At 33.3% G+C, this 72,089-nt stretch overlaps 2 protein-coding genes across 2 annotated transcripts; both read left to right on the forward strand.

Moving 5' to 3' along the window:
* Nucleotides 1-31,217: 31,217 nt before the first annotated feature.
* LOC149539395 (G-type lectin S-receptor-like serine/threonine-protein kinase At2g19130) lies at nt 31,218-33,427 on the forward strand. The gene is made up of 4 exons (XM_089802565.1): nt 31,218-31,557; nt 31,646-32,840; nt 32,988-33,152; nt 33,334-33,427. Exons 1-4 carry the CDS (start codon nt 31,218-31,220, stop codon nt 33,425-33,427), a joined length of 1,794 nt encoding a protein of 597 aa, XP_089658691.1.
* Nucleotides 33,428-33,551: 124 nt separating this feature from the next.
* Nucleotides 33,552-34,004, forward strand: LOC149539396 (uncharacterized). Its single transcript, XM_089802566.1, has one exon. The coding sequence runs from the start codon at nt 33,552-33,554 to the stop codon at nt 34,002-34,004; it is 453 nt and encodes a 150-aa protein (XP_089658692.1).
* The last annotated feature ends 38,085 nt before the right edge of the window (nt 34,005-72,089 follow it).

A 72,089-nucleotide genomic window follows, 5' to 3' on the forward strand; every position in this document is an offset into this window, starting at 1 on the left:
ACTATTGTAAACCAATTTCATACTCTGACAATTTTTTGAGTATTAAAAGCTAAGTATCTTTATTTTTGAGGTTTACCACAAGTATGTATATCATGTGTTGCCATTAATGAAAACAATTACACCACTTCAGATAGCCAATTTTCAACATAATAACAATGGGAAATTGGGGAAACATGTGCAAACATAGGCCTATACAGGATCATGCATTACTATATCATCTTTGCTAAGAAAATATATGAAGTTTTCAGACATTCCAAAGTGTATTCTAGAATAATAGGATTTTTTGTTTTCTACTTCATCCCTCCATGGTTTGCATGCTATAGTAGCTTCACGATACAGTTAACAGCAGACTATTTTCTATAAGAGCCACACATGCAAGTAGCTCCCTAGCTAAAGCCCCTCCATCAGACTGGTTGTTAGGACATTGTGATGGTTAGAACAAGTGAAGGGGTAATTAGCTTTTTAGAACTTGCCTTCAAAATAAAAGTAAGGGAAATTTTAATAGATATTTGATTTGAATGTATGGTTGAAATTGTGCATAATAGAAATAAAGTGGATAAAAGTATAGGTTTATAAACATTTATTGTCATACAAAGAAATTTTCTATAGATCATAGCATCTATTTTAGATGAAATAAAATTATAGAGGTCCTTCTAAGAAAATAACATTTAAATGGATATAAAGACATTAAAAATTTAATACTTATAACTACAAATACTTTAGTTCATTTTCTTGATTAAAAGGTTTGAATACCTAGTATTTGCTAGAGATTTAAAACTTTGGTGGAGTTTTCCACCAAGGTCATGCACTCCACAACCACAACCTTATACTTCTTGTAGGTCAATAAGAATGAGAAGGACCTAGTCAAAGCTATCAATACCCTTGATCCATCTATGGGTCTTTGGCAGAGGACTAGCTAAAGACCATCTTGGAAAAACCAATTAAGGTGGACAGGGAGGATGTAGAAAATGATGTTCTTGAGGAAAAGGAGGATAAGCTAGCCATGGTTCCGGTGTTTTTTTTATGTTTTTTTTTATGCTCAAAGCTATGAACTTAGTACCCCATGTGGTTTTAGTTTTTATGCTTATGTTTATTAATATAAGCATTTTGTTTAAGTGTTGTTGGTCTATTTTACAATCTTTTCTACATATTAGATTAAGGACTAATACTAGCACCAATTATGCTATGGAAATATTTTGAATTTCAAATTTTACGGATGGCATAGGGTAGATAACTAGGAGGTTACCTCCAACTAATTCTTTAGCCTTTCTGTTATTTAGTGTCAACCTCTCATCTTTATTAGCTAATATTTAATACTTCAAAAACAACTTTGAATACCTAGAAGATAAAATGCTATAATTAATCAGAAACATTATTTTTCATGAATTAAAGAAATTAAATATTTTAAAGTGTAGTATTTAAAAAGTGGGTGTAAAATTACCTTCAAATACTTGTTATAAACTTTAGATTACATGAAAAGTATTTCACAAGTTTAGTTCTAGTCCAAATAACATGGTATTCTTGTCCAAGAGAGGCTAAGCTATGACGATGATCTAGATTAGAATAGAGTGGTCATTAAGGTAAACCCAATGCATCATCCATTACTTTAATACTAATAGTCTCTCATCATATTTAATTGGAAACAAATATCTAATGGAACATTAAACTTATGTGACTAGTTGATTAGCACAAGAGAAGTAAAGAAGTAAGCCCGATACATTACCAAAATATTAGTACTAATAGCTTCTTAAAAACTATTCAAATGAAGAACTTAGATCTAAATAACTAGTCAAGCATTATATATCATTACTATTTAGTCAGATGGAGGGTATGATCAAGCTTGAAATAGAAACAAGTAAACTTGGAAATTTTGAATTCTTCAACTCTCTAGTCTACTATTAAATATTCTTTAGTATATGATAATTTTTTGGACAATTCCCAATAGGTGTGTTGAAATTTATTGACCTTTTGATTTAGGAAACTATAAGTCAAGAAGATTTATCTAATCTTAAGGAAGAATAATATGTGTCAATTTCATGATATTTTGTCAAAGGATGAAATAACTAATGTAATCTTGCTTCTTAGTATTGGGATATATAGAGATCTCCACTAGAAACCCCTCAATAGTCAAACCATTTAAGTGATCATATAGTGAAATTTGTGACATTTATATAAAACATATCAAAGATACAAATGTACAAAGCTTTTGCAAACACATACCTCTTAAGTTGGAGGATGTTAATTTTATGTATAAATTTTTTTTCTTGTGTCATTTGTTGCCTCAAAATAGGATATAATAAATTCTCCTTTTGAAGAGGGCACCTATGGTAGAGAGCATATTAACGACACCCCAAAGAAAATAAAATACTTACAACTATAGTGATATTTCAATAGTTATTACTAACAAAAGTTGTATGATACAACTTATAATTACATTTTTGTCCCTCATAAGTGCAGATTTATTGAGTTATACTTATAACTAGCACCCTTTGGAACTGCTAAGAAATATATGCAAAATTATTCTAAAATGTAGGAATCAACATGTGATGTTCCTTTAGTTATATATAGATAATAAAAGAATACCTTAGATGATATGTTAGACATGCTCTAATTACTATAATCAAGGTTTCTTGAGTTTATAGTAGAATCCTTCAAGGATAATGAAATAGCTAAAGATTTTCACAAAGAGAAAACTTAAAGCTTGAGGCAATATATAATTGTAAAATAGGTGGGAGTTAAATAGAATACAATAACTTAGGTAGAAATATAGTCTTTTCCTATTTTTTAATTAGTATTATTAAGAGATCATAGGGAAAATTGTACTTTGCATATCAATACAAAGATATTTTCTAGTTCATGGTAGAAGTTTAAAACCAATTGAACAAATAAAAATATTCTTAGATACATGAATATGATTTTGAATAGCAACCAAACACACTTGATAAATAATTCTTCATTAAACACAATTTTTAAAAAATAATTCTCATCAACCAAAGAACTAGTTTTATCTCTACCACATCTTGCTGCAATTGTGGCTAGTAGCAATTCTTAGCAACCAAAGCAATGGTTTTATCTCTACCAAAGTGCCTAGCCAATTGTCCATTATGCTTCTCTTTGATGAGATTCTCTTTTATAGAACTTCTTAAAATACACAATTGACTTCCCTTAAACAACATACCATCTTGAATTATGAAATACAACCACTTCATTATGTCAAGTGTAATAGGTTTTGTACAAGCCTTCCAAGGTTCACCAAAATTAGGACTCTCTAGGTACAAATTCTTCAGTTCTTTGAACCCAATAACCTCAATCTACATGTTTGTCAAACAATGTTGTCCTTAGATACTAAGAGCATCTATAGCTTTGTTAGCCTTCCCATTCCTATGTTTCAAAATAAATGTATAACTCTGCAAAAACTCAACCTCATTTTAAATGTCTTTGGTTCAATTTTCCTTTACTATTCAAATACTGCAAAGACTGATGATTAGTATACAAAACACACTCCTTAGGAAGAATATAGTGCCTCTACTTCCTCAATGCCTCAACTATATCATAAAATTCCTTATCATAAACATAATACTTTATTTTGGCATCATTCAACTTCTCATTGAAATAAGAAATAGGTTTATCTTCTTGACTCAAATATCTCCTATTGTAGTACCACTAGCATCACATTCTACTTGAAACACCTTATTAAAATTTGGAAGTGCTAGGCTACTTTGTAACTTTCTATTTCAATATATTAAAATTCTTATCTTCTCATTTAGTTCACTTAAATTATTTCATATTCCCTCTAATTTTTTTAGTTAAGGGTCCATAAATACTACTAAAACCTCTGATAAAGTTTCTGTAAAAACTAGCTAGTCCACTAAAAGATCTTACCTCATTTGCACTCCTTGGAGAAGGCCATTTAAGGATAGGCTTCACTTTCTCAAGGTCCATTTTTAGACCTTCTGTTGAAACTATAAATCCTGGGAAAGCTAACCCCTTCTTCACAAAAATATACTTCTTTAGATTTATCAAAAAAAAATTCCTTCCCTCAACTTATCAAACACCTTACAAATATGCATCAAATTCTCCTCCAATTTCTTACTAATGATCAAAATATCATCCTTTTAAATAATGAAAAACATACCCCAAAACCTCCTTTAGTATCTTGTTCATGAGTTGCATGAAAGTGCTTAGTGCATGGTTAGCCCAAATGACATGAATCTCACTTGTCTTGAAGGAAGTCTTCCACTCTTCCCTTCTCTAATGTAAATTTGATGATACCCATTCTTGAGATCTATCTTTTTGAAATATAAACCTCCACTCAAGCTATCCATAATATCATCCATCAGTGGAAATAGAAACCTATACTTGATTATGATCTTGTTGATAGCTCAAAAATCTATGTACATCCTCCATTCTCTATTTTTATTTTGTGTTAATACCACTAGTACAACACATGGATTGAGACTCTCTTAAATCGACCCCTTCTTTAATAACTCATGCACTTGTATATTTAACTCCTCTCTTTCTATCAGTGTCATTCTATGTGTTTCCTTGTTTGGCAAACTCGCTCCTAGAATTAAGTCCATTCGATGACTTGTCCCCCTGACTAGTGGTAATCCATCAAGGACATTATCTGATACAATATCCAAAAAATCTTCCAACAAATTTGCAAATTTTGTAGGTACCTCATCTACTTCTTCTTTACCATCTTTAGGAATTATAGAAAAATATATATGCTTATGCCTCATACCCTCTAGTAACTTCTTTCCATCAAAAAGATGTAGTCTAGAAGCACTACATACCTATTCATCTATATCCTTCAATGGCTTCATCTTATGCTTCACCCCATCGTTTTTCAATGTGTAGGCATTTGCAAGCCCCTAATGTACATCATTCCTATCAAACTATCATGATCTACCTAAAAGCTTATGACATATATCCATAGGTATGACATGATAAAGTACCTCATCCTGGTATCTCCCAATCTTGAACTTAAATAAGCACTTCTCATTGACCATTACCTTGTGGTCATCCTACACCCATGCAATACGGTATGGATGAAAGTGATTTTGCCTCTTCAATTTTATCTTTTTAGCCATCTTTTTTGACACCAGATTAGTAGCACTTCCACCATCAATGATCACATCACAATACTTATCTTCACATTTACACCTTGTGTGAAATAAGTTGCTCCTTTGATAAGGTTCAGTCTCACTACTCAGTAGGGCCTTCTATTAACTAGAATTCTACTCTTTCAACATCTTTAGAATGTGATGATTTGACATCTTCATCAACATGCGCAACTATGGAATAGCCTTTATTATCTATTTTTTCCTTCCTTGGCACTAAGAATATTAAAATTCTATATGCCCTTCTTCTTCGTAGTGAAAGAATTTTCCACAGAATCCTCCTCTTCCAAAGCCTTATCCCATATCTCTTCCTCTTTGATCCCTATTGTTCTAGTCATCCAAATTATTGGAATTATTTCCCTCTAGTTATGAATGCTACTATTAGTCTCATCCATATTCTTTTAATCATCATTTTGCCTCCATAAGACTATCCACTAGATCTTTGAGCATAAAATCTTCCACTATTCTTGTTATCAAACTTCTTGTTCGTCTTTTCCTCAACTCCTAGGGAAAATTAGCATGACTCTTGAATACTATTCATTCAAACTAGACTCAGATTCTCCTAAATGCTTGGCCTCAAACTATTAAGCTAATAGATGACTTTCAATTTATTAGATTTTGCATTGTTAGTTCTAATGAGAACTCGATAGAACAGTACCTAAATAGATCCTTTCTTGCAAATTAATTTATTTACGCTTTTTAAATTTTATTTATTTATATCCTTTTATAACATTTCTCTCTGATATATTTTCCAATGTGTTGATATATTATATATATGAGTGTATTCATAGAGTCGTGTCTTTTCATATTAATATTAATTATTAATAAGGTAATTATGAATTTTATTATTTTATTAATTATATATTATATTTAATGATTATATATTATATTATTATATTAAATATATAAAATATATAAATTATTTTTAATATTAATACGTCTATTATAATATTATATTATTAATTTTAAATAATATTATGCAATCTTATACTACGATGTATTATAACTATATCATTATTAAACATACCATAAGATTATTATATTAAATAATGATATATTATTATACATATTTTAGATATATCCAATATATATTTCACATATATTTAATATTATTTATCTTATTTATTATAAGTAATATTTGTATTTTAAAATAGATAATAATATTAATTATATTATTTTAATAATCTAATATTGATAATTAATCTTTATTTCCTATTAAAACCCATTTGGAAATTGGGGACATCACAATCCTCCCCTCTTGAATTTGCTTGTCCTCAAGCAACTGATTTGATCCTCATTAATTCATAGTGTGGATTCATTCTCTTTCCTGAATATGTGTTAGGCACTTGCAAAGTAGACATTTTAGTATAGAATAGCATGTACAAGAACATATGAAAGAAGACACAAAGTAGACACATTAATGCATGAAGATGTGATGCAAGCATGAGGTAGACACGAATGCATGAAGAAACAAAGAAAAAACATTGATGAATGAAGACACAATGTAGACACACAGTATACATGTTAGAATCTAGCTTACAAATTGAAATAAGAAAAGGGTAAGGAAACTTTTTACCACTTTGATCATGAATGTCGTGCTCCTTTCCCTTGTCTTGAAATAAAATGTTCTTGAAGATGAATATTTTTAATAACTTTTATATAGCTAGTACAATAATAGGGTGTATAATTCCATAGTGGATGGTAGATTTATAGCTACTCATGTTTGGACATGTTCAGCTTTGGGCTCCCTTAGATTTTTAATCCATATTGGGATTCTCTTGCCTCAACATGACCAATTTACTTTTCTCCCTATGAACACTTCCTACCTACTAGGAACATGTTTAATTTCATTATGGATGGAAGGTTTACCATTGCTCGAGTTTGGACATGCTTAGCTTGGGGCTCCCTTAGATCTTAAAATCCATATTGGGATTCATATGACCCAATGTGAATAATTTATTCCTCCCCCTATGCACACTCCCTATCCATCATGAATTTAAGCATAGATATTTTGAATAATGTCTCCTTGTGAAGGAATAGAAAATAGTCATACTATGAATATGTATTTATACTCAATTATATTCTCAATATATTTCATAACAATATTATAAATTATCATAATATTTGAAATTATTATTTCACTCTTGAGTGACAACATTGGTCTCCATGAATATAGCATCATTCATGTAATAAACCTTTCTTTAGAACATATATGCAATGTTCAAAATTATCATTACACCTATTATAAATTTATAATATCTATTGCTATATATAAATGAAATAAAAATGATGATGAAGCATACCTTATACATTGTTCTTTGACATACCTTTTCCAATCTCCATATGTGTTATCAATCATAAAATATACTTAGAAGTCATTCATATGGACATGTACTTTGTTGCTATGGTAAATTACTTATCTTGTGTTATATGGCATCATCTCTTTCTCATTTCTTGTAATGTCCCCTTTTTGGATAACTATTTATTTTTCTTTTTATCTATATGATTCTTATAATATTTCTAACTCCCAATAATCACTCAATGATCAAGACTTTAATCAAAACAAGAATACCTAGAAGAGACTGTCGTGACTAAACTATCTTCTTGAAATTATCATCTCTACCAAGACCTTTCATTGACACTCACAATTATCATATGAACCAAAAATCTACCCAATCACTTGGCTGATTCAACAACCGCAAACATCAATTTTTAGTAACTCAATAGTTATGCCATCATGGTGAATGCCATGTACACTAGTAGTTACCCACTAGGATGTTGATGACATGCCATTCCAAGAATGACAGTTACTCTCCAAACATTTTTTATTAATAAGACTCTTTACGGTCCCAAGTTATGCTATAATGCATTTACACAACATGAAAGAGATGGAGTCATCGTAGGTATAAAATAATGTCTCCTATTGTAAAGCAATTGTCACATCAAAACCATTGGTTGTCATTGGGAAAAATTTTTGTCTCTTCCTGTAGTGGTCTACTTCTACTAGGGTAGTTCCTTTTCTGCCAAGGGCATTTTGAATTTTTGGTAGTTTCATAATCATCTCCAGATGTAAAGCAATAATTCTTCATCGGGATGAACTTAACCCCCTTCCATGTAAATGGATATGCCTAAAATCTACTATTGTGAAAAGCTCAACTTCTTTTTATTTTTCTCTTACAACTTAAGGATTCTTTAGATATTGATACATGAAATTCCTTTTTCTTCTTTGACCTATTATCTCCAAAGCTAGACCTCATAGCAATTATAAATATATTGATAATTTTTACAACACTTGGAGCCAACTAGATAAGAAAGATTATCAACTTCTATACCATCAAGATTTAAACTTCTACAACCAATATAAATAATGAAGATTAAGAAAAATAGGTAAAACCTTATCATATGACCATGTTTCAGCTAATGTCTTCTCGTTTGTCAAGATGATACAGAGGCTTTGTTTCACATCTTTTAATGGAAAGTGTTTGTTGAGGAACTTATTTTGTATTTCTCTTGAGAATGGAACCAAGTTTAATAGCTTGGAGTGGAATATCAAACTCTATTGAATTTAAAATAGTCGATGAGCTACATTTTTGTCAATGAATTAAAGAATCCACCTTATTTTCATCTACCTAGGCTTCAAATGCTTGTAGCTATTTCTTATTTTGTATGTCTTTCTTTATTTTTCTCTACAAAGTTGCACTTCAATTGTTCTCTAGAACCTAGAACTCCTTTGATATAATGGGAAAGATAGAGAGAGAATTTGGAATCCATCTTTATAAAATGTTTATAGTTGTACATTATGTAATGTTCCCTGTAATGTTTACCTATCAATATGAAATAAACCATGTCATGTATTCATTTCCACTACTCCAAATGAGACAAACTGCCAAAAACTTTAGTTAGTTATTTGATTTTCCAATTTAATTTCTAAAATTTGTATGTATCACACTGATATATTTAAGTTATATTGTTGGGCATATATAGATACTTCAACTTCTTGTTTTCATATTTTCTCTGCAAGATGGTAGGATCATGCTCTAATACCATTTGTAATGTCCCTTCTTAGACATCATTTATTTACCCTTTTAAAAAAAAATTATTTATATCCTTTTATAAAATTTCTCTTTGATATATTTTCTAATGTGTTGATATATTATATATATGATTGTATTCATAGAGTCATGTCTTTTCATATTAATATTAATTGTTAATAAGGTAATCATGTATTTTATTATTTTATTAATTATATATTATTTTTAATGATTATATATTATATTATTATATTAAATATATAAATTATTTTTAATATTAATAATACTATTATAATATTATATTATTAATTTTAAATAACGTTATGTAAACTTATACTATGATGAATTATAACTATATCATTACTAAACACACATAAGATTATTATATTAAATAATGATATATTATTATACATATTATTGATACGTACAATATATATTTCACATATATGTAATATTATTTATCTTATTTATTATAAATAATGTTTGTATTTTAAAATAGATAATAATAATTATTATATTATTTTAATAATCTAATATTGGTAATTAATCCTTATTTCCTATTTAAACCCATTCAAAAATTGGGGACATCACACTTCTAGCTTGCTTCAACCCTTGCATTTTCTTTAGCAAATCAAACTTATAATCCACATGATTGAATTGATACTTTTGTTGGCAATATGGCCAATTAGTCAAGTAAGATGAGATACGTGGTTGTCATTTATGGAAACATATGCTTTACAGTTTAGTTATGATTATTTGTGATGGAAAATTGTCTAAGTATTGGACAATGATACAATAGCATGATGAGTTCTAATAATAGTAGAATATACTCTTGCGTAGTTGACTAATGATGCATGACATCATCATCATGATGTATACTAGTGCACATGCATGTATAGATAATCGAGTTCAAATTATGAAGGAAATATTGATGTAGATACTTCACAATACAAGAGCATGTCAGCAAGTTGAGTTATACAACTTAAAGAATTATTCTAATTATTAAGTCTTGATTAGCTAACTCTAAGGATGATATAAAAGTTGAATAAGGAAGGATTTATTAGTATGTTTGACATAAGTAAAGAACTTCATTTGCAAAGTCAAAAGTGACATATGTGATGTGATATGATAATGCAAGATTTGATGCAAGTTGATATATGCATAGTTACTCATTTATGACATTAAGAAAACTAGAGGGAAGATTATCTATAGTCTATTGAAGGCTTGTATGAAGAAGAATGTGATATATCTAATCAGAAGAACTATGAAGCATAGCAAGTGATTGAGTATTGTGTGTATATCTATTCTTTGAAAAAATTAATTGTATAGTTGCAAGTTAGGGTAGTGGGCTCTTCTTGCACACATTTGTATATGATCTACCAACACCTAATAGGGTTGAAGCAACTCCTAACAGGGTTGAAGCAACTGTTAATAGGGTTGAGCCTTCTAGCAATGCCTACTCTCCTAACAGGGACTCGAGACACTATACATTCTTCATAGACTCCTAGTAGGGTAAATATCGTTAACTAGATTCTTTATATAGTGAATCATATTGTGGGTTCTATGCCCATTGGGGTTTTCCGTTGGCCAGGATTTCCCTAGTTAAGAAAATATGGTGTTATGAGCTCTCTTTGTGTATAGTTATTTATACTATTCAGCAATAGTGGTTTAATTTCTTATGCATGTGGAAAAGTAATTAATAACATCCAGCTATGGGAAAAAGTTTTGAAAATACTAATTCACCACCCTCTCATTGTTATCTATTTCTAACAATTGGTATCAGAGTTTAGTTATTCAAAAGATGCTTAACAACTTGAATAAGATCACTATGGATATGGAATAGTTGAAGAAAAATCTTGAAGAAGCTCTTGAGCAAATTGATCTCCTTACTGATGAAAGAGGTGGCCTAAAGGATAGATATGAAGATGCAAAAGCTTATATTGGTAAACTATAAGATATGATAGATGATCTAAAGCAAAACAGAGCTAGTGAGAAAACTAGTGATGATGATATTGGAGATCTAAAGAAAGAAATTGAGATTTGAAACATGAGTTAAAAATAGTAGAACTCAAGCTAAGTCTTAAGAAAAATGGAGGTAAGAATGATTCTAAAATAAAAGTTGAAAATGCAAATCTAAGATCGTAGTTAAGAAAAGTAACATCTAAGTTAGAATCTATCAAGTTTGAACATGAAGAATTAGAAAAATACAACACTATTGTGAAAAGTGAATTGATGAAAACTAAACAACAACTTGAGAAATTGTATACCAATAGTGAAAAGATCGATGGACAAATGTCTATATAAAGACATAGTTATGATAAGATTGGACTTAGATTCTTTCTTGGACAATCTACCAAGAAATCTATTGAGAGAAAAGAACCTGATCCTCTTGAAGCCAAGAAAGATCTAAACATGAGTAAATCTAATGATACATCTAAAGACAATGTTACTAATTTTGAGAAATCTAAAGAATTTGATTAAAATGGGAAAAACGAAGAAACAAGAAAGGAATCTCATATTAGATGCTTTATGTTTGATGAACATAAACATATTAAAGATGATTGAAAAGGTAAGTCTTTTAAACCTATTTCAAATTTTTATTATCATAATTATCATGGTTATGGACATAATGTAGTAGACTCTAAGAAACATAAATTTGATAATGATAATGCAAATAGTAGAATGTTTAGGAATGCTAACCTTTTAGGAAATAGAAGAAGATCTCACAGCAATGAAAGTGGAGAAAGAAGAAAATTTGTTTGTTATAGATGTAATAATCTTGGACACATTGCAAGGAATTATAGAGCACTTGATAACCAACATAGTGAACAAAGAAGGAATGTACCTATATGCTAGTTATGTAATAACTTTGGACATACAACAAGATTCTACAGAATGGATAGAAGGAACTTGAATAGGAATTAGAATTACAGAAGGGACAACAAAAGAAATGATGAGAGTATAAAGGAATAAATGAAGGAACAGATAGAAGATTTCAAGGAAACATTTGTTAAGGCAAAAGAACCTAGAAGTTCTCATATAGTTATGGAAGAAGTACATCTTAATGCACCTAATAAGATAGTAAAGTCACTTATTGTCTATGACTTATCCTACCTAAATTAAGCATTCTTAGTGAGATATCACATTGGTTAAATGAAAGCTAATGTTAGAGAAGAATACTAGAAGTTGCATAGTTAGAAGCATATACTAGACTTGGAGACAAGTCTGCAGTAAAGTGCACATTTCTTGGCATGATCATAGTATGAGGTTATGCAAAAAATGACCTCTCTATTACACTGAGACTATATTTTGAATTTGTGGTAGATATGTATTCAATACAAAGTACATATTGTAAAAGATTTAAAGGATGAAAATTGATTTACAAGCATCATTTGCTTGTGTGAAATCTTAAGTACAATATTGAAAAGTGATTTGAAAGCTATTTGGAGTGCTGAAAAAATTTTGTAGATACACATGACTACTGAAAGCCCTAAGTGCAAATTTGAGGTATCTCTCTAAATTTGTGAGCATATTTTAGTAGAACCAGCTATGGCAACACAAGAAGTTTTTGATATCAGTGATAGACCTAGATATACTTTAAAGAAACATCCATTTGTTTCTTTACTTGATGATCCCATTGGAACATTTTTGCAAGTGCCAAAAAATATTCTTCATGTTGAGGACATAAGAAGTTACATTCATTGTAAGATAGAAAGCATAGGAGGTATTGAGATCCATAAAGAATTGGAGAAAATGTGCAACAATGTTTTAGTATTGAAACCAAAATATGCAAACCTAGAACCACTTAACCTAGTTAAGTACATGTTTTATACAGACATTGAAAACCACAAGTGGACAAGAATTATTTTGAATAGAGTTCATGATGACCTTCTATGATTAGAATATTCACTTATATGCATTGATAATAACCTAATTCACAAGGTCACTCGTTTGAGAAATGAAGGATGCAATCCCATGAACATAAAGAATGTGTGCAAAATAGTTGAAACAAATCCTAACACAAGATTTTATCATAGAAACATGAAGGTTAACACATTCAAGATGAAGGAGTAAGACTCCTCAACAAAATTTTGGGTTATAAATTCAACCATGGATCTAGGTTAGATTTAGTCCCTGTCGGATTTCTTCATGTGGCTTATGTGATGGTAGTAAAGGGTGAAAAAGTTAACCTATGTGATATTATCCAAACTCAGTTGTTGTATAAGATAACAAAGATCAAGAGTCTAAGCGTATAGTCTTTAGGTTTGAATCCCTGTTGACACATATATTCTTCTACATACTTAGCAAAGAAGTTTCCTAGCATTTCAAACTAGAACGAAAGCAAGTGCGCAATAAAATTTGTCACTCAAGTTTATAGATCTAAGTTGAAAATAATTAGAGACAATGATATTCATAGAATGATGAAATCACTCCAAGCTAAAATGAAGTAGAGGTATAGGATACTACTTGCACTGATAGAGAAATACAAGGATGAACTATGTTACACTGTAGAAATAAATACACGCATGGAGGTAGTCATTCCTCAAGTAAAATCCATTGAACCTATGGGTTATGAAATGAGAGCTAAACTAATTAAATGCTACGCATGGATAATTCTACATTTTGAAGTAGATTCTAGATGCCTTAGAATGGGTACATATACTAAAAAGATGAAAGAGGTCAAAACAAATCTAATGGAGGGTGACACCAAGAAGAAGGTAGAAAAGGTAATTGATTCTATCTTATAAGAATTAGGGATGTGATCAAACTAAAATAATAACTCCTACACCTATTGTAATGGTAGGACCTACTGTAGAATTCATAGTTGCATAGATAACTACACAAACACATGCAATACCATATGTAGTAGTTGCACAATAGTAACCCCTTAGGAAAAAAAAGGAAACAATGGAAAAGAAAATAGAGGAAGCACCTGTGCCAAGAAAGTCTAGAAGACTTGAGAAGAAAAAGCCCATGTAGACCCCCTCTCCTAAGAAGAGAGTTAAGGAAACATCAAGTGGATCGAGTAAGAGGAGGAAAACCTTGTAGATCAGTTCCTCAGAATTTGAAGAAGAGAATGGTGACAGACCAGTAGAGTTTTCAGAATAGGAAGTAAAGACTTCAACAAGAAGGAGAGCATGGAAACCTAAGGTAGAAAATATTAACATGCAAATCATTAATGACAACAATTTTGTGCAATTGAATAAGTACTATGACTTGTACAATAATATGTATAGGAGACAACTAGAGAATGTTGTAGTTAGAAATATGATTCTAAAAGATAAAAGGTTTGACAACGTAAAAGGTCAAATTCCTGAAGATTTGTATAATAGACTAAGAAATAGAAAGTGTAGAGTAATTGAGGAAGAAAAACAAATCAGGATAAATATGGTGAAAAAGCTATGTATAGTAAATAATGAAGAAGAGTTAGGAGAAATTTTGAAAGGTATAGCACCCTTTTTGAGGAATAAGAAAAAATATATTCTTCTTATGAGAGGAAATTATGAAAAAGTTATTATGGAAATTGAAAAGGCAATAGTCACATACATGTCTAATTTTCTTAAGGAGACTAAGAAGAGTGTGTAATCAAGGGGAACAAGCCCCACTGTGGCAACAATTAGTCCTTCTCACAAGTTTGAGCAACTAGCTAAGGCTTCAATTTCAAGTGATTCACCACCACACATTATTATTGATAGTGAATCCATGCAAGTGGATAGCACTAATGTAATAATGGATAGAACTGAAGATCCATTCAAAGATTTTGGCCCTAACATTGTTGGCAATATTAGTGACTATGGCAGCTCTACTGATGAAGAAAAAGAAGAAGAGCAGGAGCAAAAGAAAGAAGATACATTTGGCAAGAAGAAATTTGAAGCTATGTCAGCCAACACTAAGGTAGCTACTATAAGTGTGCCTATAGCGATAGTGATAGTGACACCCTCTACACCACCTACACAGGCAGTAGTGGTCACCATAGTAGTACAATCAGATGATGAAGCTGAAGCACAAAACCTTATATCTTCTTATAGAAAATTCTTTGAAAAGAAGAAATCAGAAAAGTCAATAGAGAAGACTTTAACTTTAGTTCTAGATATATTAGAGAAGATAGAAAGTTCTATGGATGTATCTACAAACATTCAACAAAGAGGAGAAATTTTGTGTGAAACCTTTGACAATGAGTTTACAATGCTTACTAATATTGCTATAGTGCAACGATAGACTAAGCATGATGCTAGTCTTCTTAATACTATGTATACAAATATAAGGAATGATATAGAAACATTAAATATATGTATTAAGGTATTGAGATAGAGTATGGAGGAAGTGATGCATATTTATGCTAAGTGCAACCTAGCATACCTTCATCTTCATAGTTTTGATGAATAGATCAAAGGAAAGATAACTAAGTTATAGAATCTTATTGATAACTTTCTAAAACAAGATCAAAAGTTAGAGAACTTTGAGCATACAATGGAAGTAATTCATGATAGCATCTGGGGTATACAAACAGAAAAAGAGAAAGCTGTAAAAAGATTTTGACTTTTGAGAGACCACTTATCCCCACAAATTACAATGTTACAAAATTAGTTGGAGGAATGCCAAGTAGCTAAAACTTCATATGACAAGTTTGTGATTACAAAATTGAATGCAGTAGAATTAGATACTTATGCCTTATGTGTGCTAATAAATGTGTCAGATGCACTAAAAGATAATTGGAAGAAGCACCTCACACAGTTGGAGACTCACTTTAGTAATTGATTTTCCAGATTTTGATGTAGCTTTTAGATTTTGATAGGATTTTCTTTTTCTTGACACCTTTGTCATTGATTTCAAAGGTGGAGAGATAAGGAAAATTGTATGGTTGTATTTTGAAGTATAGCAGTAAGCTTTGTAATCAAAGTTATAAGGGATGTAATATTTTTCTCAAAATATGAATATAATGTTTTTATTGTGTTATATATGTTTATTTACTTTGATTGGTATGACAACATTTTTGGGACTTAGCCAGTTTTCCCAAAATGTTGCCATCAATGCCAAATGAGGAGATTTTTGGCAATATGGCCAATCAGTCAAGTAAGATGAGATATGTGGTTGTCATTTATGGCAACATATGCTTTATAGTTTAGTTATGATTATTTGTGATGAAAAATTGTCTAAGTCTTAGATAATGATACAGAAGCATGATGAGTTCTATTGAGAGTAGAATATTCCTTAAGAATATTCACTTGCACAGTTGACTAGTGATGCATGACATCATCTTGATGATGTATACTAGTGCATGTGCATGTATGGATAACTATAGGTCTATCTATTTCAGCTTTGGTAGTATTGTTCTATGTTGTTCTATCAAATGTAGGTCTATCTATTAGTACACAAAATAGTTCCATGTGTATAAAATCTACCCAAAAAAAAAAAGTGCATGATTAGCACATTAAAAAATATAGCAAAACAAGGTTTTACCAGTTGTATTTGGCATAGTCAAAGATGTTTGCAAGCTCCTTGTTTCCAACAATGCACTCAACAATATTAGAGTGACAACTGAAGGAGGCATCCACATTTCATCATGATTTGAAGAATACATTGTTAGAAAAGAAATTTGCACTAGATAAAGACCAAATGAGATACTAGATAGAAGCATCCAAAAATAAATGTTAAGTATTATAATATTGATGAAAACAAACAATATTGCACTAGTAGGGCCACAAGCTTCTGTTATTGCTCATGTTCTGTCATAGTATGTACAATTGTTGCATTCTTTCTTCTCATAGGAATACAAGAAAGTATTAATTAAAGAGAAAGTGTAGTAATACTATAATTTTTAGTAATCCTAAATATATGGATTAAATATATATACTGAGTTGACATATATCTGACTAGTTCAAATAGACACCCAAGTATGGAATAACACTTAGTCATAACTAAATCTACCTTAAATAAACTCAATGGTGTAATAATACTATAATTTTTACTAATATTGTAAAGAAAAAGTGTGACATGAAGGTTGTGCATAGCAACACTCACCATGTTCACCATGTAGTCTCACAAGTGTCACAAAATACTATAGAAGAACACATATTATTTTAGATCATGATTCATAAGATAAAATATAAACATGTATTGAACTTCTATTATTCCTTAAGATTAATTACTACTTACGTTCAAAGAATTAACTCTAAGTATGCATTGTTCTTTCAGTGCCTCTATTTCCTTGGTTAGGTTTCTCTCAAGGATAATGTTAAAAATTTCACCACTGTATCTTTCTATGAGTTGGTGGGCCATGAAGATGGCATCGGCACTATAGACGATGTCATCCAAAAATCATGCCTATGTTTCAAATTGCATGTGATTTGTTGTCATTTTCACTTTTCCCTATCTATAAGTATCAAGTTGTGACATCAATATCAGTAAAATTCCATCAAAATAACTCCAAAGACATAAAGAAAAGAACATAATAATATGACATTTGTTTGTATATAAATTGTACAATTACAATAATTAAGGTTTACCTTTGTTGAAGAAGACGCGTGAGCTGGTATGTCCCTATTTGTGCCTTGTGGTGTATCCATGTCACCCTGTGAAAATAATTAGTAATTCTTAGCAATCAATAGTGAAATGAAAGTAATAGACTTACCCACAAAAATTATTAATAAAATAGTGGATTTTATATTGGAGTCAATATTAATTGGAGCCAATTGGTTTAAATTTGATACTTATTAGTCCCATGGTAGGGAATTTTTCGGTATCTACATGATTCAAATTGTAATCTATTAGAAGCTCTTCCCCTACACTTATTGATTTTATTGCACATACAAAAACATGATTTCCCACGCATGCCTCAAATATATAATTTGGCCACTTATTAGTTGACATTGGTTGAGAACTATGTATAAATCCTACAATATTCCCTGTTGCTTTTGGCCTTGCATCAATATACTACAAATAACGTAGAAAACAAAAATTACATGATGCATTCATCAAAATCATTGTATATTTTTTAATTCCTTACCTCTACTATATGTGTGGTAGCTATGCAATATCATTGTAGATAGTCCATGACAGTAGAGTTCAGTACATAACAACTTAATTATAAAAACATACAAGTCAAACAAATTTCTATAAATAAATTATGACCCCATCATAAATGGCATTGATCATACATTGACAGATATTTCATTGATCATCATCTTCATCCATGTCATCATCATCATCTCCATCATCATACACAATCACTTTGATCATCATCATTGCCACCACCATCTTCATCACCGTCATCATCATTTTCATCACCATTATCATGTCTATCACCACCTTGATCATCACAATCTTCATCATCATGATCATGATCATGATCATCACCATCATCACCATCATCACCAACATCACCAGAATATTCTTCTTCTTATTCTTCTTTTTCATTGTGTAATAGTCATTCATGATCATGATTTACTTCATCTTCTGATTCTTTAGTATCTTCTTCTTCCATCACATTATACTTTATCAACCTTCCTCTTGGATCATGTCTAACAACAAATGACCAACTCAGTTCATGTGGAACACTAAAGTAAAACACTTGCTCACATTGGCTTGGACGAAGATAGGGCTCCTCTCCAACTAGCTCAAATAACCTTGTAGTAATCATTGTAAATCCACTATTATGTTCAAGAATAGTCCTTTCAGGATCATTTCAATTCAATCATAGCTTGTACTATTTAATGATAAATAGAAATAATTTGAATGAAATAAAGTTGCACTCAATTATATTAACCAGAATGTCATAGTATCAATTTTTAGTTTTTTGAGTATGTATTTTATTTCTAGATAAAATATTGGCGACTTGGAAGACTGCACGTATCACAGAATCACAAGTTTTCTTTGTTTCATCTAACTTTTTTATTCAAAATTTATGGCCATGGTAGTACATAACTCTATGGTGTTTAATCTATAATTATTCAAACATGTCAAGATTATTTGCATCAATCTATGAGTTGATATTAAACTTATGGGTCATGATTAGTAATCTTGTGTGTACCTTTCTATCTCTAAAGCCATTTGCTAGATCAAGTACCATTGTTGCAACATTAAGATCTCCATTACAATGAGATTCTTTAACCAACAATGCAACACCATCCCATGTTAATGAGTGACTATTTTCTTGAGACTATTGAATCCATACTATCATCCAATCAAGATTGTTTGCAATATACAAATGTAGTGCATCCCACTCATGATCAACTATAAAGAAAATAATTAGACCAATTAGAAACAACATATATTGATGATGGATAAGAATTAATCAACAACAATAATATCTTATAATTACCTCTCACTCTCCTCAATCTACCTTTCCTTATCAGGAACTCCCCTTTAAATTTGTTAATAAAGTTGGGATCCTAAATGTGATCCACATGGATATTTGCCAAAAACTTTGAAAGATATTCACTAATGTACACCATGGTCTAGTATATCATATATCCCTCTACCATAGAACCTTTATGACATGCTCTTTGTTGAACTAAGCCCTTCATAAATTTCAAGTATCTCTCAACCTTCCACATTGACCTAGTTTGTATAGGTACACACAATTCAATCTCCTCAACTTGATGTATGGGGTAGTGTTCTTGAGCACTAAAAAAGTTGAAGGTAGACACTTTTCTATTTCACACATAAGTTGTGAAGTTTTTCTCTTCCAGTATTTTATGTATTTTTTTAAATCAATTTCTTTAGATGGTAACCACCTAAAAGAGATTCAACATGCTAAAACATATAAATGAAATTTCAGATAAAATAATACAATAGATTACATAAAACATAAAGCAAGTAATAAATATAATATATGTACAACAAATCTAAGAAATAACACTTCTAACCTCATGTATTTTCTAAGATCATATATAACTTTCTTAATACTATTGTCAAACTAGTGTGAGAGGTATAGAGGTAGGACATACTACAATCATTTAAAATTTTATCTTTTCAATATATTATGAAATAATACAATAGGTAGTACATTTAATTTTACAACCATATTGTAATTAGAGAACATGAATTACCTTAACAAAGGTATTCATGCCAATTATGTGTTTTCAACCCTGGTCTAATATCACCTTTATTTGATACAAGATTACTTATATTTGTAGCAAATCCTACAATTTTTTTTTATGACTTCTTTTAATGCAACACTTTGTTGCTCTATTAATAACCAAGGAAGGACACTCATAATTATGTGATCTCCATTGTTATTTGATTCAATAAAATCTTTTAGTACATGATTGGATTCATGAATGTCATTACAAATTTTAGTAGAATTTTCTCTATCATGCCTTCCATCCAATATTTTCCATAGTGTCTCTATTACATTCTTTCCAATATGCATAACATCAAATAGATGCATGATTGAGAGAACCTTGTAGTACGGTAACCTACTAAATTGATTGGGATAGATTTTTATTTCTCTAGGAAGATGGCCATTGATGCCTTGGCGACCTTCATGAACATTAGTTAAATCATTAATAAATGAAAGATATTATCAAAATATTAATTTCAAACTTTGGACCACAAATTGGACATTACCTCGATGATTTCATCCATTGTATTCCAACTTACATAAACAAGGTGTCATTCTCCATGACCTTGATGTTGTCTCTTTTTTCTCATTAAAAAGATATTTTTCAACAACTTGATACTTATAATTATTGTGGAGAAAGTGCCTAAACTCATCAAATACTTGCTTTCCTAAACTTCTTGAATGATGAGATTTCATCTTTGGACCACAAACCGGAAATAAATTTTTTTCCTCTGTGTAAAGGCCTAAAAGATTATGTACAATTATCATCTGCAAGTTAAGCATATAACAATAATGTGTAACCATTATAAAAAAATAAAAATATGTGACCTTAACAATATAGTATACTGCGAAAATGAGTTAGCCTAGGGGCATCATTTATTGTCCATACAAACATTGCATAGAATTGAAATTTTCTTTGTCCTATTGGTCTAGATATGTCATATATAGTGACCCTAATCCATAACTTTAACAACTCATCACTAAGGGGCTCAATATACACATTCATATCTATAACTTGGTACTTACCTAGTAATTAAATGAACATTAACATTACATAATTATTATGACTATTTTGATGTATTGTTTATAAATTAATTTAGATAACTATTAAATGAAAAGAATACTTGATATAATCATTGACAAAATTGCGTGCTCCCTCTTTATAGACATCTAAGGAAGAATGCTATTGTTAGTAACAAAAGTAGGCCACACTGAGTAAATAGATCTCATATCTCCAAATGGATTGACATTGTCCACTACCAATGAAAGCTTAAAATTACAAGGTTCTTCTTTAAAGTGTGGCCATGTTTCTTCTATCTCTTTAAATGTGAAATCATCTATGGGCATTTGCATAGTGTAATCTAGACTTTTATTGCATACATGGTAATCCATAAATTATACCAAGCTAGTGCACATGAATAATCATTGAAGATGTGGAATAATGGGAAAGTATTGAAGAGCCTTGTGAGGCACCTTTTTTATTATTTGATCTTATCGATATCTACTAATATGAAAATCAAGGCATTCTATTGAAAATTCATGTTGTTTATGATATAGAATGTGATCATTAGGACATGCATGCATTGTTTGATACTTCATTTCAATTTGATTCATAATTGTAGAAAATTCTCAGTACAAATGAGGTAGAATGTTTGATGGTGGCAACAAAAAATCACCTATCAACTTACAACAACAAATATGAATTGTTAATATAATGAAAATGAATGGTATGCTAACATTGAAGATGACAAAAATGGTATACCTTACCATACATGACATTGCTATATTGGATAAACCATTCATAGCCTTCAAGTTTACCAACAACACTATAAAATAGAGAAGAGTTATTTGGGAGCCTTGGCATAGGGACTCATGTGCCTTCTCAAATATTGGTATATCAAGACCATCATCATCATCATCATCATTATATGTGCTAGTACCATTATCATGAGAATCTACATTAGCTATGCCAATACCATCTTCAATGTCATTTGGCATATTATCATCTTCTGCCATTAGAGTTTTATCCTTAACTTGGATATTTACACCTCCTTGTTCCACCAATTGGAAATCCACATTCCCCAATGGACAAAAATTGTGTCCCCCTCCAATGTGACCATGTTGCCTACAATGACTCTGGGTTGTTGTGATTAGAATTCTTTGATTCTTTAAGCCCTTACACTTTTTGCAAGGACAATAATATTTGTCAACTTTTCTTTGAAATTGAGACAACAATCTAGCAATTGTCTCATTATTTTATTCTAGGTTCATATTAACAAGCGTGATCTTTCTTGATAGGAAAATATATCTTCAAAATTATTGGGCATGTTACACTTAATGTTTATATTTTCACAAATTAAATTTTTTTCACCTCACTCAAATTCACACATGTTAATTTGCCAAGAGAAATTATTCTCGGAGATGTGACCTAAGTATTAGAGGCCACTAATGATGCTAAATGGACCAAACTAAACGATAATCCTTAGCAACATTGCATTTATCTATATCTCTTGAACACATCTCTTAGTTATACAAGAGTAAGTAGGTCTTTATGTATTTAAACTATTACATTCATTCAACTTCTCTCCTACTAGTTGGTGAGTGTAGTCATTAATTGAGTGGTAATGGATCATATAATTTAGAATTTTTTTATGTGAAGCCTTTCATTCCTCATCATTATCCCAATGGAATCTATATATTCAATGGTAACACCATGCTTCAAATCAACATGATGTCAAGACTCTAGAGGCCACACCTTCATGATTCTTAGGTTGCCAATATTTAGCATGGGAAAGGATCTACACTAAGTTTTAGTGATAGGATTTTATCATGTCATACCTAGGTTCACCATGCTCTAAAGACTAAAGAGGCTGGAAATTTTCTTATTCTCTTTAGCAATTCTAAAATTTATGTTAGATATCACAATAACAAATAGATACCTTCTAAACTATAAAACATGATAATATTATACATTATAGGCATTCACATTACCAAAAGCATATACATAATACGGTGATATAGTGACAAAAATCCATGCACATGTAAAGAGCACAAGTTATGATGCATAAGCATGGGTCTATGGCAAGTTTCAATGAAAGAATGTAGCCCTAAATATTTTTGCATAGATTTTTTTCTATTCAAAATGTATGTAGTTTTTAAAAATGAAAATGCTATATATATATATATATATATATCATTCCAACCTATAAAAATTCATAAGCTTTGAGCAACAAGAATTTACCTTAGGGTCTTGCTATGTTGAGGGGTGTTCCTATGCAATCCAAGCACAAACCAAACAACAAACTCCCAATGCCAAATAAACTCTCCCAACCTCATCATCTACAAATAGATCTCTACAAGTTGTACCATCATCTATCTAATCATAGTCTACTAGATCCTCTATTGTCGAGGTCTAGAGAATCATGTACACATCCTTTAGGGTAATCATCATCTCCCCAAGTGGCATATGAAAGATGTTGTGGTCTAAGTGTCACCACTAGGCCATAGCTTTCAATAATCCTCAATTCACCTAGAACCAAGGCATCTAGAGAAGATATCTAAATCCACATCTATCAATGATTTGTTAATCAAATGCTAGCAATCTACTAATGGACTATAGTGGCCACGGATATAATCCTTGAATCATGAGCTTACACCCATGTATCTGTATAACACAATAAAACAATGGCATCAAATTTTCTTTACAAGTGATTATCATACATTAATTTAAGTCAACTTCTAGCTATCACGATAATGATTCCATCCTAAACCCATTATTTGTCCTTTATATCTTGAGATGGGCATGTTGGTTTTCCCTAATTTGCATCTTGAGGGGGAAACTTTTCTATCTATCTAACATACTTGATTGATCCTACATATCACTTTGTGAGAACACTAATATCTTGTTCCAATTATGGCATGAACATGTTTAAGGGTTGATATCAACTTTCTCATTACCCATTCAACATCTAAATTCTATATTAGACTATGCTTGACTACTCATCATGTTCCAATTCACCTCTCTAGCCTCTTTGATATTTGACAAACCCTACATCAACCATTTCAAACTCTATTTGACCTTCCAAGCCCTATTCACTACTAAGTGAGCTACAATAGAGAATTAATGCATTGCAAAACTCTAAAGCACTATTATACTAAATAAGTAAGCTATCAGATGCCACAAATTTGCTACACCCTGCATAAGCACTAAATGATACATCATATGTGCTATTATAAAAAAAAATGTGCTAAAAACTTGGAATGTACTTTACCATATTTTGTATGCACTACAACATTACAAGGACTAAACTATCACACATGCAAAATTCATCAAACCTCAAATGTGCTAGCATGACAAATGAATGCACTATAAGACCATATGTATGTGCTTGAACACATAAATACACTATAATGTTATTCATATGCAATAAAACTATATGATTCCTCTACTGTAATCACCAAGTGCTTTTGTAAATGTGTTATTTCACATTGTGAATGGTTTATTTAAGAATGCATATGCACTAAAACAATTTAAATGTGCTATAGAAAACATTAAATGAGCTAAAATAATTGATGCTAGCATTTACTAATTCAAATCATGCAAAAATTCACAAGTTCATACAAAAATTCAAAAATTTGGAATCACAAAAATTTTCAACGACTTACTAGAGCTCTATAGTTGGTTGGAAGCTCATATTTTTTATCCCTCTCAAATCTATGCTCTTGTAATGGGACCACCATGTTCACTGGATTAGAGCTCAAAATGGATAAGAGTAAATGGAGAATGCAAAAATTAATAGGGTAAAGGGTCTTTTGATCTATTTAACCCTCACTTAGGTCATTTTATCACATTTTTGGCACATCCTTCATCTTATTTAATGCCTTTTAGACCCATTCTCTTGACATGGGTATTGTTCCATCAAATTCAATGATATACCTGCTATCCAATTCATCTCCAAAAAATTTCATCGATGTTTTCTAGAAATAAAATTGGATTCTTCATATCTTGTAAAATTAACTTTTCTAATTTTATTTCCAAGGGGGCAACATACCTATATCGAATCATGGCATGAAAAATGTTCTACCCCATCCAAAATTCAACAACAATCAAATTAACTAGGGAATCCAAACAAACTTTTAAAAATGAAAGGTTTCAAACATTACAATATCAAAGTTAGACATCAAATCATCAATATTTAGGCGTTGTATCAACTTTAAACTAGTAGAACATCAGTGATCAAACACTCAATCATCAAAAATTAGCTAAAAGTTAGAAAATCAAGACATTCATTGAGCTAATATGCTTTGAATATTATCTCAAAGGGGGGCATTTGTAGGCACCCTAAAATTGGCAAAGAACTAAACAACATGAATTTCAATTAAACAACAGAAATCAAGGACAAAATAAAAAAAAAAAGTGGAAAATAATAGAATTTTAAATAAATTACAATGTGAAGTTGTTTGATTAATTAATCAATTAATTGCCTAAAACCTTGATCAAATTTAGAAGAAATCAAAATCACTTTCAAAGAGGAAATTCAATTCATAAAATCAAAAAATAAAATATAAAGGAAAAAGATAAAGACAAGAGTTGAAAAGAAATTCAACATTTAATAAATCAACTAAAATCATTTGTCCTCTCAAAAGTGAAACCCCATCCCCTCATTGCAGGATTTAATAGAATTTAAAATCCCTATTTATCCTCACAAACCATGTCTATTGGAGTGTTCCTCTTAGGGATTTGTGAGATATTTTCATTTTCACCCTTACCTCGATAAAAGGTAAATATCAGATCTTTACCCCAACCCCCTTCTGAAATCCTATAAATAGAAGGGAAAATCAAGAGCAAAAGGGACCCAATTTTTATGCATCCTTACTATAGGCATATTAGAGCTAGCATTTTAATCATTTATTTAGCATCATTGTTATATAGATTTTTAGTATCATTTTAGCACCATTTAAGATTTATCTAGCATTGTTTAGAATTGTTTAATCTCATGCATACACATATCTCTAGCATTTTCATGTTATTATCTTGATATATCTTGCACTTCATATAGATCTCATATAGTCTTGCATAGATCTAAAAAGATATCATAATCTCATTCTAGAAATATCACTAAGATACTAGTTTCAGAGTGATTCTAGCAATTGTAGTTAGGGAAACATGAGATGTTTGGAGCTGCATTATTTAGTAGTTGTTTCTTATGTCTAGCTTAGTTCAATATTATTATGATTACATTCTATAGAAAGGTCTCATGAATACGTGTTTCCCCTATGTATAGTAGTGTATAATCTTTAAAATATTGGAGGCAATACCTTTGACATAGGGATTTCATTTTGATGATTGACAGTCAAGCTTTGAAGTATATCAATTCACAAGGCAAATTATCCCATTAGCATGCTAAATGGGCTTCCTTTTTACAAGCCTATATATTTGATGTGAAACATAGTGATAAGAGAACTATAGTGCTTGATGCTTTGACTAGAAGACATGACTTTTTAGTTGTAATGATTCAAGTATTGGTTTTCTTTAAAGAGATGAGAAGAGAATATTTCAATGACCAAGATTGTTTGGCATCATTTTGGCAACTCTAAATAGTCAAAACTACACCAAAAGCAATTCATTTCAAGGTTACATATTGTTAGATCATTTATTATTTAATAAGTCTAAACTTTACATCTCCCTTGGATCATTAAGAGAAAAATTAATATGGTAAATGCACTCAATTAGATTGGCTGGACATTTTGGAAGAAAGAAGGCATCAGGTGTAGTAAATGAGAAGTTCCTTTGGCCTAATATGAAAAGATATGTGAATAATTATGTTTTTCCTTGCAAGTTGTGTCAAACAACAAAGGGATGAGGTCAAAATACTTGTTTGTACCTACTCTTACCAATGCTAAAGGAACCATGGGTTGATGTCTCTATGGATTTTGATTTGGGTTTTCCAAGAAACCAAAGAGGGAATGATTCCTAATTTGTATGTGCCCTTACTGGCATGTAGTTTTCTTTCTTTTGAGATGCCTCTTTTGAAGTAATTGAGGATTGGTTTCTAGCATGAGTTTTATTTTCTCAGTGCCTTTATTGAAGGTAATGGTCTTGTATCTTGTGGTCAATTTGTGGTGGTCCATATTTTCTAAGCCTTGGTGGCATCTTGATTTGGAGTTTGACTAGACATGGATACTCAACTCCTTAAATGAGTTTAGACCATATTTAATTGCCACATAATTAAATGTTCTTATTTCTACCACTTTTATGTTATTTTACAACTATAGAGACTTTAAAATGGGATTCTGTCTATGCAAAACACAAACAAACCCATTTATTTGAATTGTTAATTAAAAATGATATATTAATTATATTTTAATATTTAATTAATTACACCATAGGTGTTCCCAATATGAAGTGAAGGAGATGATATTGCAAATCAATGGTTGGAAATCCAGGATAAGGTTGGATAACCATCAAAGAAATCTCAGTCTTTCAACCATCATAAATAGAAATACAAAAACTTATTCATGTCTTGGGTTGGGGTGAGAGATGTCCATGTTATGATAGCTTCCATATAAGTGTTTCACCTTTGATTTTACATCCATACTATAAAACAAATAATGTCTTGTGAACTCTCTTTTTGGTATCTGTCAAATGAATATTGGTCAAGACAAAATCTTAACAATTGCAACAATGTTTTGGGGACTAGTTGTGCCTTGATTGGGGTGAGAGTTGGAAGTGGGGAGGGGAAGGCTATATCTAGGTTAGTTTATAGGTATTCTTTATTAGGTGAGTCTACAATTAGTCTAATAGATCAATATTTTTGAGGCTTGAAGCATAAAATTGTAATGCGTGATCTAGGATAGAATTTTTTTCTCAACTCAGATGTGATAGGAGGAAAAATGTATGATTTTCCTTAGAAAACTCCATATGAAACTCCACTCTTGATTTCTTCTACTTTAGCTCTCATGCAAAACTTCAATCTTGATTTCCCCTATTTCTACTCTCACTCAAAACTCTAATTTGGATTTCCCCTCTTTCTGCCCTCATATTACAATCCACAACCCCATTTTTTCCACAAATTTGAGCAATGGCTTTAAATTATTGATTCCAATCATACATTCAAAGAAAAAATAGTAGATGTTCTAGAAGAGACAGATCTAGTAGAGATGGTGAAGAAATGTGAGACCAAAGTAGCTTTGGCCACCATATATTACCTCTCAAGGGACATCACAGTTCATGTGGAGCTCATAAAGGGTGGAGAAATCCCTCTTGTTTTAGAAAGCTTGTTAGAAGAAAAGAAAAACATATGTGAAAGTGGATTGGCAGCCATGGATCTCGTTTGTTCTTGCTCCAAAGGTCGAGCTGTCACATATGAACATGCCCTGACTATTCCTCTTGTTGTGAAGAAGAGTCTTATATTTTCAAACTTGGAAACTAATTTTTCAATTTCTATTCTTTGGAAACTTTGTCAACATTCATCGAATGACTTGGCTATGTTGGATGCACTTCAATTGAGAGCTTTTCAGAAGATTTTGGTGGTCATTTAGCTAGGTTGCTTTGAGAAAACCAAGAAAAAAATGACACAATTTCTCAAATTGTTTAGCCACTATATAGATGAGTGGGAATGTATAGAGACTTCTGATTTAAAGGATGCAAAGCAATCTTTCTAATTGTTTTTCCTTTGATCGTGATTGTATCTTTGATTTGCCTATTGAATTGAGTATTTTTTGAATGGGAATTCGGTATCACTAACTACAAATTTATGTTCAGTTTGGTGTAATAAATAATATGCATTTTTTTTTTTTATATATTATTTATTTACTAGAATAAAGATAATAAATATTATATTTATAATTTTTTAAAATATAACTACTATATATTTAATAGATATTTATTCTTATTTTAGATTTATAAATAATGTTTAATAGTATTATATAGGATAATATGGATACAATTATATATTTTATAGTATTCATATGAGAGACTTTAATATTAATATTATAATAATGAAATTATTAATGATAGTATTGTTATTAATTTATTTTAAATATATCAAATATATAGATATAAAGATATTACAAGATAATAATAGAAAGATTTATAGAAATTAATGTAATGATAAATAATATTAGTTATAATATTATGATATAATAATGAGATTATAATTTAAACAAAAATATAATAATGATGAGATACATACTTAAAAATTTAAATTTATTATTAACTATCAATTTTAATTTATCAAATATCTAGCTCAAAGGGGAGAGATATCTTAGACATATCTAATAAAACTCTCATTCATTATATATTGTGATAAAATAGATATCTAATTGTAAAGCTCTTTTTTTTTGGCACACTCAAAGAGAAAGTGGACAGCATTTATTTAGACAACTTGTGCATATTCTATGATCATAGAAAGCAAAACATTGTGGGGAAGATAATTTGACACAATCAAGGAGAAAGTGGGCAACATTTTATAAACAAATTTTGCATATTCTATTATTGTAGAAAGCAATTACAATATATCTTTAGGGAATTCTACCAAATAATCTTCTCCCACATAATTTCATCACTTTGAATTTAGGTCAAAGCAATAGCTATTATATTAAAATTGATAATATGAATTGTCTTATTAGTCTCTCCATAGTGTAGAATGCATGTTACAAAGCTTCATTACTTCTTGCCCAAAACAAATAATTGGTGGAATCCTTTTTAGTCAATGTAACACTAAGGACCTCATTAGGTTGATATGTTGGTAAACCATGCAACATAGACTCATTTTTTCAAAAGTATTTGTAATTGTGAATTATGTTAGCTTATACATTTTAAATTAATAGCGATACAAATCTATGGTAATAACAATAGAACATTTTAACTCTAAATCAAATTATATCAAATGACTCATCAAAATTAATTTTATGCATAAATACAATCTAAATCAATATAAAGTATTTTAAAATTCATACATTTTTTAATCAGAATTGATTAATTTAAAGTGCATATAAATTATTTCACACCTTTATGATGTACTTATTGCACACTAAGATACAATTGCTAGTTAATTTTATTTTATATGTAGCTAATAACTACAATGTATGAGTCAGATTAGGTGTATGAACCTAGAGAAGGTTCGCCTCTTGCTGCGAAATGAGATGTTTCATTCTTCCTATTGCCATTGTAAGTAGAAGCTAATGTTATCGGCAACAAATTTTATTCTTCCTCTCAACACAAGTTCCTTGACTGAGGGTCCGTTTGGAGTTTGCATTTCTTAGTTGGGAAGCCGCGTAGAGAGAAAATCCACCAGCTTCCATTGAAAAGATTTAAGTCTCCTTCGACCTGTCTTTTTTATTGCTTCTGAATTCACTGAATGACTTCAGAGTGGATCGGCACTTTCTGCAATCAGATTTATTCATTTTCCTAGCCTACTGTTTAGGTTGTCATTCCATTCTTTGGAGTTAGCGTTCAACGATTGGCTTCTCCATGGCAGCAGTCTCTTCATTTTAAAAATTAACACAATCAAACCATTAAATTCAACGACTTTCTTTCAATAGAATTAATTAACATGAACCTTACTTGTAATTTCGGTGTCAATAATTGAAAGTGTCTTGTACTGAGATAGTCAATCCTACCCGATTGGAGAAATTGGTATTACAAAAGTGCAGTATTTTGAAAATGCTTTGAATTTAAGACATAAAGATAAAAAAGAAACCTGTAGAATCAATACCGCAATATTCATCCCGATAATTTTAAAATGTTTCATAGCCTCGTAAAGTCATACTTGAACCTTACCCGCAATATGTTGTCGGATTTCTTTCAGATTAGTTAATTTTGACTCTCAACCTTGTCAGAATGCAACACAGCAATTATTTTATGACCACCTGTATTGCCACCATTCGTGCTCCTATCATGGTGCTCGACGACATTTATGCTAGAAGAACATTTATATTTCCAACTTCTTACTTTAAAGCCCGGGGTAGGTTCGATCAATCTTTCACAATTTGGCGATGGATGAGAAGCGGGCAAAACCCCCGTTAAGACTTGTTTTTGCAGTTGCTGTGTTTATTCAATCGAATAGTTATGGTGCAACGGTAGTCCAGGCCGGAGACACTCTTTCCTTGGGCGCCTCGCTTGCTGGAAATCAGACATTGATTTCAAAGAATGGTACAGTTGAATTCGGATTCTTCAGCCAAAATGGAACCAATAACTGGTATATTGGAATTTGGTACGCCAATATGCCACAGAAGATGATCATTTGGGTGGGCAACAGAGAGACTCCCGCGAGAAACAAATCTGGAGTTTTGAAGCTGTCAAGACAAGGTAAATTGGATCCGTTGGACGCCGAGGGTGCGTCTACTTGGTCGCTCAACATATCGAAGAAGGTAATTTTTTGATGCTGAGCGCTGATGACAACAATTCTGAAACGATTTGGCAGATTTAGACAGCCCGACAGACACCTGGTTGCCTGCAATGATATTTGGGGAACAACTAAAACTGGTGTCTTGGAAAAGCTCGTTGGATTCTGCTCCTGGGCTCTTCTCCATGCAGACGGATCCATCTGGCGCCAAACAATTTGTGCTAATATGGAATAACTCTGTTACGTATTGGGAGAGTGGAGTTTGGGATGGTAGAATTTTCGGTCATGTTCCAGAAATGTCAAGCAAAAGGTTTTTCAATAGCAGTGTTGAAATCACCAGCTCTGGTATGTACGTCCGTTCAACACCGACACAGAAGATGCCCATGCATTTCGTCTTGACCAGGTCCGGATATACTCGCCTTGCTATGTTCGATGGAAATAAATGGAGCATGTTCTGGTCTCTGCCCACAGACGAATGCGCCGTGTATGGCCTCTGCGGCGCTTTCGGCGTCTGTAACTCCAACAATTTTCAATTCTGCAGCTGTGTAAATGGTTTCACGCCAAAAGACAATGAAGCCTGGGATTCACGGGAGTGGTTGTCCAGTGGCTGTGTTCGCCGGAGCCCCTTGAATTGCACATCCGACAGATTCATCGACTCCAACGCAACGTCGTTTACTGATTATGGCTCTTCATTCCCAGCGCCCACAAAGACGGATTGCGAGAAAGCCTGCCTCAGCAACTGCTCGTGCACTGCTTATGCTTTCAATCCACCTTCAGGCCCCTGCCAAATTTCGTCCAGACCTCTGTTTAACTTGCGCGATTCTCTATCACTCAGCAATGCAAATGTCTTCATTCGAGTAGGCGCTGCCTCTGCCCGCGCAACGTTTGATCCACCATCGTCATCCGAACGCAAAACCGTGATGCCTCTTGTGATTGCTATTGTCACTGCGCTCGCCATTGCTTTAGCTGTCTTTTCATTTTTTATGTGGAGGAGGCGACAAGATCGACTACAATCTATTGAACGTTGTGAAGATTCATCCGACTCTTTTCTTAGGATGTTCAGTTACAAGGAGTTGAAGATTGCGACTAGGAATTTCAGATCTAAGTTGGGGAGTGGAAGATTTGGCTCAGTTTTCAAAGGATCTCTACCAGACGGTAGACTTGTGGCCGTGAAGAAATTGGAGTCCAGTTCAAGCCGAGATGAGAAGCAATTCCAAGCGGAAATCAGCTCACTTGGAAACATACAACATGGGAATTTAGTAAGGCTTCGAGGGTTTTGTGAAGATTGATGCCCAGATCTTCTCTTTAAACAACTAGTTCCACCATTTTTGTAACCATCAGTTCCACCATCCCATTTTTCATGCACCGTCTAAGCCAAGGATTCACATAATTAGCGGCAATTTAAATTACTTTTCTGTAGATTGTTTCGTATTTCACTTTGCTTTAGAATTCCAATAACACTTGCTGTTACAAGCAATAAATCTGTTAGTCCATTTCTACCGCAGATTTCACAAAGTTTTGCATGTAATAAAGGACCAGTCAATAACAGTTCAACTGTTGAGACAAGCAGTGATTTTCATCGTAGGTTTCATAGAAGAGTTTTATAAAAGATAGTTGTAAGATGTAATGATAGATATATATGAATGATGCAGCAATAAAAAAGTTAGTTTTTTTCTCTACACTAAAACAAAGCCTCCCCTCTTCTGAATATTATCATTTTAATTATTGTGTTGCTGTTGTTGTTTAAATCCTACGTTTGGTATCAGAGCTGAAGGTGTTTTGAAGACAGCAGCATGGCAAACAATTTGCAAATTCCAGAATTTGATGGAGTTGATTGTCAATATTGGTCAATCAAAATGAAGTCCTTTCTAATTGGGAAAGATTATTGGGAGATCGTTGAATCTGGATATGAAGAGCCTGCAGACTGGAATACTCTCCAACCTAATGATTGGAGATTAAGAAAGAAGTTGAGAAGAAGAATGCAATGGCATCGTTCCACATTCAAATGGCTCTTGAGAAGAGCTTGTTTCCCCAAATTGCTAATGCACAAATAGCAAAAGAGGCCTGGAAGACTCTAAAAGATGCTTACCATGGCAATGATCAGATCAAGGTTGGAAAACTACAAACCTTGAAAAAAGAGTATGAGAAGTTGAAGATGAAGGAAACAGAGAATATGGGAGATTTTTGTGTGAGAGTGAAAGATGTGACTCATAAAATGGCCACTTTGGGTGAACCTATAACTCGAAAGCAAATAATACAGAAGGTATTAAGATCTCAAACCCCAAGATGGAATACTGTTACAATTGTCATAGAAGAAAGCATAAATTTAGCTACCATGGAGTATGATGAGCTGGTTGGATCTCTCATATCACATGAGGATAGAATAAGGGACATGTCTACTAGTGTTAATGAGAAGGCTTTTGCTTCCCAATTGTAAATTCCAACAAATGATGGTGCTAGTAGTAGCAATAACAACAACAAAGGCTCAAGAAGGGGTCAAAATCAGAATTATTCAAGAGGAACTAGAGGAAGAGGTAGAGGTAGATTTGATAAAAGGAACATTTAATGCTATCATTGCAATAAGTATGGACATTTTTAGAGAGAGTGTAGACTGAAATCAAGTAACAATAATGAAAATTATGCTTAACAAGATGAGGATCCTTCCTTAGGTAATTTATTTTTGTGTCATGGGAAAGGTGAGAGTAATGTGAATGATGTTTGGTATTTGGATTCTGGATGCTCTAACCATATGTCTAGTAACAAAGAAATATTTTCAAAGCTTGACAATATTTACAGATCCAATATTACTCTTGGTAATAACAATACAGTGGATGTTGTGGCCAAAGGAGCCATGGATGTTTAGACAAAGGAAGGTATGAAAAGTGTTCAAGATATACTCCAAAATTGAAGCATAATTTATTGAGTGTTGGGCAGTTATGTGAGAAGAATTATAGAGTGGTATTCTAGAACATGAAATTTACTATCTATGATAAGAATCAAAAAAATAAAGTGATTACAGTTGTTCCTATGACAAAGAATAGGATGTTTCCTTTGAAGTTTAGTCAAAATGACAAACAACTTGTCAATATGGCTTATGAGGATAAAAGTTGGCTATGGCATCTTAGGTATGGCCATTTGAATTTCAATAGTTTGTAGAATCTAACATCAAATGCATTGGTTCATGGATTGCCTAAGGTTGAAGAGCATAAATAGATTTGTGAAGGGTGTGGAAAAGGGAAACATACAAGAGAATCATTTCCAAAAGGCAATACATGGAGGGCCCAATACCCAGTTTAGCTTATTCATTTAGATATTTGTGGTCCAATGCAAACACAAAGCTTGGGTAAGTCAACATATTTCATTGCTTTTATTGATGATTACTCACGCATGTGTTGGGTATATTTTTTGAAGACTAAAGATGAAGCCTTTGATACATTCAAGAGGTTTAAAGCTTGTGTAGAGAATGAGAAAGGGAACACAATTAGATGTTTGCGAATAGATTGTGGAGGAGAATTTTTCTCAAAAGATTTTTAGAATTTTTGTGAGATGAATGGGATCAAAGGACAACTCACAACTGCATACACACCCCAACAAAATGGAGTGGCTGAAAGGAAGAACCATACTATGGTAGAAATGAAAAGGAGCAAGTTTTTGATTAGATAAATAGGTTTTACAAGGAACCTGAAACCCAATAGTTAATACAAAAAAAGGCTGATAATAAGTGTAAAATCCCAGCCAAAAAAGTTTAAGTTCATAAGCTGATAATAAGCATTAAGCCCAGCCAAAAGAAAGAGTTTTGAGAAAAGACCAGGAAAAAAACCAAGCAAAGCCACGACCTAAAGCCAGAACAAAAAGCCAAAAGACAATGATAAGAAAAAGAATAGGCGGGAATTATTCCTCATTCTTTCGCTCTAGATCATGCATAACCTAAGTAGCCTCAAAGGCCAGTTGATTCTCCTTCGCTTCCACTGTTGCACCCTTTGATTCCCCTAGTCCTGATTAGGAATGGAGTTGTCCTTTGTAGAGTCATCCTCCGTTCTAGTGTCATCCCTATCTTTTGCATCCTCATCTTCATGCATTTCTCTATTTTTGATCTAGCCCATGAGAGAGATGATGTTGTTGTTAATGGAGCTTAACAAGGAGAACGTCTAATTCATAAGGTTGTGATTGTAGTTTTCCAAGTTGTGAATCCTTTTTTTTCTAGACTGAGCCTATCAGCCAAATTCGTCCTCTTGTTGGCATCCATCCCTTTCCTTCTTGCCTCAATATGTTTCACCCAATTTTTAACCTCCTCAAGCTTGTGGAAAATCCATTTGATTGATCTAAAATTACCAATCATACTCTTGTGAGCATTATCACTCCGAAATAGCCACAATCACCAGATCAATTAGTTCTTCCAGCAACTGCTCTTAAAGATTATCCACGAGGATTTGGGGATTCATGGCCTCCTTGAAGATTCCCATCTTGGAAGTCTTGACATTGAAGTTGATCCATGCTTTCCTCATGTCATTGGTCTGCACTTCCCCTTCCACATACCTAGCTTTCTCCTCTTTTTGCTCCCCAGGATGGAGATGGACAGGAGAAAGGGGTAGCACAGACAACTCCTCAAATTGAGAGCGCACTTCCTCCAAACTCTCCCTCTTGTGTTTCTTCCTTCCACTTTCCTCCTTAATTTCCTCATGCGTCTCCTTAACCACCTTCTTAGATTCTAGTTCCTCCTCATCATCACTATCACCCTCCTCAGCCTTCTTAGCATGCTTTTGCCTAAGATCCCTAGGGCTTTTTCTGCTTGGGGTTATGGGGGAGGGGTATTTTTTAGCATGGTATGTCGCTACTTTCCCCGAAGAAGAGATCCCACCTTTCTCAGAGCTGAGGCTTTGAATTTCATCTGAGTCAGAGGAGTAACTGGAACTTCTAGACTCCACGTTCTTTGTCTGAGGGGGGGTGATGCTTATAGTCTGAGCTTTGAAGTACTCGTGGATAAGTAGCAGTAGCCCCTTGTGAAGAGCTGGGTTTGCAATGGGCTTCTTTTTGAAGCTATCCACCGCCTTGCTCATTAAGGTTAAGAAATAGTAAGGGAAGGAAATTTTGGCTTTCTTCAGGAAATGTTTCAAAATGACAAAGTGGTGGGTTCAGGCTCTATCAAACCTTGGGTCCAAAGTAATGTATTCAATAAAAACTTTCAGAACATACCTCCACTGCTTCTTCATGGAGTCGGGGACATAGTAGGTGTCAATCTTTTTCAATGCCTTCAATTCCTTCTCACTCTCCACAAAGTCCCTAACTGCATTGGCAGAGAGCTTCTTATCCCTAAAGAATTTAAAACCCTCAATAGGGATTTTGGTGACCACTGCAATCACCTCCTCCATTATCCGGAAGTAGATACCATTCACCTTAACCCTGCCATCCTTCTAGGACCCCACCATACTTTTGGTCACCTCCTGATTGAAACCATGCAACTTCATGATATACTTGGTAACCCCTCCCTCTTCAGGCTTTTCCCATACTTTAGGCCTACTTCTCCATTTCTCAAAGTCCCCCACTAGCTCCTTTCTACATCTCTCGCCCACCATTTCTGCACACTATACACCCACTTTACTCATGTGCTCTTCACTCTGTGACTGAAAAGGACCACCAAGAGTAAGCAAAGAATAGAGAAAAATAACCTTGTTGTTGTCCTTGAAATGATTGCGATGAACAACCCACAAAGTGTGGCAATTAATTAATAAAGGATTACTGCATTTACAATTTCCCATGCTTCTATTATGAAAATTACCCTTATTTCTTAACCCTTTCATATTCATAATTAAAACTTGATTTCCTTCGTTCTTCCTTGGATTTTATCCAAGTTGATCAGACTTTTAACATCCATTGGAAAAAAATTTCTAGGAAGCCAAGTCATTTTTTGGTCTGTGCTGACCCCTATATTTGCAAACCTGTTGGCTACAGGGTTTGCTTCCCAGAAAGTATGGGTGATGTGGAAATTATTAAATTTGGCAAGGGTCTCTCTAGTCTCATCAATAAGATTTGCAATCATCCAAGATGGATACAAATTGCCATTGATGCACTTTATAATGTTATTTGATTCCCCTTCTAGCCATAAATTAGTGACCCCTATTTCAAAAGCTAGTTTAACAACATTGCACGTTGCGTTGGCTTCCGTAAAATGATTTTTTTGGAAACTTAGCAAGAGAGCAAAAGCCACAATACTATCTCCATTTTCATTCCTTACCACACCTCCACTACTTGAGGATCCAGCGTTGCCCTTGGATTCTCAGTTGAAGTTGGCTTTGTGCCAACCTTCAGGGGGAAGGAGCTACTTGGCTTCCTATATTTTCCTCACTTTGTCTTTCACCTTCTCCTTTTTCTTGCCTCCTATCTTAAAAACTCCCCCCTTCCTCATGGAAAAAATTTCCTTTATGTTACTGAAGATCTTCCTTCCAATAACTAAAGTCAGCTCCTACCTATCTCTGAAAATTCGATTGTTTCTCTCCTTCCATATGCTCCAACAAAAATGGGGTAGGAGCCAAGAACTAATTTCCTGCAAGGCAGACCCATTGAACATGTCATGCCATTGACAAAAGAAGTCCAAAAGGTTGGAAGAAGAGCACCAACTATGGCCAAGGTCCTAGGTGAGGAAGCCCCAAATGGTCCTGGAGTAAGAGCGTAGAACAAATAAATGATTACCTATTTCTAACTCTTCTTTGCACAAAACACATCTGCTAGGCATGATATGACCTCTTTTAATGAAATTTTCTTGGGTGAGAGTTTTGTCCTGAAGAGCCAACCATAAAAACATGTTGGCTTTTGGTAGTAGGCCTAGGAGCCAGGCCCTTGACCAAGGGGGAGGCTCTTTTGAGCTCCATAAAGTAGAGTACCTAGAGGCAACTGAATAGAGCCCATTGGCATTATCCCTCCAAACCAGTTCATCCTTATTGTTGCTGAGGGATAAGGAATTAAGCATGATCATGATTGGTTTGAGGTCCTCTGAGATAATGGAAAGGTCCTTTCATCCTTGTTCGATCCGGTAATTGCTGACTTTGTGCCCAAAAAGGTTGATGCAATCGTTAGCACATACTCCATAGCTGGGGTTATTTATGAGGGGGCCCTAAGAAAGCCAACAGTCAGACCAAAATAGAATATTCTCCCCATTACCCAACTTCCAAGAGACTTTAGAATTAGCCAACTCCCTGGCTTTTAAGAAACCATTCCAAAAAAATGAGCCTCTTGGGATATCCTCACTGAATAGAGTGAACTAAATAGAGGACCTTTTTATATCTTTATTTACCACAGTGTCTCTCCATTCCCCCGTGCTACTGAAGATGCACCAGATTTTCTTTGCTAGGAGAGCCTTGTTGATGTGAGTGAGCTTCCCGATTCCCAGACCTCCATACTTCTTAGGGAGGCAAACTTTTTCCCAAGGAACAAGGGGATACCTTTTATTTCTTTCAGTTCCCATCCATAAAAAATCCCTTTGGATTTTCTCCATCCTCTCGGCATACTTCACCAGTATGGTGAAAAGGCTCAGGACATATATTGGCAAGTTTTGGAGGATGGAATTAACTAGTTGACATTTTCTAGCTTGGCTAAGAATGGCTCCTTTTCAGCCAGCCAACTTCTTATTGAACCTGTCCATGATGCAATTCTAGAAGGATTCAAAAGGGGTTGTTCCCAAGGGGAGACCAAGGTAGGTAGCAGGAAGCTTCCCCACCTAACATCCCATGATTCTGGAGATTCTCTGCAGTCTTTCCTCTGAAGTGTTGATAAAGAAAATAGAGCTTTTGTCCCAATTGATGAGCTGCCCCAACCCTCTAGAATAGGTGTCCAAAGTGTCTTTCATAACCTTAGCCTCCTTGACCAAGGCCTCTCCACCCATAATAGTATCATCAATAAATTGTTGATGCGTAAAGGGGGTGCATTTGGAAGAAGGTTTAAGACCTTTGATCCTCCTTTCTTTTCCTTCTCCATGAGTTTGCCAATACATTCCACCATGATGATAAAGAGTATTGGTGATAAAGGATCCCCTTGACGTAGGCCTCTAGTAGGTTTGAAGAAATCAAAGGGGGATCCATTCACTAAAATAGCTAGAGAGGGGGTGGTGATGAGTTGGGAAAGCCAAAAGCCTTCAACACCAAATCCAAAAAAGGCCAATCCACCCAATCATAAGCTTTGGACATGTCAAGTTTGAGTAACATCCCTTCTCTCTTTCCAGCTTCCATAGAGTGAATCACTTCATGCACCATGATAATCGAATCTAAAATCTGTCTTCCTGGGACAAAACCAGATTGTTGTTAAGAAATAATCAGGGGAAGAAGCTTAAGCAACCTTGAAGTGAGTACCTTCGAGATGATCTTATAAAATGAGTTGCATAAGCTGATGGGTCTGAACTTATCTAGAGTGTCAGCTCCTAGCACTTTGGGAATAAGAACTAAGAATGTGGAGTTAATTTCCTTCAGAATACTTCTAGCTCCAAAGAACTCTTGAATTGCCTTAGAACTCCTAAACTGCCTTAACAACATCCTTCATAATGATAGGCTAGTACATTTGGAAAAAGAAGGTGGGAAAGCCATCATGTCCAGGCGATTTATCCATCGAAAGAGAAAAAAGAGCTTCTCTCACTTCAGAATCAGAAGGAATGGCCCAGAGCAGATTATTATGGTGCAGTTGGAGGATTTGAGGGATACAAGAAACAATGTCATCTTGGTCCACTTTAGAGGGAAAAGGATCCCAAGAAAGAAGGGAGGAGAAAAAAGAGACTGCTTCAAATGAAATATCTTCTTCCTTAGTTAGCATGCCCTGATCTTTCTTGAGGCCAAAAATCCTATTATTAGCTCTATGCTTAAGAGTGGATAAATGGAAGAACTTTGTGTTCTGGTCTCCTTCCTTGAGCCAATTGATTCTAGATCTTTGCCTCTAGAACTTTTCCTCTTTGCTAATGATGTCATGTAAATCAGACAGGATGGATAGTTTTCTTCCCTGCTTGAGGCATCATACCCATTTTCCTGAATGGAGACTTGGATAGAAGAGAGATTAGAAGAGATATCCTCTTTTTGAGTGAATAAATGATCGAAATCTGATTTATTTCAAGCTTTTACCATCCTTTTAACATTACTAAGTTTCCTAGCTACACTAAACATAGTAGTGCCTTCCACATCTATGCTCCACTAGCCCTTGATTCTTTCTAAAAGGTCAGGGTGGGAGGTCCACATTTTCTCAAAACAGAAGGGAGGAGGTCTACAGGGATCAAAAGGAACAATCGAGAGGGAGATGGGGGAGTGGTCGGACCCAACTCTAGGAAAAAGAGCTAACTTGCAAGAGGAGGATTGCAGCCAATTAGGAGAAATGAGGGTTCTATCTAGTCTAACCTGAATACACTCCTTGCCTAATCATTTATTGGACCAAGTAAAGTCACCTACCATTAGGTCTAGATCTAGAAAAGCCAATCCATTGATGAAGTTAGAAAGATCATGCTTGCTATCCTAGTCCTAAGGCAGACCACCCTTCTTCTCCTTGTCCAGAAGAGGGGTATTGAAGTCTCCCATAATGATGCCTTTATTCATGTTACTATTGTAAACTAGCCCTTCTGCTCTAGACTAGTAGGATTTTCTATCTCTCTTGTTGTTGGGGGCATAAATATTGAGCAAGAACAAAAATTCATTGGAATGGATATGGAACACTTTACAAATAAGAATATTACCTTCATTGAAAACTGATTCCACCCTGAAAAGTTTTGTCTTTTATAAAGTCAGTAGGCTCGCAGAGGCTCCATTAGAGTCCGAAGTCTCTCTGTTCATCAGGTTACTGAACTTTATATTTCTCAAAGAATCCTTTTTCATTTTTGTTTCTTGAATCATCAAAATGTCTGGTCTCTAGTCTCTAATCAGATTCCTAATAATTTCCTGTTTATGGGCACCATTTAGGCCCCTAATATTCCATGAGATGATCTTTATTTTTTACTCTTAGAAAAATCCTTCAGGGTGCTTTGGCACCCATTCGCCAAGCACCTTCTGGTCTCCTCTTCTTTGGACTCCCTTTCTGATTTTCTACTTGCTTTGGTTGTAGAGCCCACATTTGGTTTGCAATTGCTCCTGGTCATCGCAGGAGAAGCCTTGGATGGATCTCTAATTTGATTCTTCCTAGGTATCTCTCCCTTCTTTTCAAAGTTCAAGGATCTAGAAGCCTTATTGCCATTCCTTGGGGTGCTGAGAAGATTAGCCCTTTGGTCCTGATCTTTCAACAAGTCCCCCTTTTTTCTTGTTCTGGTCGTTGCTTCTCTGGTGGAAACCAAGTTTTCTTCTGAGTCCTAAAAGATGATTATTTCCTTATTTTCTCTTTCCTTTATCTCTTTTATGGATCCTAGAACCAACTCTTCCTCATTGGGGAAGAGGTCCAAAATGATCTCCTGAAAACCTTTCTGTGAGACAACCTTACCTTCCTCTTCTCCAGGCTTGAGGGTCCTTTCCTTGCCCTAATCATCCCCAAACTGTTGGGAATCTTTTAAAGGTAGAGAGGAACTAGGTCTTGACTTGAGTAACTCTCCTTCTTTGCTTGTCCTACCCTGAGGCTCTTGGTTTGTCATCTTAGGAGCATTTGCTGCATTCTGGGTCTCTATAGAAAGGCTCTTCTGGCCTTGTACTATGGTTTTCTTTTTCCAAACTTTCTTTATCCTCAATTGAGAAGAAGAAGGCGGATTTTTCTTCCTAGCAATCTTAGTTTTTGGGCACTAAAAATCTTTGTGACCTATTTTTAGATAGTGAAAACACCCAAAAGGGACACTCTCAAAGTCCAACTGCTGGATATGAGCACCAAGTTTGGACTGAAAATAGACCACCTTAGGCATATCTTCCCCTTCCCTCACACCAACGCAGATCCTTACATAAGTCAACCTACTCTTAGAAGCTGTGATAGGGTCAATGGAGAGAAGCTCTCTGAAAGAGCTAGCCACTTCCTTAAAGACATCCTCATTCTAGAACTCCAATGGCAGGTCTAGGAGTCTGACCCATATTGGAGCTTGTTGAAGGAATGATTCATTTAAGTCCAATTGAGATGACCATTTTTGAAGCATCAGGGTGGCCCTTCCAAAGCTCTAGGGACTTTCACACAGAATGTTAGCCATGTCCTCTTGATAGGTGAACTCAAAAGAGAGAAAACCTTTAGCCATTGTTGTGACACTAACCTGACCTTTCAAGCTCCATTTTTTCAAAGTGTAGGCCCGAACCACATCAATATTTGGTCTTGAGCCAATAAAATTCCTGACGAGCATTGATGACATTGAGGCAATGCTGTGATCAACAATCTCATCTGGAATAACAATCGTGCAAGATCCCTTTTCTAGTCTTGACACAACCTTAACCAGAGGAAAAGAGGACTTACCTAATGGCTTGACACCAAAGAGTGAGGCCGAATGCTTTGGGAGATTCCTTGGAATGTTCTCAAGTGGGTCCCCATCTATTGACTTCTCTCTGCTACCTACCAGGATCCCCTCCTGCATGCTTGGTGATTAAAGTCCACCTCCTTGCGACTTCCCACCCATTTCAAGATTTGAATTTTGAACTCGCGCTCCCATTTTCAATATGTTTTTTGTAGTAAAGACATTGTTGATGCAAAATGAACAAGGAGCATGTTACAAACCAAGGGTTTGAACAATTCTTATTGGGCTAATTTAGTTGCTATAGCTATATATATTCTCAACAAGAGTCCTACAAGTGCCTTAGACAAGATGACTCCATATGAAGCATGGTATGAGAAAAGGTCTAATGTAAATCATTTAAAAGTTTTTGGTTGTTTGGTTTATGTTCACATCCTTGATTAGAATAGGAAAAAGCTAGATGCTAAAAGTGAATCATGTATTTTTGTGGGTTATAATGAGGAAAGCAAGGCTTATAGATTATTCAATCCTATTACTAATAAGATTACTATTTTAAGAGATGTGCTTTTTGATGAAGGGGGAGTTTATGGTAATAAAAAAAGTCATGTTGAAAAGCCAAAATCAAATTTGGATGATGATGATATTGTTGATAATGATAATGTGCAGCCAACTAATGGTTCTATTTCAAGATCACCAAGCCCACCAAGAAACCCCTCACCAATCCCAAGAGCAAGTCGATCCTCAAGTCCTCCAAGAAAGGTAAGAAGATTGAGTGATATCTATGAGAGGTGTCAAAATCAAGCACATGAAGAAGATTCAATAGGTGAGACAGTAAATTTTGCATTACTTGCTAAAGCTGATTTTGAGCCATCATGTTTTGAAGATGCATGTGCTAATGTGGTTTGGATGAAAGCAATGAATGAGGAGATGGATTCCTTTCATAGGAATGAGACATGGGAGTTTATCGATCTTCCACATAAGAAGAAGAAGATTGACACAAAATGGGTCTACAAAACTAAGTATAATAGTGATGGGAGTGTTGAAATACACAAGGCAAGATTGGTTGCTAAAGGTTTCACTCAAAGGTATAGCATTGATTATGAAGAAACTTTTGCACCAATAGCAAGACAAGAAACTATTAGGATGCTGATCTCTCTTGCAGCTCAAAAGAAATGGAGTATTCATCACATGGATGTGAAAAGTGCCTTCTTGAATGGTACTTAGAAGAAGAGGTATATGTGGATAGCCACAAGGTTTTGAGATTCAAGGCAAATAAGATCATGTCTAAAAGCTGAACAAGGATTTTTATTGCCTTAAGCAAGCACCATGTGCATGGTATGCAAGAATTGATGGATATTTTTAGTAGAATGGCTTTCAAAGAAGTAAGAGTGAATCTACCCTTTACTACAAACAAGAAGGTAATGATATTCTCATTGTGAGTTTGTATGTTGATGATTTGCTATATATATGGGTAGTAGTTCAAAGATAAAAGATGAATTCAAAGATGCTATGATGAATGAGTTTGAGATGAAAGATTTAGGTCTCATGATTTTCTTGGCATGGAGGTTTATCAAGGTAAAGATGAAATTTTTATTTGTCAAGAAAAGTATGCAAAAGATATGTTGAAGAAATTTGATATGAATGATTGTAAACCTCTTTTCACTCCAATTTCTCATGGAGTTGCATTATGTAGAGATGATGGTGCTAAAATTGTTGATGAGACATTATACAGGAGCATTGTGGGGAGTTTGATATTTTTAACTCATAAAAGGCCTGATATTGCTTATTCAGTTTCATTGGTTTCAAGGTATATGAAAAATCCATCAGAGGAACATATGAAGGAAGCCAAGAGAATTTTGAGTTATGTGAAAAGTATGGTAGATTTTGGCATTCACTATTCTTCTAATAAGTTTGAGCTTGTTGGCTTTATTAATTCAGATTGGGGAGGTTGTTTGGATGACCAAAAATCTACATCTGGTAACTATTTTTCTTTAGGTTTGATTTAATCACATGGAGCTCAAAGAAGCAAAGTATGGTTTCTCTTTCTTCTACAGAAGTGAAGTATGTTTCCATTACTTTAGCTGGCACACAAGCTTTATGGCTTAGAAAGCTTCTTGAAGAAATTGGAGAGGTATATGTTCAGCCTACTGTGATTTTTTTTGACAACATAAGTGCTATTAAATTGGCCAAAAATCTAGTTAATCAAAATAGAACAAAACATTTTGATCTGAAACAACATTTTATAAGAGACTTGGTGCAACAAAAGGTAGTTGAATTGAAGTACATCAACACAAAGGAAAAAATCGCGGATATCTTCACAAAAGCAGTTGTAAAAGATGAAATTTTAGCACTTAGAGATCAGATTGTGAGTCCTCTCAACATCAAGGGAGAGTATGAAGATTGATGCTGAGATCTTCTCTTTAAACAACTAGATCCACCATTTTTGCAACCATCAGTTCCACCATCCCATTTTTCATGCATCGTCCAAGCCAAGGATTCACATAATTAGTGGCATTTTAAATTAGTTTTTTGTAGATTGTTTCATTTTTCACTTTGCATTAGAATTCCAATAACACTTGCTATTACAAGCAATAAATCTATTAGTCCATCTCTACCACAGGTTTCACAAAGTTTTGCATGTAATAAAGGACCATTCAATAACAGTTCAACTATTGTGAGAAGCAATTATTTTCATTGTAAGTTTCATAGAAGAGTTTTATAGAATATAGTTGTAAGATGTAATGATAGATTTAAATGAATGATGTAGCGATAAAAAAAGTTAGTTTTTTTCCCCTGTAGTAAAACAGAGCCTCCCCTGTTATGAATATAATCATTATAATTATTGTGTTGTTGTTGTTTAAATCTTACATTTTTTTCACAAGGATCCAAAGTATGGTTACTGGTGTATGATTACATGCCTATGGATTGCTAGTTTCCATACTCTTCGGCAGTGGCTCTGAAAGTAAAAAGAAGGTACTCAACTAGAATGCTCGGTTCAAGATTGCCTTAGGCACTACTTAAGCTTTGTTCTACCTCCATGAGGAATGCAAATATCACATCATTCATAGTGATGTAAAGCCTAAGAACATTTTGCTTGATGCTAATTTTTCCCCCAAGTTGGCTGATTTTGGGTTGGCAAAGCTTGTGAGTAGGGATTTAAGTCGTATTTTGACCACAACCAGGGGAATGAGAGGCTATTTAGCTCTAGAATGGATTTTTGATGTTCCCATAACTCCAAAGGTCAATGTATATAGATTTGGTATGACGCTCTTGGAAATTATTTCTAGGAGAAGAACTTTCAATCACAACATGCAAGATTCAAGCATGTATTAATTTTTACCATGTACTACAACTCAAATTAGTCAGTGGAACATGATTAATGTTGTGGAAAAGGGTTTTGCTAAGGAGGAAGATACTGAAGAGGCGGGAAGAGCAATTTCTGTAGCAATACTATGCATTGAAAGAAATGAGGAGATGAGACCAAGCATGGGGCAAGTGGTCATGATGCTTGAAGGGAATATGGAGCCATCTCCTTTGCAAACTATGAGCCCCATGCTTCTTATCAATTGAACAAATCAAATAAACACTAATAGTGATAGTGTTAGTAACATGGTTAATCTAGAATAATGTAAAGTTTACATGTAAGCTATAATTATTAGTTATTAAGTAGCAGCTAATTTAGAATAATGTAAAGCTTACATATAAGATAATCTAATTTAGCATTTAAAAGAAATGTTGACAGATCTTTGATTTGTAAGTGGATAAAAGTGTAGATTTATAAATATGTATTCTTATAGAAATCAATCTTTTATGTAATAGCATCTATTTTGCATGAATTAAAATTATTGCAATGTCCTATCCTTTTTTGAAGGTCCTGTGGGTGCAAAAAATTGATGGTTGACTTACTTGATGCTAGGAAACTCAACACAATTTTGGTCAATGAAGAAGGTTGAATCTTTACTTGTTCTTGACCTCCACACTTTAGGCTCTATAGGACCTAGGTGGTTGTAACTTAACTTGTAATGGAATAAAGATTGTGATTGTAGACTTAATGATACTCTTGAGTTGGTAATGGCTTTCAAGGAGAAATCAATGTGTATGAATGATTTTAAAGAGATTAATATATTGAGAAATAAACTATGTAATACTCATGGGCTGAACATCACTAACCTACAATTGTACATACGCACTTATAATATACATATAATGACTAGTCATTAGTCCTCTTGGGCAAAGAGAGTCAATCCTCACATAATCTTATTATTAAATCTATAGAGATAGTGTTGGCCCCATTAACCACTAGACAAAAGGACAATAAATGTAGTCCCAAGCCTAGATGAACTCAACTCCAACTAAAGGAGACCAATGTAGATCAAGTTCATGCATTATTTACATTCATAGTATTAATCCAAGGTAAGATGATGAAGAACATGAATAGATTAATACACCATAAGCCAAAAGAGATGTAAAGGAACTATCATTTTTTCCATTTCTTTATAAGGAAGGACAATAGAGGGGTTTGGATTCAAGAGCCATCAAGCAATTGCATAGAAAGAGTGTTTACTTCATATTGAATTTTAAAATTGCTATAATCATAACTTTCACTAATATAAAAGCTCTACTTTTATATTAGGCATATAAAAGCTCTACTTTCACATATATAATATTCCTACTGTTAAGGAAAAAATTTCATACTTCTCCCAAAAATATATTTTTAGAGACATGAAAAACATTTTGCTTTGAAAATATTTATCTTTAAAATAAAAAATTATTTACTTTCAGAATATATTAATACATGTTAGGGCTTGGATAATTTATACTTCCATTTTAATAATGAGGGTAACAGTTATAAAAAATACACTAATAGAAAATATACTTTAAGCCCATTTCATGGTTAAATGTATTAAGGGAAATAAAATATTTCTAAAGGTTTTTTAGAAATAAAAATTAAAATGATTAAATTACGTACTTTAGAAAAGTAGATTAATGATTAAAATCTCCTATTTCCCTAATATTCATATTTATATTCTTGAAGCATGTAAAGAATACATCCAAATATAAAATATTATTTCTTTCCTTTCGACTTATCTTGTGGCTTTTTCAATGGTTCTGAAGTACTTACCTTGCAAAAATATGAACTTAGGATCCTTCTTGCATATGCTTCCCAATTTGGCAATTTAAGGTTTACCTTAAAAGGAGATTATTAAAACTTATATCTAAAAAATATTTAATTACTAAAGCACAATATAATTTGAAAAGATTAAAGTTTTAATTATTTCCCATACATAATAACTATGAATTATTTACAATTTTGAATATTTCATCTACAAGAAAAATAAAAAAAATTAAACCAAATGATATCCCCTTTTGAGATTGAAGCATTAAAGTCTCAACAAAGTAAATGTGAGAAAATAAAATGTTAATAAAGATTTTACCTTTTATACTCACCTATTCGTCAATTTGGGAGGGTGGGAAAATCCCCTCGGCAATATCACAATTTCAAAGCCTCTCCTTTGTATGCTTTCTAGTATTGTGAAATTAGGTCGGAATTAGGTTTTATTTGTGATGAAATATGTAAACAAAAACTTCAAAGGTAAGAAAGAGTTATGAATAATGATACTGTCATCAACATTCTCCCTCTTTGTGTTTCCTACATCATGAAATTCTAATGTGGTGGCTACGTATTATCAATTGGTGAAGAATACTTCATCATTAATGCATACTCCATTGATGCCTAGCATGATTTAGGTGAACAAGTGTGTATGCTCATTGTCTCTACTTATTCCATCTCTATGCACATAAATGTTCTTGAGATTTGTTGTCATGGCCCTGATCCTCTACATCGATCACTTTGAAATCTATGACTAGTTGTTATTCTGAACGATTTGGTAATTGTTAAGTTCTAGTATTCTGGTTTATCATATTGAACTATTTGAGAATTCAGAGATTCTCAGAGACTGATTTTCAGATTAGATCTTTTACGTTTTCCAACTTTGTATTATTTGCAGAATCTTGTCATCTGAATCAGTCTGGATTTAGGAATCATTTTTATAATCATTAATGTATGGTTTCAGTATTATATTCTTGTCTGGTTCGCACTTTCAGACTTAAGTCAGTGCACCTTAGAAAACCTTGAATTTTTGTGCCAGATTTAAGTATATGTATATATAAATATATATTTATATATTTACAGCAAGGCGCAAATAAGTATATGAATATAAATGCATTAGTATATAAATAATTATGTACGTATATATATAAATAACTATTAGATATATTTATATATGTATATATATATATATAATTGTCTAAATGTTTGTGTATTTGTTTATATATATATATATATATCGTTTGGGTGTTAGTTGGATTAATATTAATTAGTATTGATGTTAATATTAATATTAATATAAACATTGATGTTAATACTAATATTGATTAGTGTTATGTTATGTTAGTAATTCCTAAACTTCCTAAGTCAGTGCTTAGTCTATCCTATTGTATGGGGTTAAACTAAGGCATTAACTAAGATGAAAAGCCATATTATGAACTTGGCTTGAGGTGGCTATTTTGTGAGATTTTATGGTAGGCAGTTGCATCGATATTTGAAATGGTACTGCACTCGTCATGTGTTGGAAGTAAGGAAGAGGAAGTTGCTGGAGATAAACTCGTAGTTATGGCATTGATTTTCTTGCAGCTTGAACCGCCATTACTAGGTTTTCAGTTTGGGTTATAATGCTCTGTTGAGCAAGTCTCTCTATGATTCTTGAGGGAATTTGATGGCCATTATGGTGTTTACTGTTTCTATCTCACCTTATAGGAAATTTGTGGGTTTGAAGGCTGCGGTTGCGAGATTGGAAGCTTAGGGTTTCAAGTTGGAGGAAAGGCTCGACAGGCAGTTTCTAATTGTGTTTCATCCCTCTTTTGCACAGGCAGGGGGCTTTCTCAACTTAATCTTGTAGTTTTAGTTTTGTTTCTTTTGGTTTTGCAAATAATGAATATCAAAATTAAATGGGTGATAAACCCAGAATTCGTGGATGGAAAAAGAAAGTGCTCTATTTTTATGTAGTATTCGATTTTATGATGCTTTATAATGGGAAATTTTACTTATATTATTTTCTTTCTTAGGTTTTGTTACAATGCTTTGATAAAGGAATGTAAAGTAGGGTTAACTGTATGGTATTGAGGTGTGAATCGATATTCATGAATGGGCTGTCTGCAAAACATGGCTTTGTGTGCAAAGTCAATATTATTTATATATATTAAATGGGGTTTTGATATTAATGGTTGGGTTTTTTTTTTAGCATGTTTTATTTTCACCATTTGGGTTTTGGTGAGGAACCATTGTTGTGACAGCAATTTCGTAAATGTTTTGGTTTCAACTATTTAGATCATGGTTGTTATTAAGCCGAGCCCTGTATGTATATTGCTTTTTATGGAAGTTGTGTTCAAATACAAGCCATAGTATATTTTGTTTTTTGATTATGAACTCGGCTAAGGATGCGAGTTGCAATCTAGAGTCTTGACTGAGGAGAAATGAATATACATAATAGGATAGAGTTTTTGGTTGTCAAACATTTTGTTTGGAATACGTGTCATGGTTATTGCCATGAATGATTTGTTGAATTTGATTTGACAACAGTTTTAAGAATTTTTTTTAAAAATTGGAATATAGGAAATCGGGAGCATTCTAGTGTATTGAGCTAGAACAATGTATTATAAATAATGGTTGTTGTTTTATATTTACATAATGGTATAAATAGATGAGTATGTATGCACAGATATATATATATATATATATATATATATATATATCTCTATGTGTGTGTGTGTGTGTGTGTGTGTGTGTGTGTGTGTGTGTGTGTGTGTTTGTGTGTGTGTATGTATTTATTTATTTGTATCATCATATAAGTATATATCTTATGAAATGATCGTTAGAATATAAGTTGATATTAATAATCAAAAAGGTTATTGTAAAACACTAGTTTGGAAAATGGAAAATTGATTGATTTTCATATTCTGATGTTTGTTAGTATTAACATTTGTGGATAGTTTTAAGTGAATATTTTAAAGTGAAATGCATTTTAAGAGAACCATGGAAAGGTAAATTCATTGTTATCAGATTAGAGTTTAGTTGTTTTGTAGTTTTTTTTTTTTTTTTTAAAGATTGGTTGCTTGTGAAATTAAAGGGGACATTGCTGGTTTGGTAATACGAATTTTTGAAAAATAAGAAAGGTTGCAAATATGGTTTCATTTGGTTTCATATGATATTATGTTGCTGATTCAATTATTATATTGAAGCAAAACAAGAGTTTTAGTTGGAATTGGAAAATTAAATTATATTTTCTTCCAGTTAGGATAATTAAACTTAAGCGTGTGTTAGATTATGCAAGTGTGATCCTATAGTATGGGTGGCTGTCATAAAGCAAGTAACTTGTGTTGATGGAATTATGTTGCTGGATGCCCTCCGACACTAGTCTAGATCCTTATGAGAAAGTTAATGACAGTTAGTCAAACAAGTGGTAACATTTAAAATTTCATGGGATGGGAATCATATAATAAGATAAGAACATTGTGGTTTCATCTGACATAATGAGACCTACGAGTGGCTGAACGTAGATTCTCATGTTGACACCCTAGGACTATTGGATCATTACCTTGTCATATTCTATGCAATTTTATTTCTGCATAATTATGTGTAAGAAATTATTTACTTGTTTTACAATTTTAATGTGAAAGGGAAATTGTATTATCAGTTTATCTGTTATCTGGATTTAATGATTGTAGCATTGTTGTTAAATGTAACATGCAGGATAACTAGAGGTTTTATCAATTAGATTTGTACTAAGCCCTGTTTGGTGTATTGTGTTTGTGTGCTGATTTGATTTCAAGTTTGAGATATGTTTGATTACGAACCTAGAAGTGGCTATTTAGCATTTGAAATCAAAGATTAAATTTGAATGTATTTAAAATTTCGATGTTGTACTTTTGAGAAGAGTATCAATTTGATAAAATTTATGATGTAATAATTTGTAAAAATTACACTGCTGATTCTGAAGTACTATGTTGTACTTACTGTATTAAGGATATTTTGGAATGGTGATTTTTTTTATAAAAAAAATTGTTCGGGGTTTTAATATCTTTTTGTATGTTATCGGTTGTATGGTTGTTATTTTGGTTTCTTGATGGTTAGGGTGTTACATTTGGTATTAGAGCCTAGTTTAAACACTTGGGACTCGATAGTTTTAAATTAGGGGTTTCATTATGCTTCCTATGAGATTTTAATTAAATCTCTTTTATAGGAATTTTAGTATGCCTCCTGTAACACAAGGAGCATGGGGATGAGGTATCCCTAATGCTGATGTTGAAGCAGGTAGAGGCAGAGGTGGTCGTAGAGGCCGCGGTCAAGGTCTAGGTAGAGGTCGTGGCCTTGGTAGGGGTCAAGATCGTCATGAAAGACTTGATGATTGAATTCCTCATGATGAAGAGCAAGGGGGATTTCAAGTTGATATTATTCAGCAGATTCTTGGATGGCTAGATGGGATTGAAGCTAGGAATAATATTCCTAGTGGGGGAGCAATTGCTCAGAATTTGCAAATTTCCAATGCCAATCAGGCTGTGGTAATAGATCTTGTTATCATGACTCATTTGAAAGATATATCTAAGCTTAAAGGACCATACTTTAATGGAACAGAAGCTGGTAATGAAGCTGAAGCTTGGCTTCTAAACATCGAAAGGTGTTTTATTTTGCATGACTATCACACTAATGTGAAAGTTTGCTGGACTACAATGTAGTTAAGGTCTTTTGCATCAATTTGGTGGAATATGGAGTTGGAATACCTTGGTCTTCACATTTCTCAAGTCACTTGGGAATTTTTCATTGAGAGGTTTTGGGAAAGGTTTATGTCTGACTTCTGGTAGCAAACTAGGTCTGAGGAATTCTTTAGCATTTCTCAAGGAAATTCAATAGTGGAAATGTATGAAAGAAGATTATTTCAGCTTAAGAGGTATTCTGGTTGGAATGAAGGTGATAAACCTTTAGTGCAACACTTTTTTCGGGGTTTAAATCCTAGGATTGATGAGGAAGTGAGAACTTTCCAAGCTAAATTTGTTAAGGAAGTTGTTGATCAGGCTAAGCTTGCTGAAATGAAATCTTGTTAACCCATCTGTTCCTGACAGCAGTAAAAATCAAAAATCCTTTAGGGATGATTCTAAGGAAGCATCTAGTGGCTATGGTAGTAATTCCCAAAAGAGGAAGTTCAATAAGTTTACCAAATCATACAAGGGGTTTAAGGTCCCTGAACTACCTAAATCCAGTAAGCCTACTGAAAGTATGAAACAGAGTTTTGCATCACCACAAGCGAATTCCTCATAGGATAAGAGTACCAAAAGAGGAGCAAAATGTTGGCATTGTGGGCAGTTGGGTCATTTACAGTGGAATTGTCCTCTTAAAGGCAATAATCAGGGTAAGCCAAGAGCATCGGGTTCTGAAGCTACTATTGGAGATTCTGGAAGGAATCACCATATTTTTGCTACTGTGGATCATAACCAAGCAGAACATCAGAACACAGTGATAGAGGCTAAAGGTACTTACCAAGGTACAAAAATTTCCATTTTATTTGACTCAGGTGCCACTGATTCTTTCATTTCTACAAACTTGGTTAAACATTGTAATATTCTTGTGAGAAAGGCTGAGTTGGCATGGCAAGTTGAGTTAGCTTCCGGATCTAAGGTAGAAACTAGGCTAATTGCGGTAGATTGTGAGATTCGTCTTATGGCATTTACCACTATAGAAAACCTCAGAGTTATTCCTTTAGGAACCTATGATGTAATCTTAGGAATGGACTGGTTGGATTAGCACCAAGCTGTAATTGACTACAGCGAAAAGATCATTGAGTGTATTGATGATTTTGGATCAAGTAGATTCATATTAGGTATTAAGAGACCTATTTCTTTTAGATCTATATCTGCTAAACAACTTCAAATGTGTATATGGAAAAGCTACAAATTGTTTGTTGTTTTTGTCAATGATTTTTCTGAACCTAAGGCAAAGCAAACTAGTTTTGACCATACCTTACTTAAGGAATTTTTTGATATTTTTGTAACAAAAATTTTGGGTATTCCACCCAAGAGAGAAATTGATTTTAGGATTGATCTTGTGCTTGGCACTGAACCTATTTCTAAAACTCCTTATCGTATGATAGCACAAGAATTGGCAGAACTCAAAGTTCAGCTTGAAAAACTTCTTGAGAAAGGGCTGATTAGACCAAGTGTCTCTCCTTGGGGTGCACTTGTTATCTTCGTTAAGAATAAAGATGGGTCACTTAGACTCTGTATCGATTACAGGCAGTGGAACAAGTTACTATCAAGAATAGGTATCCATTACCTAGAATTGATGATTTATTTGATCAAGTTAAGGGTGCTAAGTTATTTTCTAAAATTGATCTTAAATCGGGGTACCATAAACTTAGAATTCAAGTGGCTGATATCCATAAAATAGCATTTTGAACTAGGTATGGGCATTATGAATTCACTGTTGTACCTTTTGGTTTAACAAATGCGCCATCAGTATTTATGAGTTTGATGTAGGGAGTTTTAAGAACTTTCCTTGATAAGTTTGTACTTGTCTTTCTAGATGACATTCTGGTATATTCTAACTCCTTGGAGGAGCATGAACAACAATTGAGACAAGTTTTTGAGTGTCTCCAAAGGACTAAGCTGTAAGCTAATCATGATAAGTGTGAATTTTTCAAATCCAAGATAAGTTACCTTGGACACATTATAACGGGAGATGGAATAACTATGGATCCAACTAAACTTAGAGCTATCGTAGAGTGGCCAGCACCTACAAATGTGTTTGGAATGAGAATTTTTATGGGACTAGCTAGCTATTATCAAAGGTTTGTGGCTAATTTCTCAAAAATAGCACATCCTATCACTTCCCTTCAGAGAAAAGGTAAGAAATTTGTCTGGTCAGATAAGTGCGAAGAGGCTTTTTAGCATCTTAAGGAACTCTTGACTAGTGCACCTGTATTGGTTGTACTTGATTCTTGTAAAGAATTTGTGGTTTGCACAAATGCTTCTTTAGATGGATTAGGAGCAGTTTTAATGTAGGATGGTAGGGTGATTGCATATGAATCCAAGAAACTCAAGGATCATGAGATTAACTATCCTACTCACAATTTAGAACTTGTTGCAGTAATGCATGCGTTAACCAAATGATGACATTTTCTCCTTGGACAACATTTTGAGTTGCGTACTAATCACAAAAGTCTTCAATACATTTTCACATAGCCAAATTTGAATGCACGGCAACGCAGATGGATGGAATTTTTGTGTGAGTATAATTTTGAAGTTAAATATGTGCAAGGTAAAGAGAATAAGGTGGCTGATGCTCTTAGCAGAAGATGTCATGAACTCTCTTCTCTAACTCTCACTGTGGATTTGAAGGAGAAAATAATGCAAAATCTAGTTACTAATCCCTGGTTTTTAGATGCTAAGGAAGTTATGGAAAGTGGCAGCACGTTAGAAGGCAGATTTGAAGGTTACTCTATCAGCATTGATGGGTTGTTGATTTATAGAGGTAGCATTTATGTTCCTGAGGTTGGAGAGCTACATAATTTGATTATGTCTAAAGCTCATAAGGCACCCTATTCAGCTTACCCTGGTGTTAAAAGGATGAATACTGATCTTAAGCAGCATTACTACTGGTCAGGTATGAAGAGGGATATTGTTGATTTTGTTGCTAGATGCTTAGAATGTCAAAGGGTGAAAGTGGAACATCAGCATCCTGCTAGTTTACTTCAATCACACAGCATGCCCGAATGGAAATGGGATACCATCTCCATTGATTTTATAGTGGGATTACCATTATCTTCTAGGTGGCATGATTCTATCATGGTGGTAGTTGACAAACTAACTAAAGTTTCACATTTTATTCCTATAAGATCTTCATATAATGTTGCATCTGTAGTACGTATTTATATGGAATAGATAGTAAAATTGCATGGGATTCCTAAAAAGATCATATCAGATAGGGATCCAGTTTTCACATCTTCACTATGGAGGTCTATGCAATGTAAAATTGGTACTCAATTGAATTTTAGTTCTGCATATCATCCGAAGACTGATGGGCAAATTGAGCATGTAAATCAGATTTTAGAAGACATGCTCAGAATGTACATCATGGATAGGCAAAAAAAATGGGAAGAATTCTTGCATTTGGTTGAATTTGCATATATTAACGGTTATCACATCTCTATAGGAATGGCTCCATTTCAAGCTTTGTAAGGGAAACCATGTAGAACACCCTTAAGCAGGGATAATTTGGAACATAGAATTCTCCTAGGTCTTGAAATGCTCCAAGATTTGGAACAACAAGTGAAGCAAATTAGGGAACACCTTGTTACAACACAGGATAGAAAGAAAAAGTATGCAGATTTGCATAGGATTGAGCATCAGTTTGTGGTTGGGGACAAAGTATTTCTGTGGGTAAGACCTAGAAAAAGTCCTATTAGATATGGTAAAGGATCCAAATTGTCTCCACATTTTGTGGGACCATTTGAAGTTTTGGGACGTGTTGGTCATGTTGCTTACAGACTTGCTTTGCCTCCCAGCCTATCTCGAATCCATAATGTCTTTCATGTGTCTGTTTTGAGGAAATATATACCTGATATCACTCATGTTCTAAATTGGAATACATTACAGGTAGTGGATGGCCAATTGATGCTAGAACTAGTGCGAATCATTTAGCAAAGAGAGCTAAATCTCAGAGGTCCTAAAGTGGAACAAGTAAAGGTATTATAGGATCAAAATGATGATACCTCTGCAACTTGGGAAGATACAATGGAAATGAAAGTTTCCCATTATCATTTTCTTTCAGGCTTCCAGGAGTAAGCCTAAGCTAGTGTGGGAGGGTGTCATGGCCCTGATCCTCTACATCCATCACTTTGAAATCTGTGATTAGTTGTTGTTCCGAACGATTTGGTACTTGTTAAGTTCTAGTATTCTAGTTTATCATATTAAACTATTTGAGAATTCAGAGATTCTCAAAGACTAATTTTCAGATTAGATGTTTTATGTTTTCCAGCTTTGTATTATTTGCAGAATCTTGTCATCTGAATCACTCTGGATTCAAGAATCATTTTTATAATCATTAATGTACGATTTCAGTATTATATTCTTGTTTGGTTTGCACTTTCAGACTTAAATCAGTACATCTTATAACACCTTGAATTTTTGTGCTGGATTTAAGTATATGTATATATAAATATATATTTATATATTTACAGCAAGGCATAAATAAATAAATATATATGTGTATGAATATAAATGCATCAGTATATAAATAATTATGTATGTATATATATAAATAACTATTAGATATATATATATATATATATATATATATATATATAATTGTTTAAATGTTTGTGTATTTGTGTTTATATATATATATATATATATATATATAAATATTTATTTGTTAGTAACATTTGGGTGTTAGTTGGATTAATATTAATTAGTATTGATGTTAAAATTAATATTAATATAAACATTTATGTTAATACTAATATTGATTAGTGTTATGTTATGTTAGTAATTCCTAAAATTCCTAAGTTAGTGCTTAGTCTATCCTATCGTATGGGGTTAAACTAAGGCATTAACTAAGATGAAAAGCCATATTATGAACTTGGCTTGAGGCAACTATTTTGTGAGATTTTATGGTAGGCAGTTGCATCAATATTTGAAACGGTACTGCACTCGCCATGTGTTGGAAGTAAGGAAGAGGAAGCTGCTGGAGATAAAATCGCAATTATGGCATTGATTTTGTTGCAGCTTGAACCACCATTGCTGGGTTTTCAGTTTGGGTTTTGATGCTTTGTTGAGCAAGTCTCTCTGTGATTATTGAGGGAATTTGATGGCCATTATGGTGTTTACTGTTTCTATCTCGTCTTATAGGAAATTTGTGGGTTTGAAGGCTGTGGTTGCGAGATTGGAAGCTTGGGGTTTCGAGTTGGAGGAAAGGCTCGACAGGCAGTTTCTAATTGCATTTCATCCCACTTTTGCACAAGAAGGGGGCTTTGTCAACCTAATCTTGTAGTTTTAGTTTTGTTTCTTTTGGTTTTGCGAATAATGAATATCAAAATTAAATGGGTGATAAACCCAGAATTTGTGGATGGAAAAAGAAAGTGCTTTATTTTTTATGTAGTATTCGAGTTTATGATGCTTTATAATGGGCAATATTACTTATATTATTTTCTTTCTTAGGTTCTATTACAATGCTTTGATAAAGGAATGTAAAGTAGGGTTAACTGTATGGTATTGAGGTGTCAATCGATATTCATGAATGGGCTATCTGCAGAACATGGCTCTGTGTGCAAAGTCAGTATTATTTATATATATTAAATGGGGTTTTGATATTAACGATTGGGTTTGTTGTTTTAGCATGTTTTATTTTCACCATTTGGGTTTTGGTGAGGAACCATTGTTGTGATAGCAATTTCGTAAACATTCTGGTTTCAATTGTTTAGCTCATGGTTGTTATTAAGCTGAGCCCTATATGTATATTGCTTTGTATGGAAGTTGTGTTCAAATACAAGCCGTAGTATATTCTGTGTTTTGATTATGAACTCGGCTGAGGACGCGAGTTCCAATCTAGAGTCTTGACTGAGGAAAAATGAATATACATGATAGGATAGAGTTTTTGTTTGTCAAACATTTTGTTTGGAATACGTGTCACGGTTATTGTCATGAATGATTTGTTGAATTCAATTCAATAGCAGTTTTAAGAATTTTTTTTTAAAATTGGAATATAGGAATTTGGGAGCATTCTAGTGTATCGAGCTAGAACAATGTATTAGAAATAATGGTTGTTGTTTTATATTTACATAATGGTATAAATAAGTATGTATGCATATATATGTATCGTATACGTATATATATATGTGTGTATGTATTTATTTATTTGTATCATCATATAAGTATATATCTTATGAAATGATCGTTAGAATATAAGTTGATATTAATAATCAAAAAGGTTATTGTAAAACACTAGTTTGGAAAATGGAAAATTGATTGATTTTCATATTCTGATGTTTGTTAGTATTAACATTTGTGGATAGTTTTAACTGGGTATTTTAAAGTGAAATGCATTTTAAGAGAATCATGGAAAGGTAAATTCATTTTTATCAGATTAGAGTTTAGTTGTTTTGCAGTTTTTTTTTAAAAAAGATTGGTTGCTTGTGAAATTAAAGGGGACATTGCTGGTTTGGTAATACAAATTTTTGAAAAATAAGAAAGGTTGCAAATATGGTTTCATTTGGTTTCATATGATATTATGTTGCTGATTCAATTATTATATTGAAGCAAAATAAGAGTTTTAGTTGGAATTGGAAAATTATATTATATTTTCTTCCAATTAGGATAATTAAACTTAAGTGTGTGTTAGATTATGCAAGTGTGATCCTATAGTATGGGTGGCTGTCATAAAGCGAGTAACTTGTGGTGATGGAATTATGTTGTCGGATGCCCTCCAACACTAGTCTAGATCCTTATTAGAAAGTTTATGATAGTTAGTTAAACAAGTGGTAACATTTAAAATTTTGTGGGATGGGAATCATATAATAAGATAAGAACATTGTGGTTTCATTTGACATAATGAGATCTACGAGTGGCTGAACATAGATTCTCATGTTGACACCCTAGGACTATTGGATCATTACCTTGTCATATTCTATGTGAGTTTATTTCTGCTTAATTATGTGTAAGAAATTATTTACTTGTTTTAAAATTTTAATGCAAAAGGGAAATTGTATTATCAGTTTAGCTGTTATTTGGATTTAATGATTATAGCATTGTTGTTAAATCTAACATGCAGGATAACTAGAGGTTCTATCAATTAGATTTGTACTAAGCTCTATTTGGTGTATTGTGTTTGTGTGCTGATTTGATTTTAGGTTCGAGATATGTTTTATTACAAACCTAGAAGAATTGGCTATTTAGCATTTGAAATCAAAGATTAAATTTGAATGTATTTAAAATGTCACTATTGTACTTTTTAGAAGAGTATCAATTTGATAAACTTTATGATGTAATAATTTGTAAAAATTACATTGCTGATTCTGAAGTACTATGTTGTACTTACTGTATTAAGGATATTTTGGAATGGTGATTTGTTTTTAAAAAAAATTGTTTGGGGTTTTAATATCTTTTTGTATGTTATCAGTTGTATGGTTGTTATTTTGGTTTCTTGATGGTTAGGGTGTTACATCTGTATTCAATCCAACTAGAAATGTCACATGGAATTAACACAATATTGTTTTGAGAAGCCATGACAATACATTCAAGCTCCTAGTTATGAATGCTCATAGTTCAAACAATGTATATGCCCTCCATTGAAATTTTGAAACTACACTTGCAATTATTAAAATATGAGTCAGTTTTTGAGATGCTTGGTCATTTTGGGGACCGTCAACTTCACAAGAATGCATAAAAAAATTAAAAATTGATATCCAATTGTATGAAATGGTTTGGTGGAAAATTTAGACATGGAAAACATCATATGCTACACAAAATAGCTTCAAATTTGAGGCTAAAACACAAAAACATCATTCTTCTCTTTGGACAACAATATATACATTTTTCCTTTCTATTTGTTTTACAATTTTTTTTACCATTTGAGAGCTCCAACTTCACCGAGCCTTTCCCATAAAAATGAAGCTCGAGTTAGAAGAAATAATGCATGATGCTGCTTGGCCCTGGGACCAAACTATTTTAGAAGAAAACATTTGAAATATATATTAATGTGCATAACAAAAATAATTCAATGATTCAAGGAGGAAAATATTTTAGGTTAATCATCATCATTTTGCAAAATGTTTTCTTACTTCTCTTGAGATACAATGAAACAATCATAGAATGATATACACATCATATCATCTATATATCACCAAACCAAATTTTTGAATAAAACTCCCTTAGGAAAATTTTGTCAAACTATTTGAATAAATCAAATTCCATTTCATTTCATTTGAAAAATAAAATGACATTTACATCCAAGAAATATAAGAACACAATTGAGGGAAGAATAATGATAGAATGATATCCACATCATATCATCTATATATAACACCAAACCAAATTTTTGAGTAGAACTCACTCAGGCAAATTTTGTCAAACTATTTGAACAAATCAATTCTATTTCATTTCATTTGAAAAATAAAATAAAATTTACATCCAAGAAATTTATAAATATAATTGAGGAAAGAGCATTATTTTAATTGCTAATATCATATGGCTTAAGTATCTATATCTCTAGTACAATCCTTTTAACATATTGAAAATGATATTAAATTTAAGCTCACAAATGCATTAGATAACATTCTTACATTCATTTTCTCGATATTAAAATAACATGATTCTAATAAGAGCAATCTTGAGATTTTAATATCAATATAACCTTGAATTTAAGAAAATTAAGATTACCAAATACTAGCTCTTATATAAAACAATTATGTGTCTTTTATAAAATATAAATTGGTAGCCATAGAAAATTTTAAATAGAGACACGCCAGTAATGTTATATGATAATATTTCAACATGTACAAGAAATACCTTACTATAAAGAGATTTAAATTCAAAAGAGCATACCTAGAGTGCTTGAGTATTTCTAGATAGATTCATACCTATCTTTTGATCCCCTTATATCTAAAAGTTAAATTGTAAGACTATGCTTGCACATGATTGAATGGAGAAAATTTACTTTGAGGCTTTAATATAGAACCACTTAATTTTGCAAAATATTAATGTCCCAATGGTTCCTTTTCATAAAGAATAATGTTCAAATGGACAAAAACACATTAAAAATATAATATTCATAATTGTAAATACTCTATTTTATTTTCTTGATCAACAAGTTTGAATATGTAGAAGGTAAAATTCTATAATTAATATGCAACAATAATTTTCATGAATTGAAGAAATTGAATAATTTAAAGTGTAGCATTTAAAAAGTGGGTGTGAAAGTACCTTCAAATTCTTGTTATAAACTTTAGATTACATGACAAGTATTCCACAAGTTTAGTTATAGTCCAAAGAACTCAGTGTTCTTGTCCAAGAGAACTCTAAACTATTACAACTGCTAGATTAGAATAGAGGGGGCATGAAAGTAAGCCCTATGCATCATCAATGACTCTAATACTAATAGGCTGTCATCACATTTAACTAGAAATGCATATCTAATAGAACACCAAACTTATGTGATTGTTTGATTGGCACAAGAGGAGTATCTAGAAGTAAGCCCAATACATGACCAACATATTAGTACTAAGAACTTTTTACTAGCTATTCAAATAAAGAACTTAGATCTTAATAACTAGTCAAGTATTACATATTATTACTATTTATTGAGATGTGGGGTATGATCAAACTTGAAATAGAAATAATTGAACTTGGAAAATCTGAATTCTTCAACTCCCTAGTCTACTATTAAATATGCTTCACTATAGGATAATATTTTTTGACAATTTCCAATAGGTGTATTGAAATTTATTGACCTATTTGATTTAGAAAGCTTCAAGAAAAGAAGATTAATCTAATCTTAAGGAAGAATAATATGTATTACTATTATGATATTTTGTCAAAGGATAATATAACTATTGGGCGTTCATTTTACATGAGGTCAATGGCAGGAATCCATAGTATAATTCCTCTCTTGAAAAGAAAATCTTTTTAAGGATCCACTCCAAGGTTCAATGTTTGTCTTGCGATGTACCAAAATCCACTCAGTAGAAGATAAATGTGAATGTTCACGAGGAGGCCTTTGCTGGTTCCAAAAACTCTTTTACCTCGGAATCAAGTAAAATCTATTCGTTGTCTCAAAATATCACACCAAAAGAACAATATTTTTGTATTTTCTGTTTTACAATGAATGCAACTCTAACAATGCAGCTAGTATGAGGTCCTATTCTAATAGGGGGGTTAGCAAATAAAATAATGAAACTGAAAGAAAATATCATGAAATAAAATAAGTTGAAGTTGAAATTCCTAAACAGACATAAGCTACAGAACACAACACACTGTGAGTTAAACCTTCAAATAAATTAGTAGGAAACCAATGAAAACAGGAGCAACACTTCCTAGAATCCACTGATGCAATCATCAATGAGAATCTTTAACAAATCGAATGATGTTTCACTCTTCATCAAATTGCAAGGCCACAAAAATTGCGCTCATGCAAGACAAAAAGCTATGTAGACACAATCAGGTGATCTCTTCTCAAGCTCGTTATGTCAATGGAATTCATATATCTGTAGCAAACACCAGAACTAAAAGATCATACAACCAGAAACAATGCAATAAACCTTTGGCTCAATCACAATATCATGAATAAAATCCACGAAACAATGACACATCTAGGCAAGAATAACTACACTCTGAATGCTAGCACCAAAAGTATACCTTTATTGCATAATAACGGTGACCCTTTTTACATTTTATAATGGGGTATTTATAAGAAATCGTCTCCTCAATTTGTGTTGAGAGTGAGAGATATCTTAATGAAATAAAATACTTTTTAAAACATTAAAACAAACTAAATATATACAAACTAGTAATCTAACTGGTGCTTAGAGGGACTCCATCCATATTTTATCCATTAATTAGATGCATGAGCCCTTTACATGTCAAAAACAATGAAATCATGAGAGAGAAAGTAGGAGGAAGCCATTAGTTGAAGTAGAAGTGCATGGAGACACCAAAAATAAAAGCTGGCCCTTCACTTGATATCTGTCGGAGTTAACTTGCCATCAAAATGCATTTCCAATGCATGGAAAGTGTTATTTTTGGAACTGGCAGTCAATTGGTGACACACCTCTAAATTGCAGAGCTATGGACCTACGGTCCTCAACTGGGTCAAAAATCTCAAAAATTTTCTAAGTGTCAAAATTGAAATTCTGGCATCTGGGTTTTGCTCATCTTCATCCTAAAGATATGTTTGGATGTTTGCCCTTGAATTTCTCTATAATCTTAGTAATTTTAGGGGCACTGCGAAGATCCAAAGCCTCATACTTATCTTTGACCTTTTGTCTGTAGTTGTCCACCTCAATTCGAGTTTCTACAAAATCTCCAAGTTTGGTATCCAACTCTAACAATGCTTCTTCTGTCCTGAAGGCTTGTCTGATGTCTTCATCACTAGATGCTTCCTCTAAAGTTTTCCACAATTACCTCAACTGGTAAAAGCTTCTCTCATTCTTCATCTTCAAAAATATCCAAGCATGCATCACTATATAACTTTTTTGCTTCCAAAATTTGCTCTCAGGCTTGGTCCTTGAGCCTATGAATCTCATCATGCAATGTTTCCATCACCTTATTTCCCTCTGCAATCTTTTCTATCCAATCATCTATCATGTCTAGCTCTTCTTCGGTATATACATCAATTAGAATGTGGTACCTTTATCCTTTTATGGCCTGTAGAATTTGCAAATCCTTGCTCCAAACCCATACCTTATCCATAATACTGAAGTCCTGTCTCAAAATTGCCATGATCTTATCAACATTGTCTTGTGTAGCATGTAATAATTTCAGACTTCTTGTAATTATAGTGACACCCCTATCCTCAAGGTTGTCTCACCAATCTTGACAAGCTCTCAAAAATGGACTAAGTCATACACCTTCCCCTTCTTTAAGAATGGTAGTCAAAGTCTCCTTAGGGCATTCAGAATCAAGAGGACCAATAACTTCAGCTAGATATCTTTCAAGATCTCAACTTGTCTTCAAAGTGTTCTGATTTTAATATCATCACGTTTCATATGGTTAAGAACCTCTTTGACTCTTATTGTCATCATCTATCGAGCAGTATCCTGTGTAGGCTTCCTTAACATGATATCCTTCACTTCATAGTCCTAAAGGTTGACAACTTATTCATTTGTACCTTTCGAAGGGTGAGCCACTTGTGCAAATAAGTCTTGGTTTTGAGTGGTGGTAATGAATGCAAATGGTGTTGCATCTTGTAATGGAGAGTCAGGCTTGTTCAAAATCTCTGCAATGTCACAAATATCATCCTCTAAAGCAAGGAATTGATGCTTAGTACTTCTCATTATTTCTTTTCGAAACCATCTTGGGATATGTCTTTCTATAACCTTGGCTCTAGATGATGAAGGGATGTTTTCTACTTCCTCCTTCCCTCCATTGATCTTTCTTGGAGTCTCCTATTGTGAAGGTTCTTCTTCTGTAGTCTCAATTTTTGTAGATCTAATAGTTTGATCCTCAACTTCCTAGAAAGGTTGTTGTATACATTCCATTACCTATGCCTCTTTTGAGGGCTCATCAATAACCCTTGGTTCTAGTTCTCTTTGTAATGATGATTCCTTCTGAACATGTTCCTTTGAACTCGGAGGTGGAGGTGTCACTGAAACCTTATCTACCATCACAACCTGATGTGAAGATGGGGAAGTTGGATGAGGGCCTTGTGTCTCAGGTGGTATCTGTGTCCAATCTTGCTATTGAAATTCACCTGTAGGAGTATCTCTAATCTTATCTCCAACCAATTTTGTACCCACTAGCATGAAATTAAAATTTGGAATGGAGAGAATATCATCACCTAGCTCCCTTTGCTCATTCACCCATCATTGTACTTCATCTTTCGAAGAAGAGAGCTATACTCTTTCAGCTTGGGTGGGTGGTGGGGTATTTGTGACATTCTTCTTTCTTTCCAATTCTATGGCTTTGGCCAGTTGGGTTCTCCCTTATAGAGGCACTTGCTCTTCCTCCCCATCTGACTCTATTTCATCCTCATCTGATTCCTCCTTGGGAATGGTTTTAGGAATAGATGGATTAGGCACTAATATTTTATGAACTCTTTGCCTCTTGTTCATTCTAACCTTAACCCTCCTTTGCTTCTATGGAACCATAGGAGAAGCAAGTTCTTCATGCATTGGATGAATGGATTTCTCTAGAATCTCTCCCTCTTCTTGTTGGCTTGAAAAAATAGGAGGTAATGGAAAATCAACCTGAATATGAGAAATTCCAGGGTCTCGGGGGTCTTGGAGAGTAGATTCATGTTGCTAAAAAGGGGCCTATTCTTCTATGTGATCTATTTGGATGCTCTGAGGAGAGGCTCTCTTCCTCTTTTCTTTCTTCTTCTCTGATGGATGGTAGTATCCCACTAGATGATCAAGCTGGTAGACTATTTCTAGCCTGATAGGAGATTGGAGCGTAAAGATAGGAACTGTGACCTTCCTCCCCTTTACCCTTTCTAGGTGAGCATGTGCATGGAATATCACTATGTTCGAAATCAAATCAAGTGGAAAGGGTTTCTTGATCCAACTCTTTGTCATTTTGATGACATGTCTTGCTCAATGATTAATATCATCTCATTCCTCCCTATCAACTTCTACATTCAGAATGGGCCTCTCACCAACTCTATTTGTATTGAATAAGGGATCTAGTAGCTCCTATGAATCTTGTAGCCTTATCTCATCCGAGATGGTCAAATGGAGAGCCTTCTCTGCTAAATACAAAGTCATTCTACAATAGTCCTTGATACAGACATCATAGTCATTTGTGGCATTCATCCAATGATCTTCAATGGCATCCTTGTGGTAGAAGTCTTTTCCTGCCAGATTTTTCACTTTACCAACATTGTCGAAGAATGGCTGGGGAGAGTTATATTTTTCAAGAGGATAGTTCTCCCATTCCCACACGAAAGTCAGGATATCTTGCTTTCTCTTTACTTGGTATGCTCCTATTACAAAAGGCCAATCCAAAAAAGGGCTTCATTGTTTCTTGATCCTCTCATAAGCTGACTCAATCTACCGAGAAATTTCCATTAGAACCAAATTGTCATTTGGGTACCTTGGGAGCTTCTTTGGATGGATAGATGCACCACCAACCCGAATGTATGTGAATATTTGGAACTGGATAAATTATGCACCGAGAGCTATGATCTGTGCCTTGGCCTCATCAGAAAATCTCTTTCCATAATTGCCTTCAATGAATCGAATGATGACAAAGATAAAGGCATCATTCACAATCCTATACTCTTTTCTTTGCAATGAGAGCTTCTTCTTAACTAGTTGAGGATAAACTATATACGACCATGCATTAGGATCCTACATACTGCCCTTTCTGTAAAACTCAAGATAGTCGATGGCTCTTGTTGCGTGTAGATATATCACATAAGAAGTCATATAGAACTTCTTCTTTTCCTTTACTATCTACAACTGATCACACACATTCTCCCTAAATGTGGTGGCCGAATCCAGTGGCATCTTTGCATGTCTGATAGTTTTAATGAAGTTAACCATGAATGGAGCAAGATGACTCGCTGCAGGCAATCCCATAACTCTGCTCAGGAGAATGATTGAATATCCAATGTCATCCTTCATGTATCCTCGAGCCATATCTACTTTACTGATTGTCTTTGCCCAAGATAGCTTCTCAATGAAGTATGAGGAATATATGATGTCGATGGCCTCCTAGTGATGATCCTTATGCCACCTCTCAACTACTTCATATGAAAGGCTGATAAACTAATCAACTCTTGGTAAGTGAAAAACCCTCTTGATATTATCAGGTCATAGATCTAAGACCACTTCCCTAGTGATGCTCTTTACCACCCTTTCCTTGGGAACAAAATGTCGAGATAAGGTCATAATCAATTCAGCTAAATGAATAGTCCCAAGATGTGATGCTGCATTTACTAATCCAGATCGGATTAACGTGGATCTCAAAGAAGATCTTTCAATTGGGTTATTACAAGCCCTCAAAAATTCTCCCAAGTCCGTGTGTCCAAGTTTTGTGTCTTTGATCTCAGAGTGTTCATCGTGCAATCATGACTTCGGGGTTATGCCTTGGAACTTGTACACAACTAGATTTGTTGTTGATCCGAATGTGGAAACCATTTGATTATATTACCTGCACGTCACAAAGAAAAAGAATGATTAATTACTGGATATATATAAAACATTAAAAAAACAATATTCTAGAACTAATTTTATTTGTTGTGATTTTTAAATTTTTTTTTAAATTTTAAATTTTAAATTTTTTAAAAATTATATATATATATTTTTAAAATTTTTTTTGGGCTTTTATCTACCTTTCCCTCCTTAGCTCTACTTCTTCAACATCAAAAATTTAAAAAAAACAAGGGTGGGAGGGGGCATTTTATAACTTCCCTTTCCCCTTTTCTTTGCATGCGCGCGAGTGAGATTCTTTTTTTATTTTTTGAAATTTTTGACTTTTATACTCTAACTGATTTAATCGAGATTTCTTCTTTCGATTCTCAAACTATGAGTTTGGGTGTCAAAAAAAGTAGGGGGTCCCCATTCCTAGTGAGGAATGGGGCGTGTGTTGTGGATACCACAACAATAACTAATGGAATCTTGTTTTAGTATCATAATATATAGAGATTTCCACTAGCAAACCCTAAGTAGTCAAACCATTTAGGTGATCATAGGGAAATATGTGACATTTATAGAAAACTATCAAATATATGAATGTACAATCCTTCTGCAGACACATGACTCTTATGTTGGAGGATGTTAATTTTGTGTATAAATTTTTCCTATAAGATTTGTTGCCTCAAAATAGAATATAGAAAATTATCCTTTCAAAGAGGGCACCTTCATGAATATTGTACTTAAGGAACAAAGCTGTTGGAAATAGAGATGCAGTAACTGGGAGGGGAGGGGTGAATCAGTTACCACAAAAATAAATCCATAGATCCTTAGATGTCTTAAAATATAGTTGTTACTGACACTCGATAACCACACAAATAAATGCTGAAACTTGATAGATGTTCTATTAACTTATTAAGCATTTAAAGTGATTAACATGCATGCATAAAAGAAATAACATGAACACAAGAGACACCAGATTTAACGTGGAAACTCAATATGGGAAAAACCACCAAGTAACTAGTCACCAATTTTCACTCTTCTGAAGTGAGCCCTATTAGGAGCCAACCCTATTAAAGGATACAAAACACACTGTTAGGTGTGACCCTATTAGAGGATTTAATCACCCTGTTAGGAGTGGCCTAGTTGGAGGTCTTAAGAACAATTCAACTAAATTGTCACCTTGTTAGAGGATTTACAAAATGGTTGTTAAACCAACTCTGTTAAGAGATTTTAAATAATTGTTACAATGATTAAAAAGCAACAATGAAGTGATCTAAAATATATGCAACTTATCTTTACTCTTATGCATCCACACTCTTACATCTTCATGAATTCACAACTTGACCTTTCATATATACCTTACAGATTGTCAAGTCAGCTTAATTACAAGTTAGAATAACTAAAAAAAATTAAATCAGTTGGCTGCAATCATTGCACAAAATAATTAAACTTAATTTTTTAGAACAATAAAATTCTTCGATGCCTGACCCAGTTCAGTGACCACTGCTCCAGAATGGTTTCCCCAGTGTTAACCAAATGAAGCTCGGTAAACACTGCAAACCTTGCAACTTCCTTTGGAGACTGAGTTAATTCAGTAAACATTAACCTTCCTTTGCTTACCAAGTGAGCTCAGTAAAAGATAATTTTCTCTTCAATGACCGAGTGAACTCGGTAGACATTGACTTTCCCTTTGTTAACCTTGGGAGCTTGGTTAACATTAACTTTCTGCTACAAAATCCTTTGATGCCCAAGTGAGCTCGGTAAGAGCTAACTTTCCTTTGTGCTATTCAAGAATGTTCAGTAGACATTGTAAATTGCTTTGCTAACCATCTGAGCTTGGTAGACTCTGTTTGATGGCTGATATGACATTTTTGTAACATCAAAGACAATACAAAATTAACAATTGTATCCAACAATCTCCCTCTTTGGAATTGATGGCAACACAACATGTCATAGCAAAATGAAATTCGAAAACAAGTCTTTCTCTTATATGGCAACACAACATGTCAACATAACAATTCTCCCTCTAAGATAGAAAACTCTCCCTCTTACAGTAATCTCCCTCTATGAAGGAATTACATAGCAAACTCTTTATCTTAATCAAATTTCAAAGAGATATGACAGTAAAACTCTCCCTCTTTGACAACACATGCCAAAGATAACTCAACTCAAATGAATTTCAGTATACCTTTAGTACTAATTCATATGCAATATTTCTTAATTATGCTGCATCAACTGATAGATCTTCAACCTGGTATGAGTTGATGCATCACTAAAAGTTCATTTTAGTGAACTTTAGATAGGGGAGTGACCCCTAACTTACCTCTTAGATACAAGAATGCATCCTTAGGTAATGGTTTTGTGAATATGTCAACAATTTGTTCCTTTGTATGAACATATTCCAATCTAATCTCCTTATCTTGCACCAATTCTTTGACAAAATGATATTTTATTGCAATGTGCTTGGTTTTGGAATGCATCACTGGATTCTTAGATATGTTGATTGCACTTGTATTATCACAGAACATAACAAATGGTTTTTTGATTTCCACCTTCATGCTTTTCAACAATAGTTTAAACCAAACAATATTAGAACAGTTTACTGCTGCAGCAACATACTCTGCCTCTACTGTAGATTGGGATGTACAATTTTGCTTTTTGCTTGTCCAAGAAACCAACCTCTTTTCAAGAAAGAATGCACCTCCACTTGTACTTTTTTTGTCGTCAAGGTTTCCTGCCCAATCAGCATCAGTAAACACTTTCAAATCTAGATTACCTCCAAATTTGTACCATAAACCATAATCCTTAGTTCCTTTCAAATATCTCATTATTCTTTTGATTGCCATTATGTGATTTTCTCTTGGTTTTGCTAAAAATCTTGCTACAATACCAACTGCAAGGGCAATATCTGACCTAGTATGAACTACGTACTGCAACTTTCCAATCATAGATCTATACAATGTTTGATCTACTTCTCTTGATTCATCTTCCTTGGTAAGTTTTAATCCAGTACACATAGGAGTCCCAAGTGGTTTACAATCTTCCATTCCAAACTTTTTCAATATCTCCTTGATGTATTTTGATTGAGTGATGTAGATACCATTTTTATTCTATTGAATTTGAAGACCAACAAAGAATTTGATTTCACCAAACATAGACATTTCAAATTTCTGGTTCATTTGTTCTGAGAATTCTTTGCAAAGATCATCATTCCCTATGAAAACTGTATCATCTACAAATATTTCTACCAAGACAATCTTATTATTTGGTTCTTCCTTTATATACAAGCTACTGTTATCATTAGTTCTTTCAAAACCAATCTAAATAAGATAGTTATGCAATATTTCATACCATGCTTTAGGGGCTTGTTTTAGACGTACAAGGCCTTGTGTAATTTGCAAACCATGTTCTTCTTATCTGGATCAACAAAACCTTTAGGTTGTTCAATGTAAACCTCTTCATCTAGTATAGCATTGAGGAATGCTAACTTGACATCCATCTGATAAACTTTGTATCCTTTGAATGCAGAATATGCAAGTAAGGTTCTGACACCTTCATATCTTACAACAGGAGCAAAAGTTTCTCCATAGTCTATTCCTTCTTCTTGAGCATATCCTTTACATACTAGTCTAGCTTTTTTTTTTGATACCTTACCATCTTCATCCAACTTGTTTCTAAATATCCACTTAGTTCCAATCACATTTTTGTCTTTAGGTCTAGGTACAAGAGTCCATGTCTTATTTTTTTTTCTATTTGTTCTATCTCTTCATTCATAGCTTCAATCCAACTATCATTTTCCAATGCATCTTTGATATTTCTAGGTTCAAAATCAACAAGTAAACAAGTACCTTTCAACTTATTTCTTGTCATGGTTCCTTCAAATTTATCTCCAATGATTTGATCTGCTGAATGATGTCTCCTGACATACTTAGCTAATACATGTTCCTTGCCTTTTGAATGAATTTCATTATTATCCTCTTGCATTTCAACTTCAGATTCTATGTATTCTATCTTGGTAGATATTTTCTTGGTAGATGTTGGCTTAGGTCCTTCAGACTCGGTAGACACTTGCTTGGTAGACACTAAATTTAACTCAATTTGTTGTGGCTCGATTTGAACTTCTTGTAACTCAATTAGAGATAACTCGAGAGTAGAAGATTCTTGATTTTTTGATGTAACTGGTACTATATCAGGTTCAATGAAGACAAACCTTCTATAATCTTCTGGTTCCCTTTTTCTTTCTTCTTTAGTCCTTTCT

This window comes from Cupressus sempervirens, chromosome 9 (assembly GCF_028749045.1).
Source record: "Cupressus sempervirens isolate cs-2001-9-10 chromosome 9, ASM2874904v1, whole genome shotgun sequence".
Classification (NCBI taxonomy): domain Eukaryota; kingdom Viridiplantae; phylum Streptophyta; class Pinopsida; order Cupressales; family Cupressaceae; genus Cupressus; species Cupressus sempervirens.

What these genes read in the sequence shown, in the direction of transcription:
- LOC149539395 (XM_089802565.1), top strand. Translation starts at nt 31,218, where the DNA reads ATGGATGAGAAGCGGGCAAAACCCCCGTTAAGACTTGTTTTTGCAGTT. An exon ending in GGATCCGTTGGACGCCGAGG is followed by an intron (nt 31,558 to 31,645) that starts GTGCGTCTACTT and finishes ACGATTTGGCAG; the next exon opens with ATTTAGACAGCCCGACAGAC. An exon ending in AGCAGTGATTTTCATCGTAG is followed by an intron (nt 33,153 to 33,333) that starts GTTTCATAGAAG and finishes GTTTGGTATCAG; the next exon opens with AGCTGAAGGTGTTTTGAAGA.
- LOC149539396 (XM_089802566.1), top strand. Translation starts at nt 33,552, where the DNA reads ATGGCATCGTTCCACATTCAAATGGCTCTTGAGAAGAGCTTGTTTCCC.